Consider the following 60,948-nt stretch of genomic DNA (forward strand, 5'->3'; position numbering starts at 1 on the left):
GTTATACTATGTTCATTTTCCAGATTTCTAATTTCTTTCTCCAACGAATATACAGTACTTGAGCCATATACATCTTACGAGCACCTGACATAAACAAAATTATTTGAACCCTCAGATATGCAAGGAGAGCTTCCCATAAAGTTAGGGGGGAGGCATTGTTATTGGTGCTTACAAATATGTCGATATGAGTGATCAGAAATGTTACAAATGTGGGATTATTTAGTAAGTATGTGCCAAACCTCCACCTTCTTGAGGTGGTTGTGTTTTACTGACTGGTAATGAAGCCAGCAGGGCAGAGTGATCTGATATACATCTTGGTAAATACTTACACTTGGTTAATACTTACATATTGGTAATAAACTTCCCTTGCCTGCAGGAATAAGAAATAAGTCAATTCTAGAGTAACTGTTATGGACAGGAGAGTAAAATGAGTATTCTTTAACCTTTTGGTTGTGAAATCTCCATACGTCTACAAGTCCTAAATCTTTCATTTCTGATTTTAACATTGTAGCTGCCTGTGTGAGGTTGATACTATTAGAGGAATATTTATCATTGGAAGGGTCCAGTACCAAGTTAAATTCCCCTGCCATTATTATCTCTGATGAGGGGCACGTTAACTTCAAAAATATGTCTTGGTAAAATGTACAATCATCATGGTTAGGCCCATACACATTCACAATGGAAATGAAACCTTGAATGAAACCTTGAATGATCACAAACCTGCCCCCTTTGTCTTTAATCGGAGATTGTATCTGAAAGGGGCAATGCTTATTAATGTGAATGGCCACACCTCTTGCCCGAGAGGTGAAAGATGAATAGTACACTTGACCCACCCACTCTCTCTTCAGTTTATAACACTCAGAGTCAGTCAGGTGTGTCTCCTGAAGAAGAGCTATATCAATCTTATGCTGCTTTAGATCATTCAGTCCTGCCTCTCGATAAATGGTACAACGCAGATTATTCAGTCGACGTTCCTATCGGTTCTAGACTGTGGTGACATCATCGATATGAATGGAACTGCCACTTCATTAAAGCAGTTAGATGCAGTTTACCACAGCGCACTGCGCTTTATTACAGGGGACAAGTTTGGTACTCATCACTGCATTCTCTACCAGAAAGATGGTTGGTCCTCTTTGATGCCACGTAGGTTGATACATTACTATGTTTTAATTTATAAAACCCTTTTACAAAAAGTCCCACTTTACCTAACATCATTACTAAACTTTAGACATGAGTTACCACCCACGGTCTCAGGGATGAAAAGTCCTTTGGCCTCTACGGCGGTAAATCAGCTTTTAGTTTTCTTTCCCCTTATTTGTGGAACAATCTGCAAAATGTTCTTAAATTTGATGTGTTGGTTCCTCTAAGGCAATTCAGAAAGCTGATTGAGGATCTTTATACTGATGAATGTGTTAAGAACTTCCGGACTTCTCCATTGCCAGAAAACTACTACAGCCCCGTGATGACACCTTCTCTACTCCCTCCACTGAACTACAGCCCCGTGATGAGACCTTCTCTACTCCCTCCACTGAACTACAGCCCCGTGATGACACATTCTCTACTCCCTCCACTGAACTACAGCCCCGTGATGACACCTTCTCTACTCCCTCCACTGAACTACAGCCCCGTGATGACACATTCTCTACTCCCTCCACTGAACTACAGCCCCGTGATGACACCTTCTCTACTCCCTCCACTGAACTACAGCCCCGTGATGACACCTTCTCTACTCCCTCCACTGAACTACAGCCCCGTGATGACACCTTCTCTACTCCCTCCACTGAACTACAGCCCCGTGATGACACCTTCTCTACTCCCTCCACTGAACTACAGCCTCGTGATGACACCTTCTCTACTCCCTCCACTGAACTACAGCCCCGTGATGACACCTTCTCTACTCCCTCCACTGAACTACAGCCCCGTGATGACACCTTCTCTACTCCCTCCACTGAACTCTGTAACTCAATCCTTCAGTTTTTCAAGGACAAAATCATTAAAATAAACTCATCACTGATTGATCAATCTCCCTCAACCGCCTCTCCCCCTGTCAACCTACCAACCGTCACACCTGAAACCTGGCTCTCCCCCTGTCAACCTACCAACTGTCACACCTGAAACCTGGCTCTCCCCCTGTCAACCTACCAACCGTCACACCTGAAACCTGGCTCTCCCCCTGTCAACCTACCAACCGTCACACCTGAAACCTGGCACTCCCCCTGTCAACCTACCAACCGTCACACCTGAAACCTGGCACTCCCCCTGTCAACCTACCAACCGTCACACCTGAAACCTGGCTCTCCCCCTGTCAACCTACCAACCGTCACACCTGAAACCTGGCTCTCCCCCTGTCAACCTACCAACCGTCACACCTGAAACCTGGCTCTCCCCCTGTCAACCAACCAACCGTCACACCTGAAACCTGGCTCTCCCCCTGTCAACCTACCAACCGTCACACCTGAAACCTGGCTCTCCCCCTGTCAACCTACCAACCGTCACACCTGAAACCTGGCTCTCCCCCTGTCAACCTACCAACCGTCACACCTGAAACCTGGCTCTCCCCCTGTCAACCTACCAACCGTCACACCTGAAACCTGGCTCTCCCCCTGTCAACCTACCAACCGTCACACCTGAAACCTGGCTCTCCCCCTGTCAACCTACCAACCGTCACACCTGAAACCTGGCTCTCCCCCTGTCAACCTACCAACCGTCACACCTGAAACCTGGCTCTCCCCCTGTCAACCTACCAACCATCACACCTGAAACCTGGCTCTCCCCCTGTCAACCTACCAACCATCACACCTGAAACCTGGCTCTCCCCCTGTCAACCTACCAACCGTCACACCTGAAACCTGGCTCTCCCCCTGTCAACCTACCAACCATCACACCTGAAACCTGGCTCTCCCCCTGTCAACCTACCAACCATCACACCTGAAACCTGGCTCTCCCCCTGTCAACCTACCAACCGTCACACCTGAAACCTGGCTCTCCCCCTGTCAACCTACCAACTGTCACACCTGAAACCTGGCTCTCCAAATTTGCCCTCATTGACTCTCCCTATAAACTCATCATGTCTTCCAAGACTACAACTTGCTCCCTGGTTCCTCTCCCCATGTTCTCATCAAAGCCTGCCTGCCTGCTCTCTGTCCATATAACACACACATCGTAAACCTCTCCCTCGCACACAGAACTGTCTCCTCCAACTACAAAACAGCTGAACTCAACCCATCTTAATAGCCAGGACTGGACACCACCATCCTCAATAACTTACGCCCCATTTCCAACCTCCCCTTCCTAGCCAAGACTCTGGAACATACTGATGCAAACCCACCTGCTACCCACCCACCCAATTACAAACCCACCTGCTAATCAACAACCTGTTTGAGCCTTTCCAGTCTGGTTTCTGCCCCCTCCACAGTACTGAAACTGCACTTCTCAAAATTATCAATGACCTCCTGACCTCTGCTGATGCTGGTGCCCTCAACACCCTGATTCTCCTTGACCTAAGTGTCGCTTTTGACACAGTGAGTAATTTAGATCCTCCTCACCAGACTGGAGGGTCTGGGTGTTGAGGACATGGCACTATCCTGGCTACAATCATACCTCACAAACCGGACCCACAAAATCTCCCTCAATGGCTACATCTCAGACTCAGTTGCAGTTATACAGGGTGTCTCCCAGGGCTCTGTGCTGGGTCCCTTGATCTTCATCATCTACATCCTCCCCCTTGGTCAGATCATCCGTCACTTCAACCTTGACGTCCACTGCTATGCCGATGACACCCGTATCTACCTCGCATCGTATCTACCTAGCACCGAATCCCTCCTCAACCCACCTCTGACCCACATTGAATCCTGCCTCTGCAATAAAAACATGGATACAACAAAACTTCCTTAAGCTCAATAGTGATAACATGGAACTCCTCCTCATAGGCCCCAAATCTACCCTCACCAACGCTGGCAACCTCACCCTCACAATTGATTACACCACTATCTCTCCCTCCCTCCAACCTTGGCGTCATCCTGGACCCCACCCCTCTCATTTGACCACCACACAAGAGAGACTGTCAAATCCTCATTCTTCCACCTCCGCAACATTGCCAAAGGCAGGTCCTCCCTCTCCCTGTCCTGCCGCGGAAACCCTCATACATGCATTTATCTCCTCCCGTCTTGACTACTGCAACTCACTACTCTTCGGCATCAGCTCAAACTCTGCAGCCCGCCTCCTCTCCCACACCAAGTCCTGGCAGCACATCACCGCTGTCCTCTGTGAACTCCACTGGCTCTCTGTCTCCCACCACATTGATTACAATATCCTCCTTCTGGCCTACAAAGCTCCCATACTTCTCAGACCTTCTACTCCCCCACCAACCCACATGCACACTCCGTTACGCCACAGCGGGCCACCGTGTCATCCCCAGGTGGAAGCTCCAGAGCTTTGGCAGCAGGGCCTTCTCAAGGGCTCTGGAATTCCCTCCCTCCAGCCATCCGTGACTCGGAGTCCATCACTATCTTTTAGTCCCTCCTAAAGCCTCACCTCTTTGACAAGGTCTACACTTGAGCCCCCCCTCCCCCCCCTCCACACACACACACACACACACACACACACACACACACACACACACACACACACACACACACACACACACACACACACACACACACACACACACACACACACACACACACACACACACACACACACACACACACACACACACACAAGCAAATAAATACACTACTAAGACACACCTCCCTTCACCATAGTGAGCAGCACCTAACCCTTACCCTGCCTCATACCCTAAACCAGGTTTTTTACCAAAAACTAGAACTTTTTGGTAAAAACTCAACTTGTCGTGTTTGGAGGATAAAGAATGCTGAGTTGCATCCAAAGAACACCATACCTACTGCGAAGCATGGGGGTGGAAACATCATGCTTTGGGGCTGTTTTTCTGCAAAGGGACCAGGACGATTGATCCGTGTAAAGGAAAGAATGAATGGGGCCATGTATCGTGAGATTTTGAGTGAAAACCTCCTTCCATCAGCAAGGGCATTGAAGATGAAACTTGGCTGGGTCTTTCAGCATGACAATGATCCCAAACACACCGCCCGGGCAACGAAGGAGTGGCTTCGTAAGAAGCATTTCAAGGTCCTGGAGTGGCCTAGCCAGTCTCCAGATCTCGAACCCATAGAAAATCTTTGGAGGGAGTTGAAAGTCCAGCAACAGCCCCAAAACATCACTGCTCTAGAGGAGATCTGCATGGAGGAATGGGCCAAAATACCAGCAACAGTGTGTGAAAACCTTGTGAAGACTTACAGAAAACGTTTGATCTCTGTCATTGCCAACAAAGGGTATATAACAAAGTATTGAGATAAACTTTTGTTATTGACCAAATACTTATTTTCCACCATAATTTGCAAATAAATTCATTAAAAATCCTACAATGTGATTTTTTTTTCTCATTTTGTCTGTCATAGTTGAAGTGTACATATTACAGGCCTCTCTCATCTTTTTAAGTGGGAGAACTTGCACAATTTGTGGCTGACTAAATACTTTTTTGCCCCATTGTAAGTCCCATGTATTATTATTATAATCAAGTACACTAAGTATAAACAACATTGCATTAACATGTTGTTACATAGTAATTACCCTTTAAATGCATATTGATATAATTGATCATCTCAATTCAGTGTTACCTAACTAAGTTCATCAGTTTACACTTTTTTATCTTTGAAAGAAAAGAAAGACTAAACAATTAAATGGAATTGAACATGAAATAAACGTCAGAGAAGCAACAACATCAAAGTTTATGGATCCTTTTAGTTGATAAATCTTTCAAGTCTTCCGATCCTCAGATTAGTTTAGTATTGTGTTTTCATGACAACATTGCACTGAACCTTGACAGGCACGGAGTATTAATTTGTACAATTTGCAGAGTCAAAGATGAAAAATGGGAGAAAGATTCTGTTTCATTAACCTGAGAAGAATGCCTGTGTACCAGATAATATATTTTTCTGTGGCCGATGTCTCTCTGTCTCTCTCTCTCTCTCACACTCTCTCACTCTCTCTCTGTCTGCCTGTGTCTTTTAAAAGGCGTTGTAGATTGCTTAGCCTTAACTTACTGGCCTAGAAGAAAGCAATCAGATTTCCTGGCCTTGGTAGATTGGTCCAGAAGGGGAGAATGTATTATACAATTCTGTAGATCCCTGCTCTTGCCAATCTTTATTTTTCATCATTTTCTTCTTGTAAAGCACACATATGCAAAATAAATGAACTACATAATACACCTTGTTTATTAATACCTTCAAAATGCCAAGTAAGAGTACAAAATTAAGTGCATTTGGCTCATTTCAAATTTGTTCATAATTCATGTTCAGGTCCATGGATAGAGATGGAGGATAGAGGTGGAGGATAGAGATGGAGGATAGAGATGGAGGACAGGATATATTATATTGTTTACAGATATATTTTCACTCAAAGCAAAGACAGATTAGTCATAGAATTTTATTCTTGTGATACGTGTTGGTAAAATAGTGCATGAAGGGATGTAAAAAAAAAAGGTGAAATATGTTTTCCCTTGCCCTTTCTTGGGTTTATCCTCAACTGTAGCATTGGGCACATAAGCTTATTGTAAGTTAAATGTAAAACTAAAAGCATAACTTGGAAAATAGGCTGTATTTGTGTTCCCGACTCATGTAATCTGGGAGCCTACATTGTTGAAGCTTATGACTTTTACTTACTATTTTCAAAGCACCTCTCTACAGTCAACAACTGCACTCCACAGTCTAGCTCCTTAATGAAATAAATAAATGATGCGTTAAAACAGTTGTTGAAGGTAGGGAGGGAAGGAGATGGAGAAGAGAGAGAGCGAGAGGCGATGGAGAAGAAAAGAGAGGTTGGCTGACTGATCGATTGGGGCTTCATTTAAAGAGCTCCAACAGTGCCTGAGAAAGTCCACAAACTATCTTCCCCAGTTAGGCTGATGTGACTTGCAGACCTTATGGACACACGCTGGGCTTATACAAAAGGGAGTGGAACATGTGCTTTGAAAATCAAGAAGCTCAGCCTGCACTCCCAAATTTCAACAAGGACACGTTGTGTCTGGGAAATGAATGATGTGTTTGGTAGTATTACTGATAATACTGTGAGGTGAAGAACTACAGTGACAAAGGTTTTCAGCACTGGATAGCAGGAGGTATTTAATATAACCCTCCTTTTCTCAGAGGGTATTATAAGTAAGGGATTCTACAATAAATTGAATTTAGAGGAAGGCTTGATAGCAGTATGAATGAATTCTTATGAGAAAAAAATTAGCAAAAGCTCAAGTTACAATGAATAGACTACAGTTGATTTTCAGTTTTCCAAAGTCAAGTTTGATTTTATTTGATGCTGGAACCCCTGTATAGTTCATAGTTTGTGTTGCTTTAATCTCTGTTTTCAAATGCAAGAAAGAGCTTCTCCAACGGTTGGCTGCATTTTGAAATATGATTACCCACATAGACTGTATTGATTTAGTGCTTCCAAACACTGAGACGCTTGAAAAACCAGACAACAGCGATGCTAACTCAAAGGCAAATACCCTTAGCATTCCATGCACAGATACAAAGGCACACACCTGTGGGTATGGGACGTTGATGGCAATGATCTGCCATACCTTAACATGGTCAGCAATTTCATTTAGACTCTGTAGAGGGAGTAGATTGAAATTGGAATCCGTTTAAGCAGTTCTCACAGATCATTGTCTCTACAGGTGTCACAAGGCATTAATTTAATGCTGATGCTTGTGAGGAATGGTTATAGGAATAGAGGCAGGTATAGATAGAGAGGTGAGAGAGGTATAAAGGTGGGGAATAGGGAATTGAATGCATGGTCGGCTCTCCATCTGAATGGAAATCAGAATGGAATCTAGAATGGAATCTAGAATGGAATCTAGAATGCCAGGCTTCTTGTGCTACAATGGATGCACCATTTTATGAGGCCATTAAACTGGTGCTGCAACAGGCAGGGTGCAGATAAATCTAGTTTGAGCCATAAAGTGAAACAGACATTTCCTGCAAGTGGTTTTTCTTGCAATGGTGACACCAAGTTGAATGTATTACTGTCATATCTGTGCTCAGGGACCATAACAGAGGGCCAATAGATATGGCTTAATAAGACACCGACATAGATTTCTTGCCACAGTGATAAAACATGCTCTGTTTGTTTGGAAATTACAAAGTGGAGTCTAACACTGTAATACCTGACCTTTTAATGCAATTGACTTCTTTTTGGCTCAGTTTTATCTCCACATTTGGTCCGTAATTTTGTTTTCAAACTACTTTAGTGTCATTTTCACTCACCTGGGCTGTAGCCTCCAGTCTGGCAACTAGAAATAACAATATCTAATCAGTTTCTGTCTGATAAACATCCTCTTGCGTAATGAAGCATTGTAAATCCATGATGTAATTCTCCAAGTTCGAATTCTCTGAATGGGAAAAATGTTATCATTGCAAGTGAGTTCTATTTTTAGAAAAACCTTTTAGTGTAATGCAAAAATGTTAAAGGAACTCAAGTGACATATCACAAAGGTTTGGAAGATGCATGCCCTGAAAGCCATAGGGGGCTGTCTAAACTGAATCGCTCATCATTTCAACATACTATTCAGCAACCCAATTAGATGCAGACACCTCATGAATGTCAGTGTGACACAAATACAAAGCATCATGTATGAGTTCCTTATCAAATCCATCTCATTATGTAACTTCAAACCATGGCATTGTTGAATACTTGTTCCTAATTGCCTTGAAGGGCATTCTTGAGCGTGCAGTATTTCCCTATAACGCACAGTGTACTCCAAGTCGGTATTCATGTCATAACCAATTCCCCTCGACCACGCCCAAAAATTGGGGGAAACAAACATTCTTTCCCATTGATCCCCATTGGAAAAGAGCCAGCTTCCTAGTCTATTGTTTGTTATAAAGAAATAACAAAACATGCTGAAAAGCTAATGTTCAATGTACACTAGCGTTCAAAAGTTTGGGGTCACTTAGAAATGTCCTTATTTTTTAAAGAAAGCACGTTTTTTATCCATTCAAATAATATCAAATTGATCAGAAATGTGTACTATGAGCATACGCTGACCAAGTGTCTTCACTGACATTTTCAACCTCCCCTGTCCGAGTCTGTAATACCAACATGTTTTAAGCAGACCACCATAGTGCCTGTGCCCAAGAACACTAAGGTAACCTGCCTAAATGACTACCGACCCATAGCATTCACGTCTGTAGCCGTGAAGTGCTTTGAAAGGCTGGTCATGGCTCACATCAACACCACCATCCCAGACACCCTAGACCCACTCCAATTTGCATACCGTCCCAAAAGATCCACAGATGATGCAATCTCTACTGCACTCCACACTGCCCTTTCCCACCTGAACAAAAGGAACACCTATGTGAGAATGCTATTCATTGACTACAGCTCAGCGTTCAACACCGTAGTGCCCTCAAAGCTCATCAATAAGCTAAGGACCCTGGAACTAAACACCTCCCTCTGCAACTGTACAGTTGTGAAGAGGGCACGACAAAACCTATCCCCCCTCAGAAGACTGAAAAGATTTGGCATGGGTCCTCAGATCCTCAAAAGGTTCTACAGCTGCACCATCGAGAGCATCCTGACTGGTTGCATCACTGGCTGGTATGGCAACTGCTCAGCCTCCGACCGCAAGGCACTACAGAGGGTAGTGCGTACGGCCCAGTACATCACTGGGGCCAAGCTTCCTGCCATCCAGGACCTCTATACGAGGTGGTGTCAGAGGAAGGACCTAAAAATTGTCAAAGACTCCAGCCACCCTAGTCATAGACTGTTCTCTCTGCTACCACACGGCAAGTGGTACCGGAGCACCAAGTCTAGGTCCACGAGGCTTCTAAGCTTCTACCCCCAAGCCATAAGACTCCTGATCACCTAATCAAATGGCTACCCAAACTATTTGCACCCCCCCCCCCCCCACACCACTGCCACTCTCTGTTGTCATCTATGCATAGTCACTATAATTTACTCTACCTCCATGTACATACTACCTCAACTAACCGGTGCACCTGCACAATGACTCTGTACCGGCACCTCCTCCCTATTATTATTTTTTACTGCTGCTCTTTAATTACTTTTTATTTTGATCTTTTATTTTTATCCGTATTTTTTGAAACTGCACTGTCGATTAGGGGCTCGTAAGTAAGCATTTCACTCTAAGGTCCACACCTGTTGTATTCGGCGCATGTGACTAATAACATTTGATTTGATTTGAAATATAGTGTAGACATTGTTAATGTTATAAATTACTATTGTACCTGGAAATGGCAGATTTTTTATGGAATATCTACATCGGCGTTTAGAGGCCTATTATCAGCAACCATCACTCATGTGTTCCAATGGCACGTTGTGTTAGCTAATCCAAGTGTATCATTTTAAAAGGCTAATTGATCATTAGAAAACCATTTTGCAATTATGTTAGCACAGCTGAAAACTGTTAGACTAGTTGAGTATCTGGAGCATCTTCATTTGTGGGTTTGATTACAGGCTCAAAATGGCTAGAAACAAATAACTTTCTTCTGAAACTCGTCAGTCTATTCTTGTTCTGAGAAATGAAGGCTATTCCATACGAGAAATTGCCAAGAAACTGAAGATCTCTTACAACGCTGTGTACTACTCCCTTCACAGAACAGCGCAAACTGACACTAACCAGAATAGAAAGAGGAGTGGGAGGCCCCGGTGAGCAAGAAGACAAGCACATTAGAGTGTCTAGTTTGAGACACAGACGCCTCACAAGTCCTCAACTGGCAGCTTCATTAAAAAGTACCCGCAAAACACCTGTCTCAACGTCAACAGTGAAGAGGCGACTCCGGGATGCTGGCCTTCTAGGCAGAGTTGCAAAGAAAAAGCCATATCTCAGACTGGCCAATAAAAAGAAAAGATTAAGATGGGCAAAAGAACACAGACACTGGACAGAGGAAGATTGGAAAAAGGTGTTATGGACAGACGAATCTAAGTTTGAGGTGTTCGGATCATTGTATATTTTGTCACTGTCCATTTGCCATTGTTCCATTTTTTTCAGTGTGTCACACACTTAGGTTCTTTGTGGCACCTTTTAAGTTGAAAATGATAACATCTGAATACCATACCATAAAGTGGGAGATTTGTACAGGGTAAAAGGGATCTTGAAGAAGGAAGGCTATCACTCCATTTAGCAACACCATGCCATACCGTGTGGACGGTGCTTAATTGAAGCCAATTTCCTCCTACAACAGAACAATGACCCAAAGCACAGCTCAAAAATATACAAGAATTATTTAGGGAAGAAGCAGTCAGTTGGTATTCTGTCTATAATGGAGTGGCCAGCACAGTCACCGGATCTCAACCCTATTGATCCGTTGTGGGAGCAGCTTGACCGTATGGTACATAAGAAGTGCCCATCAAGCCATTCCAACTTGTGGGAGGTGCAACTTGTGGGAGGTGCTTCAGGAAGCATGTGGTGAAATCTCTTCAGATTACCTCAACAAATTGACAACTAGAATGCCAAAGGTCTGCAAGGCTGTAATTGCTGCAAATGGGGGATTCTTTGACGAAAGCAAAGTTTGAAGGATGCAATTATTATTTCAATTAAAAAACATGATTCATAACCATGTCAACGTCTTGACTATATTTCCTATTCATTTTGCAACTCATTTCATGTATGTTTTCATGGAAAACAAAGACATTTCTAAGTGACCCCAAACTTTTGAACGGTAGTGTACATGTAAACTAGGTCAAAAATCCTGACCTATGGTTCGCTGACCTTGGGACATCCGGTTTGGAGCGAGCGGTCGCATTTGCATTCGCTCCGCAGGTAGTATAACTTTTCATTACATTTCATTACATTTCATTATAGTACAACGGTTTGATTTGTCTAACCTTAGCAATTTCTTCTTAGCTAGCTACATAGCCGTCTGTGTATCAAAGATAATTGCGTAATTATCGTATTTCGTCGTCTATCGTAGTCCACACTGCTATCTGCCCAGCAGCTAGCCAGCTAGCAAACGTCCACCGTCTACCGAATAGTAGTATAACTTTTCATTACATTTCATTATAGTACAACGGTTTGATTTTCATTTTCATTACAGTACAACGGTTTGATTTGTTTGATCTTAGCTAGCTACATAGCCGTCTTTGTATCAAACATAATTGTGTAGTTATTGAGGTTCGCTAGCCAGCTATTTTCGTCCTAACGTAACGCAACGTAGCCAACACTGCTAGCTAGCCAGCTAGCCACCGAATAGCAGCATTGTAGAAACGAGTGCATTACAACGGAACGACTTGATTAGTGTAGTGTTAGCTGGCTACACAGTTGTCTTTGCTATCTTTGATTTGTTTGATCTTAGCTAGCTACTTAGCTGGCTACATAGCCGTCTTTGTATCAAAGATAATTGTGTAGTTATCGAGGTTCGCTGAGGTTCGCTAGCCAGGTATTCTCGTCCTAACGTAACGTAACGCAACGTAGTCAACCCTGCTAGCTAGCCAGCCAGCCACCGATTAGCAGCACTGTAGAAACGATTACATTACAACGGAACGACTTGATTTGTGTAGTGTTAGCTAGCTACATAGTTTTCTTTGCTATCTTTGTATCTAAGATAATTGTGTAGCTTTGAGTAATTATCGGTTAGCTAGCCAGCTATTTTCGCCTGCCGCGCTGCCGTCCTCCTACCTAGCCAACACTGCTAGCTAACACTGCTAGCTAGCCAACTTCTACCGAATAGCAGCACTGTAGAAACTTACATTACAACGGAACGACTTGATTAGCGTAGTGTTAGCTAGTTGTCTTTGCTGTCCTTGTATCCATGATAATTGTGTAGTTTAGAGAAATTTAGAGAAATTGTCGAGGTTACCTAGCCAGCTTCACTTTCAACAACGCAGCCACTGCTAGCCAGGCTACTTCACCAGCCAGCAGTACTATATCATTTTAGTCAATAAGATCTTTTATTTTTTATTTTTTTTGCAACGTAAGCTTAACTTTCTGAACATTCGAGACGTGTAGTCCACTTGTCATTCTAATCTCCTTTGCATTAGCGTAGCCTCTTCTGTAGCCTGTCAACTATGTGTCTGTCTATCCCTGTTCTCTCCTCTCTGCACAGACCATACAAACGCTTCACACCGCGTGGCCGCGCCCACCCTAACCTGGTGGTCCCAGCCCGCACGACCCATGTGGAGTTCCAGGTCTCCGGTAGCCTCTGGAACTGCCGATCTGCGGCCAACAAGGCAGAGCTCATCTCAGCCTATGCGTCCCTCCAGTCCCTCGACTTCTTGGCACTGACGGAAACATGGCTCACCACAGATAACACTGCTACTCCTACTGCTCTCTCTTCGTCTGCCCACGTGTTCTCGCACACCCCGAGAGCTTCTGGTCAGCGGGTTGGTGGCACCGGGATCCTCATCTCTCCCAAGTGGTCATTCTCTCTTTCTGCCCTTACCCATCTGTCTATCGCCTCCTTTGAATTCCATGCTGTCACAGTTACCAGCCCTTTCAAGCTTAACATCCTTATCATTTATCGCCCTCCAGGTTCCCTTGGAGAGTTCATCAATGAGCTTGATGCCTTGATAAGCTCCTTTCCTGAGGACGGCTCACCTCTCACAGTTCTGGGTGACTTTAACCTCCCCATGTCTACCTTTGACTCATTCCTCTCTGCCTCCTTCTTTCCACTCCTCTCCTCTTTTGACCTCACCCTCTCACCTTCCCCCCCTACTCACAAGGCAGGCAATACGCTTGACCTCATCTTTACTAGATGCTGTTCTTCCACTAACCTCATTGCAACTCCCTTCCAAGTCTCCGATCACTACCTTGTATCCTTTTCCCTCTCGCTCTCATCCAACACTTCCCACACTGCCCCTACTCGGATGGGATCGCGCCGTCCCAACCTTCGCTCTCTCTCCCCCGCTACTCTCTCCTCTTCCATCCTATCATCTCTTCCCTCTGCCCAAACCTTCTCCAACCTATCTCCTGATTCTGCCTCCTCAACCCTCCTCTCCTCCCTTTCTGCATCCTTTGACTCTCTATGTCCCCTATCCTCCAGGCCGGCTCGGTCCTCCCCTCCTGCTCCGTGGCTCGACGACTCATTGCGAGCTCACAGAACAGGGCTCCGGGCAGCCGAGCGGAAATGGAGGAAAACTCGCCTCCCTGCGGACCTGGCATCCTTTCACTCCCTCCTCTCTACATTTCACTCCCTCCTCTCTACATACAGTCTCTGCTGCTAAAGCCACTTTCTACCACTCTAAATTCCAAGCATCTGCCTCTAACCCTAGGAAGCTCTTTGCCACCTTCTCCTCCCTCCTGAATCCTCCTCCCCCTCCCCCCCCTCCTCCCTCTCTGCAGACGACTTCGTCAACCATTTCGAAAAGAAGGTCGACGACATCCGATCCTCGTTTGCTAAGTCAAACGACACCGCTGGTTCTGCTCACACTGCCCTACCCTGTGCTCTGACCTCTTTCTCCCCTCTCTCTCCAGATGATATCTCGCGTCTTGTGACGGCCGGCCGCCCAACAACCTGCCCGCTTGACCCTATCCCCTCCTCTCTTCTCCAGACCATTTCCGGAGACCTTCTCCCTTACCTCACCTCGCTCATCAACTCATCCTTGACCGCTGGCTACGTCCCTTCCGTCTTCAAGAGAGCGAGAGTTGCACCCCTTCTGAAAAAACCTACACTCGATCCCTCCGATGTCAACAACTACAGACCAGTATCCCTTCTTTCTTTTCTCTCCAAAACTCTTGAACGTGCCGTCCTTGGCCAGCTCTCCTGCTATCTCTCTCAGAATGACCTTCTTGATCCAAATCAGTCAGGTTTCAAGACTAGTCACTCAACTGAGACTGCTCTTCTCTGTATCACGGAGGCGCTCCGCACTGCTAAAGCTAACTCTCTCTCCTCTGCTCTCATCCTTCTAGACCTATCGGCTGCCTTCGATACTGTGAACCATCAGATCCTCCTCTCCACCCTCTCCGAGTTGGGCATCTCCGGCGCGGCCCACGCTTGGTTTGCGTCCTACCTGACAAGTCGCTCCTACCAGGTGGCGTGGCGAGAATCTGTCTCCTCACCACGCGCTCTCACCACTTGTGTCCCCCAGGGCTCTGTTCTAGGCCCTCTCCTATTCTCGCTATACACCAAGTCACTTGGCTCTGTCATAACCTCACATGGTCTCTCCTATCATTGCTATGCAGACGACACACAATTAATCTTCTCCTTTCCCCCTTCTGATGACCAGGTGGCGAATCGCATCTCTGCATGTCTGGCAGACATATCAGTGTGGATGACGGATCACCACCTCAAGCTGAACCTCGGCAAGACGGAGCTGCTCTTCCTCCCGGGGAAGGACTGCCCGTTCCATGATCTCGCCATCACGGTTGACAACTCCATTGTGTCCTCCTCCCAGAGCGCTAAGAACCTTGGCGTGATCCTGGACAACACCCTGTCGTTCTCAACTAACATCAAGGCGGTGGCCCGTTCCTGTAGGTTCATGCTCTACAACATCCGCAGAGTACGACCCTGTCTCACACAGGAAGCGGCGCAGGTCCTAATCCAGGCACTTGTCATCTCCCGTCTGGATTACTGCAACTCGCTGTTGGCTGGGCTCCCTGCCTGTGCCATTAAACCCCTACAACTCATCCAGAACGCCGCAGCCCGTCTGGTGTTCAACCTTCCCAAGTTCTCTCACGTCACCCCGCTCCTCCGCTCTCTCCACTGGCTTCCAGTTGAAGCTCGCATCCGCTACAAGACCATGGTGCTTGCCTACGGAGCTGTGAGGGGAACGGCACCTCAGTACCTTCAGGCTCTGATCAGGCCCTACACCCAAACAAGGGCACTGCGTTCATCCACCTCTGGCCTGCTCGCCTCCCTACCACTGAGGAAGTACAGTTCCCGCTCAGCCCAGTCAAAACCGTTCGCTGCTCTGGCACCCCAATGGTGGAACAAACTCCCTCACGACGCCAGGACAGCGGAGTCAATCACCACCTTCCGGAGACACCTGAAACCCCACCTCTTCAAGGAATACCTAGGATAGGATAAAGCAATCCTTCTGCCCCCCCCCCCCCTAAAAGATTTAGATGCACTATTGTAAAGTGGCTGTTCCACTGGATGTCATAAGGTGAATGCACCAATTTGTAAGTCGCTCTGGATAAGAGCGTCTGCTAAATGACTTAAATGTAAATGTAAATGTTCGCGTTGCTCCCGCCTAGGGAAATAGAACCTGCGAGAAAGAGCCTTGTAGCTTCAGACTATCTGATGTGGAAGAGTGGGAATTTGTGGTGACCCGGTGTCCAAGTAGACCTCACAGAGCATGTACATGGAAAAACATTGAATCACAGGTAAGACATTTAACTCATTTAATATAGTGCGTTTGTAACGCCACTCACTAATTTTAGCTTCATAGTTTGTTTGTGTTTGGATAGCTTAATGTTCTGGTTGATATTTAGCTAGCAGTCACTCACTTGGCTAAAGTTAGTGCTGTCATAAGAAGGGGCATGAGGGAAGCCATACAATATTACATTTTTCTAAGTAGTGAGAACGCTTGGGAGCAGGCAATGTTGAAAAGTAATATTTAAACATGTACTTTCTAAAGTGTAGTTTTGTAATTGACTAAAACACGTAGACAACAACAAAATTGCTGTGAGACAATTGGGTAATCAAGGCAACCACAGGCTGTTTTCCCCAAAGTCAGGCAGGGCCGCAATGTTCTATTTAATACTGACTGGTACTCTATCAGCAAGGTAGAATTACATGTTTATATAGCTTATTCTTACATGTTCTGTGTTTGAGCTGCTTTTGAAAGCGAAAGTCTAATTAAAAAAATTATTAGCATTGTTGAATTCGATTTTCACAATACCAAGCTAGGACTAATGTTTTGGTTAGCTAAACTAGCAGGTCTGTTTGTTTGGTTACCAAGGCAGCTACTGTAGCTATCTAGTAAACTTCCTAGCTACTTCAGTGGATGTTGAACACATTTCTACCTACAAATGAACACATTTTTTGGGGGACAAATGTGTATAAACGGGATAATCAACTCGGGGCTCTATGCATTTTCTGCATTTTCAGTGGAGGTTAGTTCCACTCCACTAGTGAGACTTGGAACACCCCTTCCACGTCGTTCATTATTTTCCATAGAATGCATAGCCCCTCGTTGATTATCCCTTACATGATCTCCTGTTGATGCTGTTTGGAATATAAAAATACTTCATTTACCGCATTTACTGAGATATCAGCATATCACCTCACAATACCAATGTAGCTCTGAGAGTGTATGCCACTTGAGCCATAGGGTTCTGGATGGAACCCTTCCAACTCATTGAAACATTTCTACCCAATAATAGAGTAGTAGTTTAGTGATGCACATTCATCTCACCAGATAATAAACTAATAAAGGACCAAAAGAGATACCCAGACACTAGAATTACAAAGGGATTACTCTTGCCATGTATGATACCATGCTTCAATGTAACTATTGTTACACAGGTACAGCAACCTAAACCTCTTTGGGATAGGTGGCAGCATTTTCACGTTCAGATGAAAAGCATGCCCAGAGTAAACTGCCTGCTACTCAGGCCCAGAAGCTAATATATGCATATTATTAGTAGATTTGGATAGAAAACACTCTGACGTTTCTACAACGGTTTGAATGATGTCTGTGAGTATAACAGAACTCATATGGCAGGCAAAAACCTGAGAAAAATCCAAGCAGGAAGTGGGGAATCTGAGGTTTGTAGTTTTTCAACTAATTTCCTTTCCAAGATAGTGTAAATGGGGTCATATTGCACTTCATAAGCCTTCCACTATATGTCAACAGTCTTTAGAACCTTGTTTCAGGCTTCTACTGTGAAGGGGGAGCGAATAAGAGCTGTTTGACTAAGGGGTCTGGCAGAAGGCCATGGGCTAAATCATGAGCGAGCTGCATTCCTTTTCATTTCTAAAGACAAAGGAATTGTCCGGTTGAAACATTATTGAACATTTATGATAAAAACATCCTAAAGATTGATTCTATACATTGTTTGACAAGTTTCTACGAACTGTAATAGAACTTTTTGGACTTTTCGTCTGAACTTTCACCTGGACTGTGATTATTATTAATTGACCATAATGGTAATTTATGAACATTTGAACATCTTGGCCATGTTCTGTTATAATCTCCACCAGGGCACAGCCAGAAGAGGACTGGCCACCCCTCATAGCCTGGTTCCTCTCTAGGTTTCTTCCTAGGTGTAAAGGCAGTCATTGTTGTTCTCCCCCTTAGACGAGGAGGAGCATGGATAGGACCAAGATGCGGATTGAGGGAAATAAGCCATCTTTTAATGAAAAACAGCAAACAAGACACTACAAACTACAAAACAACAAACGTGACTAACCTTCAACTGTCCTGTGAGGACACAGGAACAAACACCCACAAAACACCAGTGAAACCCTGGCTGCCTTTGTATGACTCTCAATTAGAGACAAACAATACACACCTGTCTCTAATTGAGAATCATACCAGGCCGAACACAAAACCCCACATAGAAATACAAACATAGACAAACCCACCCAACTCACGCCCTGACCAACTAAAATGAATACAAAACAAAGGAAAACAGGTCAGGAACGTGACAGAACCCCCCCCTTAAGGTGCGAACTCCGGGCGCACCAGCACAAAGTCTAGGGGAGGGTCTGGGTGGGCGTCTGTCCACGGTGGCGGCTCTGGCGGTGGACGAGGTCCCCACCCCACCATAATCAATCCCCGCTTCTTTATCCCCCTCCCAATGACCACCCTCCCACTAACCCCACCTAAATGAAGGGGCAGCACCGGGATAAGGGGCAGCACCGGGATAAGGGGCAGCACCGGGACAAGGGGCAGCACCGGGACAAGGGGCAGCACCGGGACAAGGGGCAGCACCGGGACAGGGGGCAGCACCGGGACAAGGGGCAGCACCGGGACAAGGGGCAGCACCGGGACAAGGGGCAGCACCGGGACAAGGGGCGGCAGGTCCTGGCTGAGGGACTCCGGCAGGTCCTGGCTGAGGGACTCCGGCAGGTCCTGGCTGAGGGACTCCGGCAGGTCCGGGCTGAGTGGCAGCTCCGGACTGTAGGGCAGCTCCGGACTGTAGGGCAGCTCCGGACTGTAGGGCAGCTCCGGACTGTAGGGCAGCTCCTGACTGTAGGGCAGCTCCTGACTGGCGGGCGTCTCTGGCAGCTCCTGACTGGCGGGCGTCTCTGGCAGCTCCTGACTGGCGGGCGTCTCTGGCAGCTCCTGACTGGCGGGCGTCTCTGGCAGCTCCTGACTGGCGGGCAGCTCCTGACTGGCGGGCGTCTCTGGCAGCTCCTGACTGGCGGGCGTCTCTGGCAGCTCCTGACTGGCGGGCGTCTCTGGCAGCTCCTGACTGGCGGGCGTCTCTGGCAGCTCCTGACTGGCGGGCGTCTCTGGCAGCTCCTGACTGGCGGGCGTCTCTGGCAGCTCCTGACTGGCGGGCGTCTCTGGCAGCTCCTGACTGGCGGGCGTCTCTGGCGGCTCCTGACTGACGGACGGCTCTAGCGGCTCCTGACTGACGGACGGCTCTACTGGCTCGGGACAGACGGGCGGCTCTAATGGCTCGTGGCAGACGGCTGACTCAGACGGCGCTGGGCAGACAGATGGCTCAGACGGCGCTGGGCAGACAGATGGCTCAGACGGCGCTGGGCAGACAGATGGCTCAGACGGCGCTGGGCAGACAGATGGCTCAGACGGAGCTGGGCAGACAGATGGCTCAGACGGCGCTGGGCAGACAGATGGCTCAGACTGAGCTGGGCAGACGGGCCGTTCAGGCACCGCTGGGCAGATGGCAGACTCTGGCCGGCTGAGACGCACTATAGGCCTGGTGCGTGGTACCGGAACTGGAGGTACCGGGCTGAGGGCACGCACCTCAGGGTGAGTGCGGGGAACAGGAACAGGGCACACTGGACCCTCGTGGCGCACTCTAGGCCTGGTGCGTGGTACCGGAACTGGAGGTACCGGGCTGAGGGCACGCACCTCAGGGCGAGTGCGGGGAGAAGGAACAGTGCGTCCAGGGCTCTGGAGACGCACAGGAGGCTTGGTGCGTGGTGCCGGAACTGGAGGCACTGGGCTGGAGACACGCACCATAGGGAGAGTACGTGGAGGAGGAACAGGGCTCTGGAGATGCACTGGAAGCCTGGTGCGTGGTGTAGGCACTGGTGGTACTGAGCTGGGGTGGGAAGGTGGCGCCGGATATACCGGACCGTGAAGGAGGACACGTGCTCTTGAGCACCGAGCCTCCCCAACCTTACCAGGTTGAATGGACCCCGTAGCCCTGCCAGTGCGGCGAGGTGGAATAGCCCGCACTGGGCTATGCAGGCGAACCGGGGACACCACCTGTAAGGCTGGTGCCATGTACACCGGCCCGAGGAGACGTACTGGAGACCAGATACGTTGGGCCGGCTTCATGGCACTCGGCTCGATGCCCAACCTAGCCCTCCCAGTGCGGCAAGGTGGAATAGCCCGCACTGGGCTAAGCACGCGTACTGAGGACACCGTGCGCTTTACCGCATAACACGGTGTCTGACCAGTACGACGCCCTCTTACTCCACGGCAAGCCCGGGGAGTTGGCTCAGGTATCCAACCCGGCTTCGCCACACTCCCCTTTAGCCCCCCCCCCAAGAAATTTTTGGGTGAGCCTCTCGGGCTTCCGTGCTAGCCGCGTACCCTCATACCTGCGCTCCTGGGCTGTGGCTGCCTTCTTCTCCTCCCGAGAGCGGCGATTCTCTCCCACCTTAGCCCAGGGTCCTTCTCCATTGAAAATTTGCTCCCAACTCCATTCCTCTTCTCTCCATTGCTTTAGTTCTTGTTCTCTCTCCTCAATCCGCTTGGTCCTGTTGTGGTGGGTGTTTCTGTAAAGGCAGTCATTGTTGTTCTCCCCCTTAGACGAGGAGGAGCATGGATAGGACCAAGATGCGGATTGAGGGAAATAAGCCATCTTTTAATGAAAAACAGCAAACAAGACACTACAAACTACAAAACAACAAACGTGACTAACCTTCAACTGTCCTGTGAGGACACAGGAACAAACACCCACAAAACACCAGTGAAACCCTGGCTGCCTTTGTATGACTCTCAATTAGAGACAAACAATACACACCTGTCTCTAATTGAGAATCATACCAGGCCGAACACAAAACCCCACATAGAAATACAAACATAGACAAACCCACCCAACTCACGCCCTGACCAACTAAAATGAATACAAAACAAAGGAAAACAGGTCAGGAACGTGACACTAGGTTTTGGCCTTTCTAGGGAGTTTTTCCGAGCCACTGTGCTTCTACACCTGCATTGCTTGCTGTTTGGGGTTTTAGGCTGGGTTTCTGTACAGCACTTTGAGATATCAGCTGATGTAAGAAGGGCTATATAAATACATTTGATTTGATTTGACTTGCCCGCGCCTTGTGAATTTCGATTGGTGAACTAAACGCGCTAACAAAAAGGAGGTATTTGGACATGAATTATGGACGTTATCGAACAAAACAAACATTTATTGTGAAACTGGGATTCCTGGGAGTGCATTCTGATGAAGATCATCAAAGGTAAGTGAATATTTATAACGCTATTTCTGACTTTTACTGACTCCACAACATGGTGGGTATCTGTATGGCTTGTTTTTGTGTCTGAGCGCTGTACTCAGATTATTGCATGGTGTGCTTTTTCCGTAAAGCTTTTTTGAAATCTGACACAGCGGCTGCATTAAGGAGAAGTATATATTTAATTCTGTGCATAACACTTGTATCTTTTCTCAAAGTTTATGATGAGTATTTTTGTTAATTGATGTGGCTCTCTGCAAATTCGCGGGATGTTTTCGAGGCACAACATTACTGAACATAACGCGCCAATGTAAACTGAGATTTTTGGATATAAATATGAACTTTATCGAACAAAACATATATGTATTGTGTAACATGAAGTCCTATGAGTGCCATCTGATGAAGATCATCAAAGGTTAGTGATTCATTTTATCTCTATTTCTGCTTTTTGTGACTCCTCTCTTTGGCTGGAAAATGGCTGTATGTTTTTTGTGACTAGGCGCTGACCTGACATAATCATATGGTGTGATTTAGCTGTCAAGCCTTTTTGAAATCGGACACGATGGGTAGATTAACAAGAGGTTAAGCTTTAATTTGGTGTATTGTACTTGTGAATGTATGAAAGTTAAATATTTCTAAAAATATTTTTTAATTTCGCGCTCTGCCTTTTCAGCGGATGTTGTCGAATCGATCCCGCTAAAGGGATTTGATCCCTAAGAAGTGTGATGTGTTACCCTTAAATTATTCAATCTCTCTTTTACTTAGGTATCGATAGAAGGCACACAGCTATTCATTTGATTCATGATCACTCAATTACACCATTGGGCACAATGAGAGCAAAGATGCCTTGTCTTGGGGTCTGCATGTCAATGTATACAGTGGTGCACATGACCAAAATAAAATGTTTTTCGTCACACACATATTTAGCAGATGTTATTGCGGGTGTAGTGAAATGCTTGTGTTCCTACAGTAGCTCCCACAGTGCAGTAATGTCAAATAATGCAGAGGAATACACACAAATCTAAAAAGTAAAATAATGGAATTTAGAAATATAGAAATATTAGGACGAGCAAAGTCGGAGTCTAGAGTATAAATATATATACAGTGCCTTCGGAAAGTATTCAGGCCCCTTGACATTTTGTTACATCATAGCCTTCTTCTAAAACTGATTAAATTGTTTATTCCCCCTCATCAATCTACACACAATACAAAAATAACAAACGGAAACATTACATTTACACAAGTATTCAAACCCTTTTTTCAGTACGTTGTTGAAGCACCTTTGGCAGCGATTACAACATCAAGTCTTCTTGGGTATGACGATACAATCTTAGAAAACCTGTATTTGGGGAATTTCTTCCATTCTTCTCTGCAGATCCTCTCAAGCTCTGTCAGGTTGGATGGGAAGTGTTGCTGCACAGCTATTTTCAGGTTTCTCTAAAATTGGTCGAAAGGTTTCCAGTCTGGGCTCTGGCTGGGCCACTTAAGGACATTCAGAGACTTGTCCCGAAGCCACTGCTGTTTTGTCTTGGCTGTGTGCTTAGGGTTTGTCCTGTTGGAGGTTGAACCTTCGCCCCAGTCTGAGGTCCTGAGCGCTCTGGAGCAGGTTTTCATCAAGGATCTCTTGGTAATTTTCTTTGTTCATCTTTGCCTCAATCCTGACCAGTCTCCCAGTCCCTGTCACTGAAAAACATCCCCATAGCATGATGCTGCCACCACCATGCTTCACCGTAGGGATGGTGCCAGGTTTCCTCCAGACGTGACGCTTGGCATTCAGGCCCAATAGTTCATACTTCGTTTCATCAGACCAGAGAATCTTGTTTCTCATGGTCTGAGAGTCTTTAGGTGCCTTTTGGCAGGCTGTCATGTACCTTTTACTGAGGAGTGGCTTCCGTCTGGCCACTCTATCATCAAGGCCTGATTGGTGGAGTGCTGCAGAGATGGTTGTCCTTCTGGAAGGTTCTCCCATCTCCACAGACGAACTCTTGAGCTCTATCAGAGTGGCCATCGGGTTCTTGACCAAGGCCCTTCTCCCCGATTGCTCAGTTTGGCCGGGCGGAACATTGCCTTTAAATTGTTTAACTGGGTCAAAAATTTCGGGTATCTTCCACAAGCTTCCCACAATAAGTTGGGTGAATTATGACCCATTCCTCCTGACAGAACTGGTGTAACTGAGTCTGGTTTGTAGGCCTCCTTGCTCGCACACGCTTTTTCAGTTCTGCCCACAAATTTTCTATAGGATTGAGGTCAGGGCTTTGTGATGGCCACTCCAATACCTTGACTTTGTTGTCCTTCGGCCATTTTGCCACAACTTTGGAAGTATGCTTGGGGTCATTGTCCATTTGGAAGACACATTTGCGACCAAGCTTTAACTTCTTGACTGATGTCTTGAGATGTGGCTTCAAAATATCCACATAATTTTCCTCCCTCATGATCTATTTTGTGAAGTGCTTCAGTCCCTCCTGCAGGAAAGCATCCACACAACATGATGCTGCCACCCCCGTGCTTCACGGTTGGGATGGTGTTCTTTGGCTTGCAAGCCTCCCCCTTTTTCCTCCAAACATAACGATGGTCATTATGGCCAAACAGTTCTAGTTTTGTTTCATCAGACCAGAGGACATTTCCCCAAAAAGTATCTTTGTCCCCATGTGCAGTTGCAAACCGTAGTCTGGCTTTTTTTATGGGGTTTTTGGAGCAGTGGCTTCTTCCAGGTTATGTCAATATAGGACTCGTTTTACTGTGCATATAGATACTTTTGTACCTGTTTCCTCCAGCATCTTCACAAGGTCCTTTGCTGTTGTTCTGGGATTGATTTGCACTTTTCGCACCAAAGTACGTTCATCTCTAGGAGACAGAACACGTATTTGGTCCCCTACAAACAAGCAAGATGGTGTCCTTGGACAGCTCTTTAGTCTTGGCCATAGTGGAGTTTGGAGTGTGACTGTTTGAGGTTGTGGACAGGTGTCTTTTATACTGATAACAAGTTCAAACAGGTGCCATTAATACAGGTAACGAGTGGAGGACAGAGGAGCCTCTTAAAGAAGAAGTTACAGGTCTGTGAGAGCCAGAAATCTTGCTTGTTTGTAGGTGACCAAATACGTATTTTCCACCATAATTTGCAAATAAATTAATTAAAAACCTACAATGTGATTTTCTGTAATTTTTCCCCTCATTTTGTCTGTCATAGTTGAAGTGTACCTATGATGAAAATTACAGCCCTCTCTCATCTTTCTAAGTGGGAGAACTTGCACAATTGGTGGCTGACTAAATACTTTTTTTGCCCCACTGTACATTGACTAGAATACAGTATATACATATGAAGTAGGTAAAACAGTATGTAAACAATATTAAAGTGACCAGTGTTCAATGACTATGTACATAGTGCAGTCTCTAAGGTGCAGGGTAGAGTAACTGGGTGGTAGCCGGCAAGTGACAATGACTAAAGTTCAGGGCAGGGTACTGGGCGTGGGCCGGCTAGTGGTGACTATTTGACAGTCTGATGGTTAACAGTCTGATGAAAACAAAAGCTGTTTTTCAGTCTCTCGGTCCCAGCTATGATACACCTGTACTGACCTCGCCTTCTCGATGGTAGAGGGGTGAACAGGCTGTGGCTCAGTTGGCTGAGGTCCTTGATGATCTTCTTTGCCTTCCTGTGACACCGGGTACAGTACGATAGATGTCCTGGAGGGCAGGCAGTGTGGGGCAGACCGCACCACCCTCTGGAGGGCCCTGTGGTTGGTGGATGGTGCAGTTGCCGTACCAGTCGGTGATACAGCCCTACAGGATACTCTCAATAGTGCATCTGTAAAATATTGTGATGGTCTTATGGGCCAAGCCACATTTCTTCAGTCTCCTGAGTTTGAAGAGGCGCTGTTGCATCTTCCTCAACACACTGTCTGTGTGGGTGATTTATTTCAGATTGTCAGTGATGTATATGCCGAAGCTTTTCACCTTCTCCACTGCGGCCCTGTCAATGTGGATGGGGACTTGCTCCCTCTGCTGTCTCCCGAAGTCCACAATCAGCTCCTTCATTTTGTTGACATTGAGGAAGAGGTTATTTTCCTAGCACCACTCCGCCAGGGCCCTCACCTCCTCCCTGTTGGTAATCAGGCGTACTACTGTTGTTTCATCTGAAAACTTGATGATGGAGTTGGAGAATTGAGTGGCCACGCAGTCAAGGGGGAACAGGGAGTACAGGAGGGGGTTGAGCACACACCCTTGTGGGGCCCCTGTGTCGTGGATCCGCGAAGTGGAGGTGTTGTTGCCTACCTTCACCACCTGGGGGCGGCCCGTCAAGAAGTCAAGAACCCAGTTGCACAGGGCGGGCATCAGAACCCTGGGCCCCGAGCTTAATGCTGAGCTTGGATGGTACTATGGTGTTGTAGGCTGAGCTGTAGTCAATACACAGCATTCTTACATGGGTATTCTTCTTGTCCAGATGGGATAGGGCAGTGTGCAGTGCGATGGCGATTGCATCGTTTGTGGATCTATTGGAGTGGTATGCAAATTACAGTGTGTTTAGGGTGTCCGTTAAGGTGGAGATGATATGATCTTTAAGTAGCCTATCAAATCACTTCATGATGACATAAGTGGGTGCTATGGGGCGATGGTTATTTACTTCAGTTACCTCCACTTTCTTGGGTAGAGGAACAGTGGTGGACATCTTGAAGCAAGTGGGGACAACAGACTGGAATAGGGAGAGATTGAATATGTCTGTAAACACTCCAGCTGGTATGCGCATGCTCTGAGGACGCGGCTAGGGATGCCGTCTGGGCAGGCAGCATTGCGAGGGTTAACCTGCTTAAATGTCTTACATCAGCCACAGAGGAGCAGTGGTGGCCGGCGTCGACGACACCCTGTTTCCCTTGACGTGGATGGTTTTCCCTTTATAATCCGTGATTGTCTGGTGTCCCTGCCACGTACGTCTCGTGTCTGAGCCGTTGAATTGCGACTCCACTTTGTCTCTGTACTGACATTTTGGCTGTTTGGTTGCCTTACGGAGGGCATAGCTGACACACGTGTGATTTGATGAGAGTGGTGGTAATGGTGAGACACCCAGTCTGACTAGAAGTTGCTTTACCCTCGCTAGGAAATAGTGCAGCTTGGAATCTGTCACAGATTGTCACATTGAGTCCTTAATGCAATCCTTTCACTCTGATAGAGCTGCCCTCAGAGTTACAGCCGGGCCAGACTCTGAAAATGAGCCTCGGCAGGAAAAAGTGAGCAAATTAGCAATGAATAAATCATTTGGCGGAAAGAGAGACAGGCCAAAGATCAGAGGAATCTGTGACGATTAGTTTCTAGAGTTTAAGGTTAGTTTGAAAAGCAGAAAATCTGCTCATTTGCTTCACCTGTTCAAGCTGTTCCTCTGGCCGTGTGGCTATGATCCCGTGTCACAGCTGTTCCTCTGGCCGTGTGGCTGTGATCCCGTGTCACAGCGGTTCCTTTGGCCGTGTGGCTGTGATCCCGTGTCACAGCGGTTCCTCTAGCCGTGTGGCTGTGATCCCGTGTCACAGCGGTTCCTCTAGCCGTGTGGCTGTGATCCCGTGTCACAGCGGTTCCTCTAGCCGTGTGGCTGTGATCCCGTGTCACAGCGGTTCCTCTAGCCGTGTGGCTGTGATCCCGTGTCACAGCGGTTCCTCTAGCCGTGTGGCTGTGATCCCGTGTCACAGCTGTTCCTCTGGACGTGTGGCTATACTCCCGTGTCACAGCTGTTCCTCTGGTCGTGTGGCTATGATCCCGTGTCACAGCGGTTCCTCTGGCCGTGTGGCTATGATCCCGTGTCACAGCTGTTCCTCTGGCCGTGTGGCTATGATCCCGTGTCACAGCTGTTCCTCTAGCCGTGTGGCCGTGATCCCGTGTCACAGCTGTTCCTCCTGCCGTGTGGCTGTGATCCCGTGTCACAGCGGTTCCTCTGGCCGTGTGACTGTGATCCCGTGTCACAGCTGTTCCTCTGGCCGTGTGGCTGTGATCCCGTGTCACAGCGGTTCCTCTGGCCGTGTGGCTATGATCCTGTGTCACAGCTGTTCCTCTGGACGTGTGGCTATGATCCCGTGTCACAGCGGTTCCTCTAGCCGTGTGGCTATGATCCCGTGTCACAGCGGTTCCTCTGGCCGTGTGGCTGTGATCCTGTGTCACAGCTGTTCCTCCGGACGTGTGGCTATGATCCCGTATCACAGCTGTTCCTCTAGCCGTGTGGCTGTGATCCCATGTCACAGCGGTTCCTCTGGCCGTGTGGCTGTGATCCCGTGTCACAGCGGTTCCTCTGGCCTTGTGGCTGTGATCCCGTGTCACAGCGGCTCCTCTGGCCGTGTGGCTGTGATCCCGTGTCACAGCTGTTCCTCCAGACGTGTGGCTATGATCCCGTGTCACAGCGGTTCCTCTGGCCGTGTGACTGTGATCCCGTGTCACAGCGGTTTCTCTGGCCGTGTGGCTGTGATTCCGTATCACAGCTGTTCCTCCGGACGTGTGGCTGTGATCCTGTGTCACAGCGGTCCCTCTGGCCGTGTGGCTATGATCCCGTGTCACAGCTGTTCCTCTGGCCGTGTGGCTGTGATCCCGTGTCACAGCTGTTCCTCCGGACGTGTGGCTATGATCCCGTGTCACAGCTGTTCCTCTGGACGCGTGGCTGTGATCCCGTGTCACAGCTGTTCCTCTAGCCGTGTGGCTGCGATCCCGTGTCACAGCGGTTCCTCTGGCCGTGTGGCTGTGATTCCGTGTCACAGCGGTTCCTCTGGCCGTGTGGCTATGATCCCGTGTCACAGCGGTTCCTCTGGCCGTGTGGCTGTGATCCCGTGTCACAGCGGTTCCTCTGGCCGTGTGGCTATGATTCCGTGTCACAGCTGTTCCTCTGGCCGTGTGGCTATGATCCCGTGTCACAGCTGTTCCTCTGGCCGTGTGGCTATGATCCCGTGTCACAGCTGTTCCTCTGGCCGTGTGGCTGTGATCCCATGTCACAGCGGTTCCTCTGGCCGTGTGGCTATGATCCCGTGTCACAGCTGTTCCTCTGGCGGTGTGGCTATGATCCCGTGTCACAGCTGTTCCTCTAGCCGTGTGGCTATGATCCCGCGTCACAGCGGTTCCTCTGACCGTGTGGCTGTGATCCCGTGTCACAGCTGTTCCTCCGGACGTGTGGCTATGATCCCGTGTCACAGCGGTTCCTCTAGCCGTGTGGCTGTGATCCCGTGTCACAGCGGTTCCTCTGGCCGTGTGGCTGTGATCCTGTGTCACAGCTGTTCCTCCGGACGTGTGGCTATGATCCCGTGTCACAGCGGTTCCTCTGGCCGTGTGGCTATGATCCCGTGTCACAGCTGTTCCTCTGGCCTTGTGGCTGTGATCCCGTGTCACAGCTGTTCCTCCGGACGTGTGGCTATGATCCCGTGTCACAACTGTTCCTCTGGACGTGTGGCTATACTCCCGTGTCACAGCTGTTCCTCTGGCCGTGTGGCTATGATCCCGTGTCACAGCGGTTCCTCTGGCCGTGTGGCTGTGATCCCGTGTCACAGCTGTTCCTCTGGCCGTGTGGCTATGATCCCGTGTCACAGCGGTTCCTCTGGCCGTGTGGCTGTGATCCCGTGTCACAGCTGTTCCTCCGGACGTGTGGCTATGATCCCGTGTCACAGCTGTTCCTCTGGCCGTGTGGCTATGATCCCGTGTCTTTCTCTCATTCTGCCAGAGATGATACGATTTAACGCTGCTTCATAAAGGCAATTATTTTTCAGAACAAGTTCAATATTTGACTCTCTGACATTTAAATTTTTGCTGCAGATTATTTCAAAAGGTCTTAATCACTAGATCATGCAAATTATCTCATTTGACACATACATAATAAACTTGATAAGCTTTGAGGCATTTTACTTCTGTGGGGTTAGAAGGGTTAGATGTGCTTTCATTGCTCTCATTGCCATACACACACACGCACGCACCACTCTCCTCTACCAATGTAGACCCTTATAGTCAAACTACCCATCCATTTTCAATCGCCGCCCTTCTCGATACAGGGAGCTGCAGCTGCTTCCCATTCCATTATAAATTGGAGAGGCGCCCGACAGGATGTTAATTGGCATCTCATCATCTTCCCGAGCCCTGATTACGCTCCAGCTCCTGAAGATGAGCACCTTCTGTGCTGCATGGCACCGGGGCGAACCAGTGGGATTCACATAGAATGGATCATGGCATGTCCAAAAGCCATGCCTATGAAAAAGAGACGGATATGGACTGGAGTTAGCAATGTGAAAATTATATTTCCACAGTGTTTACTTTAGATACATTTGCAATTTCACACTTCAGAGAAAGATAAATGAGCTATGCATTAATCATGTTCTTCTGGAACATATAGTCATTTTTCATCCTAAGGCTTATCTCACAGCATAAACAAAATTCCCTTTGCCCTCTCTTTTGAGGTTCATAATGTATGTGTTTTGTGGAAATCTGGCTTCATGGTGGATCTTGATGAAGCATCCTGTGAAGATTGAATAACATTAGATCTTCAGTGCAGAGCTAAAAGCAGTACAAAAATTGCAGAAAACTTAACAATTATCCTGAAATTCAGGCAATTGTTATAGTTCCTACATATTTGTCCGATCTTAATTTACAAGTTCTCCAAAGTTCTCAACATGAGAGTCTGTAGACTAGATCTGACAGCTTTATTAGTGCTCTGAGCCTAAAATGAAATCAGAGCTGTATTACAATTGGTTACGGTTTGGGTCAAGGTGGGTGTGTTTCAGAAGTATATAGCATTCTGTAAGAGATGTGAATTACTGGCATGATTGCAAAGCACTATAAAGACCCTGGCTGGGATATTATTGCACTCTAGACAAGGAATTGTTTAATCTAGACTAGATGACGATGCAGAGACAGTCTGACTTGGATCCGGTAATATTTTTGTCAATAAAGAATGTTCTTGAAGATTCGTCTAATGGAATTGGAACTGAGAGAGAGACTGCCAGGCAGTATTGCACTGATTAAAAATTAAATTGAATTCTTACATTACTCCACGTAGGCTGTTATGAGGTATGAGTAATGAAGAGTGCTGAAGTCTGCATAATACATTATGAATTGGCTATATAGAGTTATGAACATTTATAATGGATCATAATGAAGGTGCTGTCAAACTTTTTGTTATATCCGACCTTGGTTACTGAAAGTTTGTTAGACTCAAACTTTACTGCTAAATCCAGATCAAATCAACGTTTATTTGTTGCATACACATATTAGCAGATGTTAATAAAGCAGGTGCAGCAAAATGCTTGTATTCAGCAGTGCAGTACATATCTAACAGTACAATACTAATACACAAATAAACCCAAGGTGGGGCTATGGTGGGCAAAGTTGAGACGATGGATGACCTTGTTTCACTCAGATCAGTGATTTTGAAAGGGACAACAGATGCACTGGTATTTCACATATGTACAGTACGTAGCTGTGACGTCTGGTCTGATGGTGGGCGGCAGTTAGCCTAGCGGTTAGAGCATTGGGCCAGTAATTGAGCCAGGCACTTAACCCTAATTTCTCCAGGGTCACCGTTGATAATGGCAGACCCGGACTTGACCCTGGCCGTGACCCCGCTCTCAGAGGGTGTCTCAGGGACAGTTGGGATATGCAAAAAACACTTTTCCAATTCACACTTTAATACACACTTTAATACACACTTTAATACACACTTTAATACACACTTTAATACACACTTGTACATGTGTGAAACAGGACAAATATACACACCACCAAAAGTATTATTACGTCACCAGGCCCTCCCACTGGTGAAACAACAACACAGTGCCTAATGGGAAAGGTTCTATTCAGAAAAATGAAGACATCCGTTGACTCATTTCCTCTAGTAGACTGAGTGCTATTCTTCTGTGAAAGAAAACTGCAGTCAGTGCCCTCTGACAAAGTACACATTCTACTATGATAAAGTCCCTGTAACTCTGAGTTACCTTTGAGGTGTGCACATATTCCCCTCACACTCTAGTACAGAACAGGTCACTTGGGAACTAGATGGAGAATTAGGTCATGGTAGTCCAGAGCTCTGTTCTGTTCCACTTGACCCAAAGGCCCTTGGATGTACTGAGGGTAAAGACAGTGTTTGTGATAAGGCCTAACTTTAAGTGATGTGTGACAAGTGACTTTAAAATTGACTTTGCCTCTTGTGTGGCACAGGGGTCAAAGGCGTCACTACAAACCCTGGTTTGTTCCCAGGCTGTGTCACAACCGGCCGTCATCGGGAGTCCCATAGGGCGGCGCACAATTGGCCCAGCGTCGTCCACTTTAGAGGAGGGTTTGGCCAGGGGGGTAGGCCGTCATTTTAAATAAGAATTTGTTCTTAACTGACTTGCCTCGTTAAAAAAAAAGGTGAAATAAAAAAAATATTAGAGAAAATATAATTAAGTAGAACTCTAGTTAAAGTCCCAGAGTACATACCGTAGTTGTGCCAAATACCTTCCAAATTAGTAATCCCGTTATATGCTTTGTTGTTCATTGGGCCATATTTGGATCCTTACAGACTTGTATTTTTTCCCCACTCAATCTTAAGTGTAAGCTATTGATGTGGTTGCCAAAACATTCTTTGTGAGTTGAAAAGTAAGATTTTCTTTGTGACCGTTTGTTGTTAAAGGCTAAACTAGCGTTCTGCAGTTTGAACACGTCCCCTGGCGTAGCCACCTCTGGCCTCAGCACACAAACTAGGAGACATATTTATGCCAGCAGTTTTTGTTGCTCTTTGATAGAAAATGTACCCTTTGTTCTGAGAGGCGGGAAACAAAACCTGGACTCTTTAGTATTCTTCAGGGCTGTGTCTTTCTCCCAAGTGATGAGCGTATACTCCTTTGAGCTTTCTGCATCATTTTACCCCATTTATTTATTTGTTTTAAGAAATAAAAAGGAATAATATGAAAAGGATAAACAGTGAGGAAGAATGCAAATGCAATTTTCAAAAGCAGTCACGCTAGTTCCTCGGGCACAACTGCATAGCACAGCAGAGCAGTTGCTCTTGCTTAAAGCACCTCAGTCAGGTAGTGCAGGAGCCTGTGGTTAAGCTGCAGTAGTTACATTGTTCCTCTAACCAACTGAAACAGTATCAAAACACAGTGGACAGATTGTTCTTCAGATAACACCCACCTGGAATCTGTCTGAACATTATAGGGTTTGTTTTTGCAACAGATGTCATAATTTTTATTAAATTGTGGGCAGATGTCAAGTCTTTGATCTCTGTCAGAGAATGACAACTATCTACAGTAGATTCAGCCTTGCAAAGATTTCTGTCGGAGCGGAAGGTTAGCGAGCCAGAACATAAATGTAATAAATGACACAGGGCAAATTGAACACAACTGAGCCCAAAATGAGATTGTATTTGAAAATAATAACAAATTCATACCTTAATTACATTGAGACGCAATAACATACTGTATATAATTATTATAATTTTTTTTTGCTGATTTCCTGGTGATTTTACAGTCTTTTTTTACCCCCCAAAAATCACTTGCAGGGTGGATTTGGTCCGCTGGCCGCCTGTTGCCGACCCCCTGCATACTGTATACTTCCAGATATCAACTCAGCCCGACCCCCGGCATACTGTATACTTCCAGATATCAACTCAGCCCGACCCCCTGCATACTGTATACTTCCAGATATCAACTCAGCCCGACCCCCTGCATACTGTATACTTCCAGAAATCAACTCAGCCCGACCCCCTGCATACTGTATACTTCCAGAAATCAACTCAGCCCGACCCCCTGCATACTGTATATCTCCAGATATCAACTCAGCCCGACCCCCTGCATACTGTATACTTCCAGAAATCAACTCAGCCCGACCCCCTGCATACTGTATACTTCCAGATATCAACTCAGCCCGACCCCCTGCATACTGTATACTTCCAGATATCAACTCAGCCCGACCCCCTGCATACTGTATACTTCCAGATATCAACTCAGCCCGACCCCCTGCATACTGTATACTTCCAGCTATCAACTCAGCCCGACCCCCGGCATACTGTATACTTCCAGATATCAACTCAGCCCGACCCCCTGCATACTGTATACTTCCAGATATCAACTCAGCCCGACCGCCTACATACTGTATACTTCCAGATATCAACTCAGCCCGACCCCCTGCATACTGTATACTTCCAGATATCAACTCAGCCCGACCCCCTGCATACTGTATACTTCCAGATATCAACTCAGCCCGACCCCTGGCATACTGTATATTCCCAGCTATGAACCCAGCCCAACCAATGGCAGACTGTATATCCCCAGCTATGAACCCAGCCCGACCAATGGCATACTGTATATTCCCAGCTATGAACTCAGGCCGACCAATGGCATACGTATATTCCCAGCTATGAACCCAGCCCGACCAATGACATACTGTATATTCCCAGCTATGAACCCAGCCCAACCAATGGCAGACTGTATATCCCCAGCTATGAACCCAGCCCGACCAATGGCAGACTGTATATTCCCAGCTATGAACCCAGCCCGACCAATGGCATACTGTATATTCCCAGCTATGAACTCAGCACAACCAATGGCATACGTATATTCCCAGCTATGAACCCAGTCATCATAGACATTTCACTGTTGATAGACATCATAACGAAAAATATTTTCTTTCTCTAGTTGATTTAATTGGAAGGGAAATTTGTATAATTTACTGGCATTAAAATGTGCCAGCATCACAAAACTTTCACTGGCACTGCATCTCAATATCGCTTTCATCTCTATACCCATGGGACTAAACTGCTGGCTTAGCAGATCCAATATAGCCTACATCAGGATCTTAATATACATGTGGATATGTCAATATACAAGATTCATCTATAGCTGTACAACCTGTTTTGTTCCCCATTCTCCTTTAACCAGTCAGATGTGCACGGTCTAAGATGACCCCATAGAATCCCATCGATGTACACCACCCCATGATTACAGCAGGCCTGTAAGATCTACACAAGTTGAATGATTGATGAATTACCATATACATGGTGCCCACTTTGTTTTGTGTGTGTCAGCAAAATCCTGTGGTGCCTCATTTGTAGAGGAGTTCTGAGCGATTAGCGAACTCCCCTGGTGAGTCTGTGGGGAACGGCTCCCTTTGAAGGCCAAGCACCACATTCCAGCTCCGTGCCGTTCTCCCGAGACCACACGGTGCCCTGACCTATAGAGAGAAGGAAATCCAATCTAGTGACACAATGGCCTGAAAAATATCACTCAATGGCCCGAGTTCATTGAAAGCGGACTCTGGACACCGAGGTACGGGTAGCGGTGATGCCACTGCGATGGCCTCATCTGAGAAAAAGCAGCTGGCAGGAGAACTGTGTGCCCACAAGCAGATAATAGAGCCTCTCTCTTTTCAACTATTTTTCACAGGTGCTTAATGGACGTACCAATGACTATTATTACTGGTCTAACGACTCTAAGTGAATTTCCATTTTCAAATCAAATCAAAGTGTATTGGTCGCTTATACAGTTTTGCAGATGTTATCGCAAGTGCAGTGAAATTATTATGTTTCTAGCTCCAAAAATGCAGGAATATCTAGCAATACATTAACAATGCACACAATATCTAAAAGTAAAATTAGAACAAGAAATTAAGACATAACAGACCGAGCAATGTCAGAGTCCGGGACATAAATATATATATACAAACATGCTCAAATTTGTTGGTACCCTTCCACAAAAAATGAAGAATTTTTCTCTGAAATAACTTGAAACTGACAAAAGTAATTGGCATCTGCCATTGTTTATTCCATATTTAATAGAAATCAGACTTTGCTTCTGATTTTTATTCTACATAATATTGTAAATAATAAAACAAATGAAAATGGCATGGACAAAAATGATGGGACCCTTAACCTAATATTTTGTTGCACAACCTTTAGAGGCAATCACTGCAATCAAACATTATCTGTAGCTCTCAATGAGACTTCTGCACCTGTTAACAGGTAGGTTGGAACCACTCTTCCTGAGCAAACTGCTCCAGCTGTCTCAGGTTTGATGGGTGCCTTCTCCAGACTGCAAGTTTCAGCTCTTTCCGTGGATGTTCGATAGGATTCAGATCAGGACTCATAGAAGGCCACTTCAGAATAGTCCAATGTTTTGTTCTCATCCATTCTTGGATGCTTTTAGCTGTGTGCTTTGGGTCATTATCCTGTTGGAGGACCTATGACCTGCGACTGAGACAGAGCTTTCTGACACCGGGCAGATCGTTTCACTCCAGAATGCCTTGATAGCCTTGAGATTTCATTGTGCCCTGCACAGATTCAAGGCACCCTGTGCCAGGAGCAGCAAAACAACCCCAAAACATTACCGAGCCTCCATGTTTCACTGTAGGTATGGTGTTCTTGTCTTTGAAAGCTTCATTTTTTCATCTGTGAACATAGAGCTGATGTGACTTGCCAAAACGCTCCAGTTTTGACTCATCTGTCCAAAGGACATTCTCCCAGAAGGATTGTGGCTTGTCAATATGCATTTTAGCAAATTCCAGTCTGGATTTTTTATGTTTTTCTTTCAAAAGTGGAGTCCTCCTGGGTCTTCTTCCATGGAGCCCACTTTCGCTCAGAAACTGACGTGCCTTCACCTTAGAGTTCAGCTTGTATCTCTTTGGCCTTGGTTCTTCATTCACACTGTCCTTCTGTTCAATCTGGTGTTGATTTTCCTCTTGCGGCCGTGCCTAGGGAGGTTGGCTACAGTTCCATGGACCTTAAACTTGTTAATAATATTTGCATCTGTTGTCACAGGAACATCAAGCTGCTAGGAGATGGTCTTCTAGCCTTTACCTTTACCATGCTTGTCTATTATTTCCTTTCTGATCTCCTCAGACAAATCTCTCCTTTGCTTTCTCTGGTCCATGTTCAGTGTGGCACACAATGATACCAAACAGCACAGTAACTACTTTTCTCCATTTAAATAGGCCGACTGACTGATTACAAGATTGAAGACGTGTGATACTAATTAAAGAAACAAATTAGTTTGAAATATCACTATATTCCAATTATTTATTATATTTTCTAAGGGGTACTAACAAATGTGTCCAGGCCATTTTAGGATATCATTGTAGAATAAGCAATAATTCATATATTTTCACAGCTTCTTTGCTTTATTCTATGACATACCAAAGGCATGCAAGTATACAAGATAAAATAGCTTTTAATTGCATCACTTTTCAGGAGGAATTAAGCATTATTTCAATGAGCTGTAAGGGTACCAACAAATTTGAGCACATCTGTATATGTACAGTATACAGTATACAGTATGGACAGCATCTGAATAGGAAAAGTGTGTACAGCAGTAGTTATATAGGATAAGCCATGACTAGAATACAGTAAACACATATAGACTGGGTTAAACAGTACGTAAACATTATTAAAGGAACCAACGCTCAATGACTATGTACATTGGGCAGCAGTCTCTAAGGTGCAGGGTAGAGTAACTGGGTGGTAGCCGGCAAGTGGCAGTGACTAAAGTTCAGGGCAGGGTACTGGGCGGGGGCCGGCTAGTGGTGACTATTTAACAGTCTGATGGCCTGGCGATAGAAGTTGTTTTTCAGTTTCTCGGTCCCAGCTATGATACACCTGTACTGACCTCGCCTTCTGGATGGTAGAGGGGTGAACAGGCTGTGGCTCAGGTGGCTGAGGTCCTTGATGATCTTCTTGGCCTTCCTGTGACACCGGGTGCTCTAGATGTCCCGGAGGGCAGGCAGTGTGCCCCTGATGATGCGTTGGGCTGAACGCACCCCCCCAGTGTGCCCTGCGGTTTTCAGCGGTGCAGTTGCCGTACCAGGCAGTGATACAGTCCGACAGAATACTCTCAATGGTACATCTATAGAAGCTTGTGAGGATCTTATGGACCAAGCATAATTTCTTCAGCCCCCTGAGGTTAAAGAGGTTGTACCTTCTTCACCACACTGTGTGTGGGAAGGGGCTATTTCAAGTCCTCAGTGATGTGCACGCCAAAGAACTTGAAAGCTTTTGACCATTAACACTGCAGCCCTGTCAATGTGGATGGGGGCATGCTCTCTCTGCCGACTCCTGTGGTCCAAGCTTCTTTATTTTGTTGATGTTGAGGGAGAGGTCATTTTCCTGTCTCGTCGTTGTTGGTAATCAGGCTTAACACTGTTGTGTCATCAGCAAACGTAATGGTTGAGTTAGAGACGTGCGTGGCCAGTCAGTCATGGGTGAACAGGAAGTACAGGAGGGGGCTGAGCACGCACCCTTGTGGGACCCACGCGTTGAGGATCAGCATGGTGGAGGTGTTGTTGCCTACCTTCACCACCTGAGGTCGGCCTGTCAGGAAGTCTAGGACCTAATTGCACTGAGAGGGGTTTAAACCCATGGACCTGAGCTCAGTGATGAGCTTGAAGGGCACTATGGAATTGAAGGCTGAGCTGTAGTCGATGAACAGCTTTCTTACTTAGGCATTCCTCTTGTCCAGGTGGGATAGAGCATTGTGCATTGTAACAGTGATTGCGTCATCAGTGGATCTGTGGGGCTGTATGGAAATTCTAGTGGGTCTACTATAGGGTGTCTGGGATGATGGTGCTGATGTGAGCCATGACCAGCCTTTCAAAGCATGTTATGGCTACTGAGTCATTTAGACAGGTTACCTTGGCATTCTTGGGCATAGGGACTATGGTGGTATGCCTGAAACATGTAAGTATTACAGACTGGGTCAGGGAGAGGTTGAACATGTCAGTGAAGACACTTGCCAACTGGTCAGCAGATGCTCTGAGTAAGCATCCTTTCCCCAGGGCCTTGTAAATGTGAGTTATCTTACACAGTGTTGGAACTGTCCATGGTGCTGATCATGGTGCAATAACACCAAATAGAGTCTTTAAGAAATATCATACTGTAGTAGAGAAAAACAACATGGCAGGAAAATAAACCCCCTGAACATACGCATTAGGAGCACCTACAAAGCATTAGGAACACCTGCTCTTTCCATGACATGGACTGACCAGGTGAATCCAGAGGGAAGTTATGATCACTTATTGATGTCAGTTGTTAAATCCACTTCCATCAGTGTAGATGAAGGGGAGGAGACACGTTAAAGAAGGATTTTAAAGACAATTGAGACATGGATTGTGTATGTGTGCCATTCAGAGGGAGAATGCGCAAGACAATATTTAAGTACATTTGAACGAGGTATGGTAATGGTAAGTGCCAGGTGCACCGATTTGGTGTCAAGAACTGCAATGCTGCTGGGTTTTTCACGGTCAACAGTTTCCCGTGTGTATCAAGAATGTTCCACCACCCAAAGAACATCCAGTGGTGGGAAGCATTGGAGTCTGCATGGGCCAGCATCCTTGTGGAATGCTTTTGACACCTTATAGAGTCCATGCCATGACGAATTGAGGCTGTTATGAGGGTAAAAGGCAGGGGTGCAATGCAATATTAGGAAGGTATTCTTAATGTTTTGTACACTCATTGTATATTCCAGGTACAGTATATAGAATATGTCTACCTTCAAGATCTATACTGAACAAAAATATAAAAGCAACATGCAATAATTGAATAGATTTTACAGAGTTACAGTTAATATTAGAAAATCAGTCAATTGAAACAAATGAATTAGGCCCTAATCTATAGATTTCACATGACCGGGCAGAGGCGCAGCTGTGAGTGGGCCTGTGACGACAGAGGCCCACCCCCTGGGGAGCCAGGTCCAGCTAATCAGAATTAGTTTTTGTCACACAAAAGGGCTTTATTACAGACAGAAATACTTCTCAGTTTCATCAGCTGTCCAGGTGGCTGATCTCAGACAATCATGCAGGTGAAGAAGTCAGATGTGGAGGTCCTGGGCTGGTGTGGTTACACGTGATCTACAGTTGTAAAGCCAGTTGAACGTACTGCCAAATTCTCTTAAACGACGTTGGAGGAGTCTTATGGTAGATAAATTAACATTCAATTCTATGGCAACAGCTCTGGTGGACATTCCCGCAGTCAGCATGCCAATTGCACGCTCCCTCAAAAATGTTGCCATCTGTGGCATTGTGTTGTGTGACAAAACTGCACATTTTAGAGTGACCTTATATTGTCCCCAGCACAAAGTGCACCTGTGTAATGTTCATGCTGTTTAATCAGCTTCTTGACTTGCCACACCTGTCAGGTGGATGGATTATCTTGTCAAAGGAGAAATGCTCACTAACAAGGATGTAAACAAATGTGTGCACAAAATTTGAACTAAGCTTTTTGTGCGTATGTAAAATGTCTAGGACCTTTTATTTCAGCTAATGAAACATGGGAGCAACAGTTTACAAGTTGTGTTTATATTTCTGTTCAGCATAGTTAGGCAAACTGATGTGAACAGTAATATACTCTCAATGAGACATATTACATATTGATGAAGGTCCTGACATGAGGTGATATCAGGTAGGGTTAAATGGCTGGAATCCGAGACTTACTGAGATTGGCCAGGATTTTTTCATGCAAAACCACTCCCTTTTCCCGGGATAAATAACTGCGAGAAACCGGTAAATTATCATTAAAAAAATGATATGAACAGCAAGGCGTGAAATGGAACTGTTCAATTATATGTGATGTCTAAATCTGTCTTCTCTACGGCCTCTGCATGATTAATCATCAACACTCAGGGTGGGGACAGACATCTCTGTATGGAGCGCAGTTCACAATACATGTAGACCTATCACCTCATGCTAACGTTTTTTATTTTACCTTTATTTAACTAGGCAAGTAAGTTAAGAACAAATTCTTATTTACAATGACGGCCTACCCCGGACGATGCTGGGCCAATTGTGCACCGCACTCGTGGCCAGATGTGATGCAGCCTGAATTCGAGCCAGGGACTGCAGTGATGCCTCTTGCACTGAGATGCAGTGCCTTAGACCGCTGCACACCACTCGGGAGGCCTACCTTCTTGTGACAGGTAGGCCTACATTTGCTGCAGCATAGCCTACGCAACAGTAATATAAAGACTGAATGCGTGTCTAATTTACCCATCTCCATCTGGCTTTCAGGGCTCACCATGTTTTTACAATGTAAAGATTTTAAAAATGTCATTGCAGCTGCAGAGTTCTAAAACACTTGAATATCGTTGCTTTAAAACAGTGTACTCGCAAGCACTCTCTCACAGTCTTTCTTTTTCTCTCTCCATCAACCTCATACAAATTGCATCCAAAATGGGTAATTCTGTTCTAGATTGATATATAACCCTATACAGTAGATGTCCTAGTCTATGCAGTATTAGCCTTATATTTAGCTAATAAATGAAGAGTTATGCATAATAAGCTTCTAACTTATAGTCGCTGTCTCTTGTGCAATACGCAAACACCTGTGCTCCACGTGCCTCTCCTTAAAAAGAATTCCTTAGCTCTTGGAGTCCCATGCAGGAAAAGCTAGACTAGAATAGCTTGCTGGACATAATTTTTTTTTGCATTTCTTATACCAATATAATATTAGAAGAAGAATGCAAGCTCTTTTTTTCTGAATGTGGAATACAGCACCCAATAGAGCTCACGGATGGTTTAAAAGAAGAGCAAACGTGCCATGGCGGTAGGCTACAGAAGATATTAATGCAGACCCAACCATTCAATCTTTGTGAAGAGAAGTGAAAGACTTCTGCATCTAATGACAGCCTTTCAGGTTATGTCGATATAAGACTCGTTTTACTGTTCATATAGATACATTTGTACCTGTTTCCTCCAACATCTTCACAAGGTCCTTTGCTGTTGTTCTGTGATTGATTTACACTTTTCGCACCATCTCTAGAGACAGAACGCGTCTCCTTCTTGAGCAGTATGACGGCAGAGTGGTCCCATGGTATTGTTTGTACAGATGAACGTGGTACCTTCAGGCTTTTGGAAATTGTTCTGAAGGATGAACCAGACTTGTGGGGGTCTACAATTATCTTTCTGAGGTCTTGGCTGATTTCTTTTGATTTTCCCATGATGTCAAGCAAAGAGGCACTGAGTTTGAAGGTAGACCTTGAAATACATCCACAGGTACACCTCCCCAAAAAAATGTCACTCTTTACGCGATGAGCTATGCAGAGAACACTGGAAGAAGAATTATAATTGTATTACCGTAGTGAATTATTGTAAAATTTGTTTGTGTCAATTAATCCCTTAAGGGATGAGTTGCCAATTGGCGATTTGACACGAAAATACAATTTTATTAATTAATTCATTCATTCATTGTAATGTTGTAGGCTGCATGTTTTGCACCAGAATCTCATGTTCTCTCCGTGCTTCATCATGGTTTGAACTATGTGCATAATTCCAGTCCATCTAAAACAGTATAACACAATACAGTATGGTTATACATTTCACATCCAAAGAGATTAGCCTACTGAAGCTAGTTACATTTATTTACCCAAGAGAGCACATAACAAGCTACATCTATGGGCTTTCTGTTTTTCTGTTGTGTGTAATGTGCAGTAGCCTATATCATATATGTATTGGATAACGGCAAAATCATTTGGGCTTTTTTGGACTTGGGCTCATTAAATGTCATTCATGTATGGCTCATCAGGCTCAGATAGCATCAGGTTTTACTTTTCATGCTGGTCAAAGCTCCAGACATTTCTATGTTTTATAATGCTTTTGAATGACACTTCCGGTTTTGGCGGGAATTACAGGGTTACCCCGGGTTGGAACATTTGTAAAATAATATCAGGTGACTTGTTGTCATGTAGGCCTACACATCGAACACTTTCCTATCAGTGGAGGCTGCTGAGAGGAGGATGGCTAATAATAATGTCTCGAACTGAGTGAATGGAATGGAATCAAACGTGTGTTTTTTATGTGTTTGATACCATTCCATTCACTCCATTCCTGCCATAAAACTCCATTCCAGACATTATTATGAGCCATCCTCCCCTCAGCAACCTCCATTCTTTCCCATGTAGCCTAGACGTTCATGAATAAAAAAGTACTTTACCTAACCAACAGTCTTTTTGTCTCAAAATTGCATTCATGGGAACTTGGTGTTCTGCCAATAAAGTAGTTCCTCACCAGCAGTGAAGAGGTTAAACACTAGTGGCTATCATACCTGTGTTGTGTATCGCGGTGGGAAAATCTATAAATATGACCACCTCTCAGGCAGCGAAGCACAAACAATTAACTGGGGAGCAGGCTAGCCCTCTGATCTCTCCACCATACTCGTTCTGACATCATAAAGAGACCTGTCAAAATGTTGGCGCTACCCTCGCTCTCTCTGCCCTCCTGTGTTGTCATTTTGCGCAACTGAAGCTGCCTAACTAGACAAAGTTGGATGTTTGAAAATCCACTTCTTCAAAGCAGAAGCCAAGTCTGACATGCACTGGTTTCTGTACAGTCCCTTTTTGCATTTCAAGATGGAGTGGATTTACAGTAATTTACAGTTGCTTCAGACATTTATGATCAACATTTATCCTCCAGATTTGACCATTTCAGGGGGAAAACGTGACTAGTTTGAATCCTTGGGATGTTCAGAGTACCTTTCTCAACTGCTTGGATAATGTACAGTTTATGTGTGTAGCCATTTGCATTCCACAATACTAGGTGGATTATACTCTGGATAACACAGAGGTTATGTCACCCAAAGAGTGGTTATGAGGAAATCATTATGAGAAATATATTCAGTTGTATACTGATAGATCTTTTCTTATTCTCAGCTTCCTCAAACAGTAGGCCTACAAGTTCAAGGGCTGCGTAGCCTATTACAGTATTACAACATGTTATGTAACAGCATCATGTAACCACGTCATCATGTACCTTGTAACAACAAACTTAACACCATATCGGTCTAATGTAACAACAAATAGTTAAGGGTGTGCTATGGTTCGTATTGCTATTAGTGTTGAATTACTGACTGTTATTTTCAATTGCTCTGATTCGCTGGAATCCTCAGAAGACCACTGTGGACAAAATGAAAGGAGAACCACCAAGACAGAGGTCAATCTAATGAGCGCTATATCTGCTGGATGAAAACGGCCGCAAGCCAAAAGGTCAAAGTTGTGTGTACAGCAAACAACAAACAAGGCCTCAGAGGACTATCATAAGAAACATAAGGGACAAAACAAAATTATCCAAGAAACTAGTCTGAGCGGAGTCTCTTTGGCCACATTCCAGCACAAACAACACCATGTTTACTTTTTCAGTACTTTCTGAAGTCTTTTTAATAACAAGCCATCTTAACATGGGTCATTTGAAACTTTGCTTCACACGTGCATAAGCTATCTGATTATCACCAGTGATGAGGGAGGCTGTAAACTTGTGAATATTTACCCACTTCACACTTTTCTATGTGTGAATAAGGAAGGTGTTGCATACACATAGTTTAGCCGATTGAGAACAGAAGGAAACCCTCACAAATAGAGCATAAAGACATCTTCCCATGTTTGGTTATAAACAGACTACATTTGGAGAGAAAAAACTCCATATAATGACTAGAAATTATTCATGAATGTTCAAATGAATTGGAATAACTTGGAATGTGAAATGAGCAGCACAGTTCACGAATGCACACAGCACATGAACCCAAGCGATCTACCATCTGATGAGAGATTTCCAGCTGCCAGTTTTCCTGTTCTGATATGAAAGGCTGAGGGTTGAACCTCGCAGGATTGTTGAAGCTAGCGCTCCGTGCCGCAGGATGGATCCATGTAAGAGCAGCAACTCAAAGCTTTGATGCAGTACTATCCCCCACCCCACACAGGAGATGAGAGAGAACGAGCGAGACCAGCTCTTTGGAAAAAGAGAGGAAAGAAAGCATTTTTGTGACTATGGTAAAGTATGTGTTCAGCTGAGATAAAGCCAAAAAGAAAGCCACAGCAACAACTGTATATCTGCTAACTTCTCTCAGGGATATTTGCTGAATCACTCATCATGTATCTCCATTTTATACTAGTAAAAACAGAAGGCTATACATTTGGGGGTATACACATAGAAATAGAATGAATAGAACGGGCTTGGAACCTCTAACCCTGGCAATTTGAATGGACACCCATTCTATTAATTATGTTTCTATGAGTATAAGTAGATTCCTTCATTGACTAAAAAGAAGAGCCAATAGGCATGTGTCCATTTTATTCATTCTCACCAAGACAACTCTGGAAGCAATTACCTCAGCATTAGGAAGATAAAACACTAATTCATTTCTTTCTACCTCCAGAGCTGCCCAAAAGCCTCTCCATAATTTATTGAAAGTCTTCCCCTCTCTCCAAATGAAAGCATCAATTAGCCTTATATATAGGCCTAACATGGGATATAAAAGCGGTTTTCTCTCTGGTGAATGTGGGGATGATAGGACAGCTTCCCTTGTGGATAAAATGCAATGGTTTTACATTATTTTAATTAAAATGATAAGTCATCATGAAACCAGTTGGAAGTTCATGTTATCTTTGCAGAGACTCAGATGCACCACCTACCACCAATAGAGTGATTTTGTTGTCTTATCATGTGTCTTTGTTCTCTATGGTTCAGCCAGCTGCACGTATGGTAGCCTCCTTCCCTTCCAACAATTGGATTCTGATTCCTTACAAAAACATATGCAGTGCTCCCATAACCATCATAACCATTTTATATTACAGTGCTATTACATCAGGAGAGACAATGGGCACACACACAGCCAGTGGTTGGTGTTATTTGGAACAGGACTGGCACCTCTCCAGGCCATCAGGGTAGCAGGCCTGGCATCGCAGCACACTGATAGACTCATTGAAGCGGTTGGACAGCATGGACAGCTTACTGCCATGGCATAGAGAGCAGGGAGCACTGCCCGAACCTCCACAATGCTGGCAGTCAGACACTGCATCCTGCTGGAGGCACACACACATACACACAGTGTCACTAACAACCCAGAGAAGCACTGCCACCCATGTCAACTCATATGACATATCATTACTAATGAATCCAACAAAATGGTAGAAAAGTACAAGTCAAGAAAAGATGACCTGGGTCCAAACAGACAATGTTAAAAAGGCAACAAAGAGAGAGAGAGAAAAAATGAAATATTAGAACATATGGAGAGGCAGAGGAAATGAGAAACCCATTGAGAGAAAGAGAGGTGAGTTAGGAATGGAAAGACAGAGAGAGAGAGAGAGAGAGAGCGAGAGAGAGAGAGAGAGGGAGAGAGAGAATGGGGGGAGCGAGGGGGAGAGCAAGAGGGAGGGGGAGAGAGGGAGGGAGGGGGAGAGTGAGGCGAGGGGGAGAGGGGAAGGGGGAGAGAGACTGAGAGCGAGAGGGGGGAGAGGGGGGAGGGGGGAGAGAGGGGAAGAAAGAAGCAGAGAGTGCAACTGGCAATCAGTTGAAGAAGCGACCATGGGGAATTACTGAGAGTATCCCGGCTCATAAATGGCAGCAGAGAAATTGAGTAGTCATCACTATCTGCGCAGTCGGTAGGCAGAGACGGGAGACCATGTGGTTAGAGAAAGACAGAGAAGGGGATAGCATTGCTGAAGCACATTAACATGGTGCAAGGTGTTCTGGTCAGGCATTTTTACCCCGTCCTGTCGATGGGTGCTCTGCTCCTCCCCGTCCTGTGGATGTGTGCTCTGCTCCTCCCCGTGAGCACAGAGGGCGTTGGGCCTCCTCTTGCCCCCTCTGTTACGCCCCTGTGAGTACTCGTCCACTCCCCCCGGGGTCTGAGGATGTCGCCCCGTTCCTTCTTCCCTCCGAGGGGCCCGGATGATCCGCAGATTGCTGGTGTAGATTATTATCTTTCCGAAGTCCAATACTGAAGACTAGAGGGCAAACAAAAAGCATGGTCATGGCCTTTGATGTGCATTACTTAGTACAAAGTAGTTGATGTCTCTTTGTTAACAACAGAGGCGTCGCTCCTAATGGCCGGTGATTTTAATGCAGGAAAACTGAAATCCATTTCACCTCATTTCTACCACCATGTCACCTGTGCAATTTGAGGGGTGAAAAAACTCTAGATCAACTTCACTCCACACATAGAAATGCATACAAAGCTCTCTCTCATCCTCCATTTGGCAAATCTGACAACAACTCTATCCTCCGGATTCCTTCTTACAAGCTAAAACTCATACAGGAAGTACCAGTGACATGCCCAATACGGAAGTGGTCCGATGAAGTGGATGCTAAGCAACAGGACTGTTTCACTAGCACAGACTGGAATATGTTCCGAGACTCATCCGAAAGCATTGAGGAGTTTACCACATCAGTCAATGGCTTCATTAATAAGTTTATCGACAACGACGTCCCAACAGTGAACGTACGTACTTATCCCAACCAGAAACCATGGATTAAAGGCAACATCCACACTGAGCTAAAGACTAGAGCTGCCGCTTTCAAGGAGTGGGACACTAACCTGAACGCTTATAAGAAGTCCCGCTACGCTCTCTGACGAACCATCAAACAAGCAGAGCGTCAATACAGGACTAAAATTGAATCATACTAAACAGGCTCTGATGCTCATTGAATGTAGCAGGGCTTTAAACAAGATGCCCAGTTACATGAGCACACCAGACTAAATGCCTTCTATGCTCACGTCGTGGCAAGCAACACTGAACCATGCGTAAGACTGTGATCACGCACTCCGTAGCCAATGTGAGCAAGACCTTGAAACAAGTTAACATTCACAAGGCCGTAGGGCCAGATGGATTACCAGGATGAGTACTCAGAGCACCCACTGACCAGCTGGCAAGAGTCTTCACTAATATTTTCAACCTCTCTCTGACCCAGTCTGTAATACCTACATGTTTCAAGCAGACCACCATAGTCCCTGTGCCCAAGAACTCCAAAGGTAACCTGCCTAAATGACTATTGCCTCTTAGCAATCATATCTGTAGCCATGAAATGTTTTGAAAGGCTGGTCATGGCTCACATCAACACCATCATCCCAGACACCCTGGACCCACCCTCATTTGCATACTGCCCCAACATACCGACAGATGATGCAATCTCTATTGCACTCCACACTACCATTTCCCACTTGGACAAAAGGAACAGCTACATGAGAATGCTGGTCATTGACTACAACTCAGCATTCAACACAATAGTGCCCTCCAAGTTCATCACTAAATTAAGGACCTGGGACTGGGACTGAACACTTCCCTCTGCAACTGGATCCTGGACTTCCTGACGGGAAGCCACCAGGTGGTGAGGGTAGACAACAACAGATCTGCCACGCTGACCATCAACACGGGGCCCCTTAGAGGTGCGTGCCTAGTCCCCTCAAGTACTCCCTGTTCACCCACGATTGTGTGGCCGCGCACGACTCCAACACCATCATTAAGTTTGTCGACGACACAATGGTGGTAGGACTGATCACTGACGACGATGAGACAGCCTATAGTGAGGAGGCCAGAGACCTGGCTGTGTAGTGCCAGGACAACAACCTCTCCCTCAACGTCAGCAAGACAAAGGAGCTGATTGTGGACTACAGGAAAAGGAGGACTGAGCACGTCACCATTCTCATCAACGGGGCTGTAGTGGCGCAGGTTGAGAGCTTCAAGTTCCTTGGTGTCCACATCACTGATCTATCATGGTCCAAACACACCAACACAGTTGTGAAGAGGGCACAACAACGCCTCTTCCCACTCAGGAGGCTGAAAATATTTGGCATAGGCCCTCAGATCCTCCAAATGTTTTAGAGCTGCACCATTGAGAGCATCTTGACTTGCTGCATCACTGCTTGGTATGGCAACTGCTTGGCATTCGACTGCACGGCGCTACAGAGGGTAGTGCATACGGCGCAGTACATCACTGGAGTCGAGCTCCCTGCCATCCAGGACCTTAAAACCAGGCGGTGTCAGAAGAAGGCCAAAAAATTGTCAAAGACTCCAGCCTTCTAAGTCATAGAATTAAAATATGGCGCCGACAGATAGGGCAGCTGTACTTCTAGCTCCTATGCAATTTTGCAGTATTTTGTTATTTTATGTATTATTTCTGACATTATTAGCCCAGACTTTTTTTTGTGTTATTACATACAACTGCAAATAACATTTGGATATCAGATCGGCGGTAACTCACCGGCATTACCAGCATTACGATCAGGAATACGACTTTCCTGAATTGGATCCTTTGTTCGTACTCCCCAGGGCAATTAACTGATTCCAGAGGCTGATCCAAAATACAGCCAGCGGAGAAGAGATATTTGGAGTGGACTCTTAGTCCGACTCAGGAGGTGCGCACACCACCAACCGCTTCCGAGTATAATTACTCGCTAATGTTCAGTCTCTGGATAATAAAGTTGACGAGCTCAGGGCGAGGATCTCCTTCCAGAGAGACATCAGGGATTGTAACATACTCTGTTTCATGGGAACATGGCTCTCTCGGGATATACTGTTTGTGTCCGTACAGCCAGTTGGGTTCTCAGTTCATTGCGCAGACAGGAATAAAGATCTCCCCGGAAGAAGTGCGGGGGTGTATGTTTCATTATTAACTAATCATGGTGTGATTGTGATAACATACAGAAATCCAAGTCCTTTTGTTCACCCGACCTAGAATACCTCAAAATCAAATGCCGACCGTATTACCTCCCAAGAGAATTCTCTTCGGTTATAGTCACAGCCGTGTATATTTCCCCTCGAGCCAATACCACGACGGCCCTCAAAGAACTACACTGGACTCTATGCAAACTGAAAACCATCTATCCGGAGGCCGCATTTAATGTAGCCAGGGATTTTAACAAACCTAATCTGAGGAAAACGCTACCGAAGTTCTACCAACACATTGACTGTAGCACTCGCTCTGAGAAAACATTGGACCACTGCTACTCAACTTTTCAAAATGTCTACAACGCCCTCCCCCGCCCCCCTCCCTTTGGCAAATCTGATCACGACTCCATTTAGCTCTTCCCTTCCTATAGTCAGGAACTCAAACAGGAAGTACCGTGCTACAGAGTATTCAATGCGGATCTGACCAACCGGAGTCCATGCTTCAAGATTGTTTTGATCACATGGACTGGGATATGTTCTGGGTAGCCTCTGAGAATAATATTGACTAATACACGGATATGGTGACTGAGTTTATCAGGAAATGTATATTAGATATTGTACCCACTGTGACTATTAAAACATACCCAAACCAGAAACCGTGGATAGATGGCAGCATTCGCACAAAACTGAAAGCATAAACCTCCAAAGGATAGAATTTGTAGATAATTGGCCTTCTTTCTGGGACTCACTCACAAACAGAACCAAGCCTGGCCTGTTGAGGAATGACGGACTCCATCCTAGCTGTAGGGGTGCTCTCATCTTATCTACGAACATAGACAGGGCTCTAACTCCCCTAGCTCCACAATGAAATAGGGTGCAGGCCAGGCAGCAGGCTGTTAGCCAGCCTGCCAGCTTAGTGGAGTCTGCCACTAGCACAGTCAGTGTAGTCAGCTCAGCTATCCCCATTGAGACCGTGTCTGTGCCTCGACCTATGTTGGGCAAAACTAAACATGGCGGTGTTCGCCTTAGCAATCTCACTAGAATAAAGACCTCCTAGACTACTGCAATGCTCTACTTTCCGGCTACCCGGATAAACCACTAAATAAACTTCAGTTAGTGCTAAATACGGCTGCTAGAATCCTGACTAGAACCAAAAAAAAAAGAAAAAAAAGATTTGATCATATTACTCCAGTGCTAGCCTCCCTACACTGGCTTCCTGTTAAGGCAAGGGCTGATTTCAAGGTTTAACTATTAACCTACAAAGCGTTACATGGGCTTGCTCCTACCTATCTTTCCGAGTTGGTCCTGCCGTGCATACCTACACGTATGCTACGGTCACAAGACGCAGGCCTCCTAATTGTCCCTAGAATTTCTAAGCAAACAGCTGGAGGCAGGGCTTTCTCCTATAGATCTCAATTTTTATGGAATGGTCTGCCTACCCATGTGAGAGACGCAGACTCGGTCTCAACTTTTACGTTTTTACTGAAGACTCATCTCTTCAGTGGGTCATATGAATGAGTGTAGTCTGGCCCAGGAGTGTGAAGGTGAACGGAAAGGCTCTGGAGCAACGAACCGCCCTTGGTGTCTCTGCCTGGCCGGTTCCCCTCTCTCCACTGGGATTCTCTACCTCTAACCCTATTACAGGGGCTGAGTCACTGGCTTACTGGTGCTCTTTCATGCCGTCCCTAGGAGGGGTGCGTCACTTGAGTGGGTTGAGTCACTGACGTGATCTTCCTGTCTGGGTTGGCGCGCCCCCTTGGGTTGTGCCGTGGCGGAGATCTTTGTGGGCTATACTCGGCCTTGTCTCAGGATGGTAAGTTGGTGATTGAAGATATCCCTCTAGTGGTGTGGGGGCTGTGCTTTGGCAAAGTGGGTGGGGTTATATCCTTCCTGTTTGGCCCTGTCCGGGGGTATCATCGGATGGGGCCACAGTGTCTCCTGACCCCTCCTGTCTCAGCCTCCAGTATTTATGCTGCAGTAGTTTGTGTCAGGGGGATAGGGCCAGGTGGTTATATCTGGAGTACTTCTCCTGTCTTATCCAGTGTCCTGTGTGAATTTAAGTATGCTCTCTCTAATTCTCACCTTCTCTCTTTCTTTCTCTCTCTCGGAGGACCTGAGCCCTAGGACCATACGTCAGGACTACTGGGCATGATGACTTCTTGCTGTCCCCAGTCCACCTGACCTTGCTGCTGTCCCAGTTTCAACAGTTCTGCCTGCAGTTATGGAACCCCTACCTGTCCCAGACCTGCTGTTTTCAACTCTTTATGATCGGCTATGAAAAGCCAACTGACATTTATTCCTGATTATTATTTGACCATGCTTGTCATTTATGAACATTTTGAACATCTTGGCTCTCTCTAATTATCTCCTTCTCTCTTTCTTTCTCTCTCTCGGAGGACCTGAGCCCTAGGACCATACGTCAGGACTACCGGGCATGATGACTCCTTGCTGTCCCCAGTCCACCTGGCCTTGCTGCTGTCCCAGTTTCAACTGTTCTGCCTGCGGTTATGGAACCCCTACCTGTCCCAGACCTGCTGTTTTCAACTCTTAATTATCGGCTATGAAAAGCCAACTGACATTTATTCCTGATTATTATTTGACCATGCTTGTCATTTATGAAACATTTTGAACATCTTGGCCATGTTCTGTTATAATCTCCACAGCCAGAAGAGGACTGGCCACCCCTCATAGCCTGGTTCCTCTCAATGTTTCTTCCTAGGTTTTGGCCTTTCTAGGGAGTTTTTCCTAGCCACTGTGCTTCTACACCTGCATTGCTTGCTGTTTGGGGTTTTAGGCTGGGTTTCTGTACAGCACTTCGAGATATTAGCTGATGTACGAAGGGCTATATAAAATAAACTTGATTGATTGATTGAAATGGATAGGTGTAAGCAATTTTGGTAATTCCAAATGCCCTTAACTAGGTGTCTGTGCTAGACAGACAAAGAGAGAGGGGGGGGAGAAAGTAAGAAAGAAAGGATGAAAGTGAGAGAGGGAGAGAGACGTGGGAAAAGAGTGGAAGACAGAGAGAGAGATGAAGAGAGATAAACAGAGAGAGAAAGACAGCAGTGGAAATGTACTTAGACTTGAGTATTTCAACAACCCTTCTCTTCCAACTTGTTAGGCAATCATATGTACCTACGGGGGAAGGATGGCCAGCTACACAGGAGGGTGATCTTTACTAAGGAGGAGGAGGCCGTGCTGACCGAGATGCACGCTGGCCATGTTGGAGTGAAGCACATAATTTTTTTATGTAAAAACAATTATAATTACCCCCTTTTTCTCCCCAATTTCGTGGTATCCAATTGGTAGTAGTTACTGTCTTGTCTCATCGCTGCAACTCCCATACGGACTCGGGAGAGGCGAAGGTCGAGAGCCATGCGTGCTCCGAAACACATCCCAACCAAGCCGCACTGCTTCTTGACACAATGCACATCCAACGCGGAAGCCAGTCAAATTCTTCTGATGGGGAATTGTCGAGGAGGTGGACAGCTGGGCAAATGAAATAACCTTTTGTTTATCAATCACATTCTATTATATCTGAATTTATTATCATTTCAATGAATGTCATATCAGAGAGCACACAATGTTTCAATTTGGCACTTTTTGCTTAAAGGTCAGTACCCTGTCTAGCCTGCCAAAAGTTTGAGAGGGTGAAGACTGTGTCACCGGAGTTGAAGCCCATCAAAGTTGTTTCACCATGGCACATGATTGGTATGTGTCCCAATTCAAATTTTGCCCTGATATGTTGTTTTGTAATGGTTGCTTTACTTGACCACAGCAGAGTTCAATAGTATAGCACGTGTGTGTGTGTCAGTATGCTTACAAATATGAAAATCTGCATTCTGTATGACACAGATACGGGTTGGGAATAAAGTAATCTTCTCTCTAACACTTCAAATGTTAGTGATGGACCTCATCGGACCCTTCACGAAATCCAGAAATGGCAACAGCTGGTGTCTGCCGGCGACTGATCACTTTACCAAGTGGGTGACGGCAATACCCATTAAGGTCAGTAAAGGCAGAGTATGTGCTTAACTCTAAATTCCCTTCTATAACCCATTAAAAGGGGGATTGGAACCAAAAATAGATATTTGTTTTGTATGATACCCATCAAGTACGAGACTGGCGAGGCCACCTCCAAGGCAATGATAGACATCTTCAACACCCACGGTTCTCCTGAGGTCATCTTGAGTGACCGAACGCTGAAACAAGGTACGGATGTTATAGGTTATATTCTGTCACCAATGGTTTGTTTTATGTATTATTTACTATTAGTTTTTTGTTTTTCCATGGTACATAATCTGACATATTTCAATATCTTACATTGTCAATTTATATCCCTTTCCTACCCTCTCCTCCAGGTTTGGTGAATGGACCAACCAGACCCTCAAGACTGCCATGGGCAAGTACCTAAATTGGTACCAGGAAGGGTGTGCGAACAACCTGAAGGTAATTCTCACACAACAACAGCATCCAGCCCGCTAACGAGTTTGGACGCAAGCCGCAGCTGTTGACTGAGGTAAACAATGCAATTGTATATACAGTTAATGTATTTACTGTAGTCTTTCAAATTTGTGATGAGACTTAGTGTTGTTGTTTGTCTATTGCTATTTTTGTAAAACGTACTTTCAGATCACTGAAACCCCACCTGACGTGGTGGAAGTTGTCGAACCAGATCAGAACGCCTTCCAGGACCACCTTCGGACAAGGATTTAGATGTGGAGGTTTTTGACCAGGAAAAAATGATTGTCTGCTGTTAATTTATTTTCTGGCCCTGTAAGAGATATGTAAGTAATGTATTTGTAATATGAAATATAATTGCATTTATTCCTGTTATCAATCAAGGTGAGACTGAACATGGACAAGGCGCAGGAGAAACAGAAGGAGAGCTACCAGAGCATAATCAAAAAGGGGACCAAGTGCTACTACATCCAGGTGAATTACTTGGTTTGGAAGAAGGACGAAAGGAAGGCGAGACCTAGGAAACCTCGCTGCTCTTTCATTCTAGCTGGGGTCACCATCTGAGTGAATTGTAGAAATGTCAGACTAACTATTTGCATTTGATAACAAAATAACAAGAAGCTAGTTTGATTTTCCATAACACTGAAATGTTTATCTTTGTCATCTTAGGGTTAACCTCGGTGGAAGCCAACGAGCAGTTGGGCCAGTTGGAGCAGTTGGACGGTCGACCACTGGAAGCACTGACACCCTACACTTCGTTGAAGCCCAATAGACAAGGTATGTTAAGCTTTGGTTGCCATTCGAGAAAGCAAGAAATCGTAGTTATACTGAGCTTATAAAAATGTATCTCTTCAATTTACCTCTCCAAATGACTTTAGGACCATCGACTGTCCGAGTCCCCCAGGAGGTACAGTGGCAAGAAAAAGTATGTGAACCCTTTGGAATTACCTAGATTTCTGTATAAATTGGTCATAAAATTTGATCTGTAATTCATCTAAGTCACAACAATAGACAAACATAGTGTGCTTAAACTAATAACACACAAATTATTTTATTTTTCTTGTCTATATTGAATACATCATTTAAATATTCAGGGTAGGTTATAAAAAGTATGTGAACCCCTACTGACTTCTCCAAAAGCTAGTTGGAGTCAGGAGTCAGCTAACCTGGAGTCCAATCAATGGGACGAGATTGGAGATGTTGGTTAGAGCTGCCTTGCCCTATAAAAAACATTCACAAAATTTGAATTTGCTATTCACAGGAAGCATTGCCTGATGTGAACCATACCATACCTTGAACAAAAGAGATCCCAGAAGACCTAAGGTTAAGAATTGTTGACTTAATGCTGGAAATAGTTACAAAAGTATATCTAAAAGCCTTGAAGTCCACGGTAAGACAAATAGTCTATAAATGATCTCCCGGCTGGGGCAGTGGTCTAGGGCACTGCATCGCAGTGCTAGCTGCGCCACCAGAGTCTCTGGGTTCGCGCCCAGGCTGGGCTGGGTTCGCGCCCAGGCTTTGTCGCAGCCGGCCGCAACCGGGAGGTCCGTGGGGCGATGCACAATTGGCAGGGCGTCGTCCGGGTTAGGGAGGGTTTGGCCGGTAGGGATATCCTTGTCTCAGTATGTAATTTTTTTTTATAAAATGTATGCACTCTACTGTAAGTCGCTCTGGATAAGAGCGTCTGCTAAATGACTAAAATGTAAATGTATAAATGGAGAAAGTTCAGCACTGTTGCTACTATCCCTAGGAGTGGCCATCCTGCAAAGATGACTGCAAGAGCACAGCGCTGAATGCTCAATGAGGTTAAGAGTGTCAGCTAAAGACTTGCAGAAATCTCTGGAACATGCTAACATCTATGTTGACGATTCTACGATACGTAAAACATTTAACAAGAATGGTGGAAGACACCACGGAAGAAGCCACTGCTGTTAAAAAAAACATTGCTGCACATCTGAAGTTTGCAAAAGTACACCTGGATGTTCCACAGTGCTACTGGCAAAGTATTCTGTGGACAGATGAAACTACAGTTGAGTTGTTTGGAAGGAACACACAACACTATGTGTGGAGAAAAAAATGCACAGCAAAAAATGCACAGCACAGCAACATCATATCCTCATCCCAACTGTATGGTGTATGGTGGAGGGAGTATGGTGTAAGTATGGTGGAGGGAGCATCATGGTTTGGGGCTGCTTGGCTGCCTCAGGGCCTGGACAGCTTGCTATCATCGATGGAAAAATGAATTCCCAAGTTTATCAAGACATTTTACAGGAGAATGTTAGGCTATCTGTCTGCCAATTGCAGCTCAACAGAAGTTGGGTGATGCAACAGGACAACAACCCAAAACACAGAAGTAAATCAATAACAGAATGGCTTCAAAATAAGAAAATATGCCTTCTGGATTGGCCCAGTCCTGACCTCACCCCGATTGAGATGCTGTGGCATGACCCCCAGAGCAGTTCAGACCAGACTTCCCAAGAATATTGCTTAACTGAAACAGTTTTGTAAAGAGGAATGGTCCAAAATTCCTCCTGACCGTTGTGCAGGTTTGATCCGCAACTACAAAAAACGTTTGGTTGAGGTTATTTCTGCCAAAGGAGGGTCAACCAGTAATTAAGGGTTCACATACTTTTCCCACCCTGCATTTTGAATTTTAACACAGTGTGTTCAATAAAGACATGAAAATGCATTATTGTTTGTGTGTTATTAGTTTAAGCAGACTGTGTTTGTCTACTTTTGTACCTGTTTCCTCCAGCATCTTCACAAGGTCCTCTGCTGTTGTTCTGGGATTGATTTGCACTTTTCGCACCAAAGTACGTTCATCTCTAGGAAACAGAATGCATCTCCTTCCTGAGATTTTTTAAAATGTAAATATGAACTTTATCGAACAGAACATACATGTATTGTGTAACATGAAGTCCTATGAGTGTCATCTGATGAAGATCATCAAAGGTTAGTGATTAATTCTATCTCTATTTCTGATTTTTGTGACTCCTCTCTTTGGCTGGAAAAATGGCTGTGTTTTTCTTTGACTTGGCTCTGACCAAACATAATCGTTTGTGGTGCTTTCGTCGTAAAGCCTATTTGAAATCAAACACTGTGGTGGGAAAAACAAGAAGTGTATCTTTAAAATGGTGTGAAATGCTTCTATGTTTGAGGAATTTTAATTATGGGATTTCTGTTGTTTTGAATTTGGCGCCCTGCACTTTCACTGGCTGTTGTCATATCGATCCCATTAACGCGATCGCAACCAATAGGAAATCGGTGGAGTGGTTAAAAAACTAGTTGTAATGACTCCAACCTAAGTGTATGTAAACTTCCGAATTCAACTGTATTTGTTCCACATTATTCATTGTTGTATACTGGGACCTACAATAGATACATATATATTCAACCACAAGGATGTACTAATGAGCTATGCAAGATATACATTTTTTTATCATAATAGAGGACTTCTGAAATTATATTATTTCCGTGTAGATAACAGAAGGGCAGGTTGAAATACAAACATGACAGCCAGACAAGCCAGTGTATGAATAAAAAAGATTTGCATATGAATGGTGTGGAAATGTGCTGATTTAGTGATCTGTAAATTAAGTCATTTTAAAATGTCAAGCAGATTACATGTTTTCTTTGCCATTTCCGAAACATAGCAACATTTAAGACATGGATTTCATGTTAACCAAAAGTAGTTTGAAGTTTTATTAGCTAAATAAAACTTGTTTATACAGCAAAATTGTCGCAGAAATCAGCCTTGTTTGCAGAGCGATGATGAAAATAATGTAATTTAGGCTGTAACGATCTCCAAAATTCTATTCAGTACATCATCACACCGTTGACATAGCGACAGACGCTAATAGTTTATCGAATCCCATTGTGACGCAGAGGGGGACACTTTTTGGCATGACAGGCCTCAAGGAAAATAACAGGACTGTTTTGGGGGCCTCAATGGAAATAATGGTCCGGTGTGTTAGAAATACCAGGTTTTTGGTCCCAATCTTTGGTCCCAGTCCAACCCTGTTCGTTCTCCTGCACATTGACTCAGTACTGGTACTACTTGTATGAAGCCTATTTATTGTTACTCATTGTGTATCTATTACTACTTTGAATATTATGTGTTTTACTTTTCTATTATTTCTCTCTACATCATAAGTAAGCATTTCACTGTCAGTCCACACCTGTTGTTTACGAAGCATGCGACTCATAACATTTGAATGGTTTTGATTTGATAGACGGACTTGAATAAAAATGTCTGTTTTAGTGGTTAATACCTGCGTGATAAAATACTAATTTGCTTGTTTACAACGTTTTACTGTCTCTTTTTAAGTGTATTTATTTGCTATTCAGCGGACAACTTGACAACACTCCGAGGGCGTTTGTAAGTGTACAATCATAAACTTTTTATTGAACTGTGTGATACTTGCCTTAGTCTTTTAGTCTTTTCATTAAAAGTAATTTGGAGAAATGTGACATAGTGATAAAAGTAAACATCTTATGCTTTTCGTATTTTGTTCAGTCTGAACTTCACAGGACAGACTAAAGTAAAGACATTTATCCTGACTGGCTCCAGAGAATGAAACACTGAAGATGTGACTGTTATCTGATCAGCTGATACTTTATTGCTGTGTTGCCACAATATTGTACACACATTGAGGTTGGTAAATAACAGCATAAAACAAAGACATTGTTTTGTCCTTCATTTTAACACAGTTTCATAAGCTATAACCCAACAGCTCATATGGTATAATGAAATGCTTTGCAATTATGCAGAATTAAAATTGTACAGCCTTTTAATTTGCAGGGATGGGCACTCTTGAATTTCTTAATTATAGGCTACCCCGACTTTCTCTGTTTCTTACTTCTATCATGTTAAATATTAGCCATCACTAGGCCTAATAACCACATATTAAACTGCCAATGTACTGTTTGTTCGCTTCAGTTGCTATAGCCATTGTTTTGTTAACCTTCATTAGCTTCCTCTGTAAACGCTGTCACGGCCGTGTGGTTGTTGCTGAGGATCATTAGTAACAGTTGATAATATAAAAAAAGTAATGCAGGGTAATTAAATCGTTATGGACCGGAGCGCAGACCAAGCCATAACAGTTTGAACCCGACGCATTGCTCAGTACTTGGTTGTGTCATCCACAGTTCCATGGTTAGTGCAGGCAATAGACGAGGGTTTAACCTACTATTGTACACTATTCTCCCTATTATAATTCTATGTACACTCATCTTCTAACATTTACATGGGTTAAAGAACTGAATGAATCAAACCACCGTTTTCTTTCTTTTGTGTGTAAAGGCTATCCAAACCTGTTTTTAGGATTCATAAATACGTTCCTAAACCTAAATAATCAAATAATTGATCTACCAATTGTTGCTTAAATGGAGATGAATATGCATATATTTAGATGTCTTTTCGTTTATTGATCCCTAATATTCTGAAACCGTTCTCTTGATATATTCTAGTCTGTCGCCAAATTTCTAACTAAAAGGTACTCCGTATTTAAATGGCTGGCTTAAGATAAATAAGTGTACTGAAACCCTATTGAATGGCCAGCAAGTGGGAGGGTTTTCAGAGATTGAATACATTTTATTCAGAGCTCGCAAGATAGCCACACCTGCAGAGTGCATTAAGTAACTGAATAAGCTAACACAGAACCCAAACCGGCTGCGTGCGTGCGCCATCGTGCATAAATGTATTTTGTCCCCCCACACCAAACACGATCACGACACGCAGGTTAAAATATCAAAACAAACTCTGAACCAATTATATTAATTTGGGGACAGGCTAAAAAGCATTAAACATTTATGGCAATTTAGCTAGCTAGCTTGCACTTGCTAGCTAATTTGTCCTATTTACCTGAAATGCACAAGGTCCTCTACTCCACCAATTCATTCACAATTAAAACGGTCAACCGAATCGTTTCTAGTCATTTCTCATCCTTCCAGGCTTTTTCTTCTCTTGACTTTATATTGCAATTGGCAACTTTCATAAATTAGACTGACCTCATTCGTCTTCAGTCACATGGGTATAACCATTGAGGAGATGGCATGTGGGTACATGCTTCTATAAACCAATGAGGAGATGGGAGAGGCAGGACTTGCAGCGCGATCTGCTATTTTAGCCCTTAGCAACGCAGACGCTCATTGGTGTGCGCGAGCAGTGTGGGTGCAATAATTGAATAATATAGATTTCTACATTTATTTTGCAACGCTCGCGCACGCGACGCGAGTGGTGTAGTAAGCCTGTAAGCCTGAATCTCAAATACTGAGAAGTGAGGAGGAGAAGTGAGTGCATTTCCTAAGTCTGAATCGGCCCCTTAGATTCTAATCGGCAAGCAGACACCCACCAGGATAGAATTCATTACTGATCTAAGACAATTAACCATGCATTCCAAAAGGCAATGAAAGCAAATAGGGGTGTGGTGAAGGTTGTGTATTGTGCTACAAATCAACAGTTTCATAGCATGGTTTTTCAACCAAGCCACAACTACTCACATTGGGGACTCCCTCCGGTGTATCGCTGTGGGCAGAGGGTCTGTAGTTAGCCCCCCCCCTGTAGACGTTGATCCTCTGGGCCATCAGTCCGGTAGGGGGGTACAGACCCTGGTCCTGCATGTCCTGGAAGCCACAGAGCTGCTCCATCTCCAGGTGTCTGGGCATCTTGTGGCTGTGGAAGCTGTGGGGGTATTTCTCCTCTGGGCTGTCCAGCTCCTGGCCATCCTCGTACACATGCTTCAGCACTCTGCCACTGACCGACGAGGCCAGCTTGAACCTCACCTTTCTGGGTTTGCTGTCATACAGCTGATCGCTGTCATACCTCTTGTCCAGTTTCCTCTGGAGCTCCTCCATGGTTCTCCTGCTGAAAGATGTGACTTTGAGAATCCGCCTGAGACCCTAAGGACCCTATATAATGTATCTACCTGAACAAGGAGCTGATATGATACGGGAGTGTTCCATGGACTGCTTGAGATCAGCCTACCTCTACCTGCTGTCTGTCTTTAGCTATCACAGCTGAATTATTCAGTGTCAGATCGTATTCACTAAAGGATAATGGGGAAACTGAGACCATATCATCAAATAATCATGTTTGCAGGAGTAGTGGAGTGTTCCTAAAAGCAAGAATTGTGGGCATGGAGCAGAGTGTGAATTACAAGGGGCCCAGGAGGTTCTCAGGCCCCCTGAATGAGACACGAATCCCCCTAAATGCAACAAAGTACAACTGGGGAGGGGGTCCTCTAAATAATGCTAATTTATCCATTCTCCTATTTGTTTAAAATGCAATTTCTACTGCTACAGTGGTACATATTAAAATTAAACAAACAAATTAAACAAACACCCCCAACCGCTGAGTCATGGTTTAAAACATTTTTCTTTTTTTTCGTGGCTGCATCCTGGAACAGTCCCGTATTTCAGCCACTTTTCAAATCAAATCAAAGTTTATTGGTTGCGTACACAGATTTGTAGTTGTTTTCGCAGGTGCAGTGAAATGCTTGTCTTTCTAGTTCCAACAGTGCAGTAATAATACCTAGTAATACAAAACAATATTCACCAATCAAAAAAGTTTA

The 60,948-nt window shown here is 45.1% G+C and overlaps 1 protein-coding gene across 1 annotated transcript; it reads right to left on the bottom strand.

The window, feature by feature from the left end:
• Window positions 1-43,527: 43,527 nt before the first annotated feature.
• On the bottom strand, window positions 43,528-60,730 carry LOC129868235 (glutaredoxin domain-containing cysteine-rich protein 2). The gene is made up of 3 exons (XM_055942030.1): window positions 59,879-60,730; window positions 46,016-46,255; window positions 43,528-45,331 (listed from the first exon to the last, which is right to left on the bottom strand). Exons 1-3 carry the CDS (start codon window positions 60,230-60,232, stop codon window positions 45,155-45,157), a joined length of 771 nt encoding a protein of 256 aa, XP_055798005.1. The 5' UTR covers window positions 60,233-60,730; the 3' UTR covers window positions 43,528-45,154.
• Window positions 60,731-60,948: the final 218 nt, after the last annotated feature.

Source organism: Salvelinus fontinalis, chromosome 13, assembly GCF_029448725.1.
Source record: "Salvelinus fontinalis isolate EN_2023a chromosome 13, ASM2944872v1, whole genome shotgun sequence".
NCBI classification, from domain to species: domain Eukaryota; kingdom Metazoa; phylum Chordata; class Actinopteri; order Salmoniformes; family Salmonidae; genus Salvelinus; species Salvelinus fontinalis.

Bases quoted from the DNA above. Each gene is read 5' to 3' on its own strand.
- LOC129868235 (XM_055942030.1), bottom strand. From the start codon at position 60,232: ATGGAGGAGCTCCAGAGGAAACTGGACAAGAGGTATGACAGCGATCAG. The intron at 46,256-59,878 runs GTGAGTAGTTGT...TTTGCCCTCTAG, and splicing joins CACCGGAGGGAGTCCCCAAT to TCTTCAGTATTGGACTTCGG. The intron at 45,332-46,015 runs GTAAAAATGCCT...GTGTGCCTCCAG, and splicing joins GCACCCATCGACAGGACGGG to CAGGATGCAGTGTCTGACTG.